The sequence below is a fragment of the Crinia signifera genome, chromosome 8 (assembly GCF_055691185.1).
Source record: "Crinia signifera chromosome 8, ASM5569118v1, whole genome shotgun sequence".
Taxonomy (NCBI): Eukaryota; Metazoa; Chordata; class Amphibia; order Anura; family Myobatrachidae; genus Crinia; species Crinia signifera.
This window is the reverse complement of record NC_139224.1, coordinates 21991630-22044663: the sequence shown is the minus strand read 5'-3', so window position 1 is coordinate 22044663 and position 53034 is coordinate 21991630. Positions and strand designations below refer to the sequence as shown.

General features: G+C 47.5%; 1 protein-coding gene across 1 annotated transcript; it reads left to right on the top strand.

Moving 5' to 3' along the window:
* Window positions 1–13262: 13262 nt before the first annotated feature.
* On the top strand, window positions 13263–41751 carry GXYLT2 (glucoside xylosyltransferase 2). Its single transcript, XM_083155972.1, has 7 exons — window positions 13263–13680; window positions 24236–24419; window positions 27326–27457; window positions 34334–34585; window positions 38176–38299; window positions 38642–38814; window positions 40617–41751. Exons 1-7 carry the CDS (start codon window positions 13406–13408, stop codon window positions 40797–40799), a joined length of 1323 nt encoding a protein of 440 aa, XP_083012098.1. The 5' UTR covers window positions 13263–13405; the 3' UTR covers window positions 40800–41751.
* The last annotated feature ends 11283 nt before the right edge of the window (window positions 41752–53034 follow it).

The window sequence follows — 53034 nt, the reverse complement described above, 5'->3', positions numbered from 1 at the left end:
CGGAACCCTACATCGTTCACAGTGCTGGAATCCTTCATCGTTCCTAATGCCGGGGACCCTACATTGTTTACAGTGCTGGAACACTTCATCGTTCCTAATGTCGAAACCCTACATCTTTCACAGTGCTGGTACCCTACATTGTTCCTAATGCCGGAACCCTACATCATTAACAGTGCTGGAATCCTTCATCGTTCCTAATGCCGGAACCCTACATTGTTTACAGTGCTGGAACACTTCATCGTTCCTAATGTCGAAACCCTACATCGTTCACAGTGCTGGAACCCTTCATTGTTTCTAATGCCGGAACCCTACATTGTTCACAGTGTCGCCACAAGAATTCAGATTTCTGGCAAACCGATAATAAGTGATCGGAAGGGTTGGATTGTAAGGGGTGGGGGTTAGGTTAGGCACTAGAGGAAGAGTTAGTCTGCGGGGGTGGGTGAGATTAGGGTTGAGCTGCAGGGGGAGGGTTGGGAACTAAGAAATGAGAGTTGGGTTAGACACTAAGGGGGTATGGTCAGGGACGCCGAGAAGAGGGGGGGAGAGGCAGGTCCACCTTATACATTTTGGGGCATGGCCTAATCTCAGGAGTTGGCCACGACTCCCGTGATTAGGCCACACCCCCCAAAAAATTACCAGGGACGGGATACCTCTCGGCGGCCCTGGGTATGGTTAGGGTTAGCAGCTCTTCCAACACACCCATGAGGTGGCTGCTTAATGTCGTTTTTTTTAATGGGGTATCGCTAGTAGCCCTATTCCCCAGATGGATTTTCTGTTCAGGTTTATAATGACTTGGGTCCAATGGGTATGAGAGCTCCAACAATAATGGTCCATCAGGAACAGCTGGAATATATTGGAGCTCACCCTTAAACCTTCATACAATGGGCGAGACCCTATTGCATCTGTGGATTACATTCAGCACTGATGTTCTAACCCGTCTTATCAGTCGTTGCCACCAGAAGCGTGCGGTCTGATCACGGATCTCTTTCTGCTGATGCTGCAGGTCTTTCAGTTCAGCGGCTTTCGGCTTTATTTCAGCACTTAGTTCTTTTTCATGGTGTTCTATGGCCTGTACGGTGTCATTTGGAAGAGATTCTACCACTTCCTCCAGTTGGGCATTGGTCTCTGCAACCAAACTGCCACCATCTCCTTCCCCGGTGTCACCTTCAGGCCCATCAGTGGCATTGGTGTCCCTTTCTGCTCTCTCATCGAGGGTCCACATTGCATAGTACTCCATCTGCATTTCCATCCAGCCATTTTGAGGAGCATAGCGGTCAAAGCGATGCATGATAGTCTCGCCGAACATTGAAATCTCCACTTTTCCATTCTCTCTGGTCACCATGAGAGTTTCGTCCTCAGTCGCTGGAGCCATCGCTGGTCTAAGCTCATAGAAATGCTCACCGCTTTGTTGTTCTCCCAGATCTTCAGTCATAGTTCCGGAAAAAACAGTCTTATTAGCGGGCGGTAGTTCCTCATTATATTCTTCTTCATCCATCCACGGAATGCTAGATTCCCCCGAGCTGTCATTAGAGGAATCCATTTCAATATTTTTTAACTTGATGCGAATTACTGTAAAAGCAAACGCCAAGTAATAGCTGCTAACTCTGTACAGTGAGTAATAGATGCTAACTGTCCAGTGAGTCTACAGCAAAGACACCTGTCTGTGCAGTGAGCTAGGTTATGTAGCACAAAGCCATTGTGACATCATAATGACATCACAATAACAGCCTGTCCCTCTGCATATATTGTTATTGTCAATAAAGTTTAATATAAAAAAAAAAGAAACATTGGAATAAACTAAGTTTTCTGTCATATACATGATCTAATAATGTATTTTATATGGACATACAGTATTGTACTGAGGCCGATCACCATGGCACTAATAATTTACACAAACTCTGGCTGTAAGAGGCGAGGAGAGTACAGTAAGCCTGTCCTATGAATACGGTGCCCATACAAAATCTTTGCATTACCACTTATAAATGGGTCCATTCTACATATTATCCACAGTGACAATGCTATAAACTCACTGAATTATAAAAAGAGGGCATATTACTGGGGATGTGTGCACAGCAGTCTTGGTAAATCCGTACCTCTCAACTGTCTTGGTCGGGGTCTGTTCAGGGAGTGCTGGGCACTCCCCCAAAATGTAAAAAATGGGTCATGTTGCTCAGTCCTGCCCCCCTCCAACCATTTTCTGGAGCGGTCGCCACCTCGGGTGCGGAAGGTCCCACTTCCCACCCTAGAAAACTTGGGAGGTATGGTGTCAGTGTTATTCATTATTACTTGCTGCTAATTATGCTGATTACAGGAGGCACATAGAAGAATGACTCATGTCTGCACCCAAATAGTCCAGGGCCAAACTGTATCCAGGGTTGTGGTGAGTCCTGGGTTCTACTTAGCTCTGTAATACAGAATATTAGATCATGTACATTTCAATGGATCCTGCATTGATATAACTAAATTAGCATATATTAAAATAAGGAGGGGAAATGAGAATATTTGCTGTTTGTATGTGTTTGCTGTGTTGTATTAGGCACAAGTGCTGCAGTTTACAGAGAAAGGAAATGTTAGTGAGGGTGAGAGGCAATGGGGGAAATTTATACCCCTTTTACACCGCCGAAAAATCCGGGTCAGCGGCGGGTCAGACCCGGATCATCGGCGGTGTAAATGGGGTATATCCGTGTCCATTTACACGGGTCCTCTACCCAGGTCCTGACCTGGGTAGAACCCGGATAGGACCCGTGTAAAGGCCGGTGTAAATGGTCCCGCTGCGGGTGCAGGCACCCGCAGCGGGTCCACAGCGTGCAGCACTGGGGAAGGTGTACCCAGGTGCTGGGAGAAGGGGGGTGTCTGCGGCTGCTGAGGGGAGGTGGGGGTACCTGTCAGCCTGCGGTCGGAGCGGGAGGGGATGATGTGCGCCGCCGCCGCTGCTGCTGGTGAATCAGGCCCAATATCATACAACTGCGGGGATGATGGTCGGAGCCGGAGGGATGATGTGCGCCGCTGCTGCTGTACCACCCCTCGGCAGCCGGTGCCTGCGGCGAATGGACAGTCAGTGTCGGCGGTCCCTCCAGCGCATGGGAACTAGTACTAGTTCCTATGCGCCGGAGGGACCCCCGCCACTGACTGTCCATTCGCCGCAGGAACTTCGCGACCCGCAGTTGTATGATATTGGGCCTGATTCACCAGCACATCATCCCCTCTGGCTCCGACCATCATCGACCGCAGTTGTATGATATTGGGCCTGATTCAGAAGCAGAGGGGGCAGCGCACATCATCCTCTCAGGCTCCGACCTCAGGCTGACAGGTACCCCCACCTCCCATCAGCAGCCGCAGAAACCCCCCTTCTCCCAGCACCCCAGGGGGCAGCTTCCCCCCTCTACCCCTTCAGAATTTTTATTTAAGTAGTATATATATATATATATATATATATATAGTGTGTTGCCTCCTGGCAACAAGCAATTTCACCCCCCTTGGCAACAAGCAAGCATTTTTTATGACATCCACAAGGAAAGGCAGTGCTGACCCAGGTTCAGTATAAATGGTGCAGACCCAGGTCCGACCCAGGTCGAAGTGCTGTGTAAATGGAGTATAAAGCAGGGTCAGACCCTGGAAACTCCAGCGTTCAAAGACCAGGGTCGGACCAGGGTTTTTGGTGTAAAAGGGGTATTACTAAGATATGTATTCTACTTCACATGTGTTGTTGCTATGGGCAACCAATCAGAATCTACTTCTTTATTTAGCACCCTCTAGAAGATAGTAGACAGGATCTGATTGGTTGCCCATAGCAACATCACATGGGAAGTAGAATACACATCTTAGTAAATTTCCCCCAATAATGTAACTTACATAAATCATTTTTTGTTTATTAGGACAGTGTTTGTTTTTATTTTATTTATCATGGCAGTGTTTTCTTATTTATTTGTTTGTTTATTGGGGCAATGTGTTGGTTGTTTAATTTTGTCTTTCTTAATTTTTCACTTCCATATATAACTTAAGGTGCCCATACACGGTACAATTATTGTATACAATTTAGACTCTTTTGCAGCGCATCACATCCGTTTTGCAAAGCAATGAGCAATCTAGTACAAAAAGTATGTGCAGGACATGTACATTTTTGTGCTGTGCGATGTGATGTACATGGGAGCGCGCATCACATGACACCCATTCAATTGTACCTCTCGGCGGCCCTGGGTATTGTTAGGGTTAGCAGCTCTTCCAACACACCCATGAGGTGGCTGCTTAATGTCGTTTTTTTTTATGGGGTATCGCCAGTAGCCCTATTCCCCAGATGGATTTTCTGTTCAGGTTTATAATGACTTGGGTCCAATGGGTATGAGAGCTCCAACAATAATGGTCCATCAGGAACAGTTGGAATATATTTGAGCTCACCCTTAAACCTTCATACAATGGGCACGACCCTATTGCGTCTGTGGATTACATTCAGCACTGATGTTCTAACCCGTCTTATCAGTCGTTGCCACCAGAAGCGTGCGGTCTGATCACGGATCTCTTTCTGCTGATGCTGCAGGTCTTTCAGTTCAGCAGCTTTCGGCTTTATTTCAGCACTTAGTTCTTTTTCATGGTGTTCTATGGCCTGTACGGTGTCATTGGGAAGAGATTCTACCACTTCCTCCAGTTGGGCATTGGTCTCTGCAACCAAACTGCCACTATCTCCTTCCCCGGTGTCACCTTCAGGCCCATCAGTGGCATTGGTGTCCCTTTCTGCTCTCTTATCGAGGGTCCACATTGCATAGTACTCCATCTGCATTTCCATCCAGCCGTTTTGAGGAGCATAGCGGTCAAAGCGATGCATGATAGTCTCGCCGAACATTGAAATCTCCACTTTTCCATTCTCTCTGGTCACCATGAGAGTTTCCTCCTCAGTTGCTGGAGCTGTCGCTGGTCTAAGCTCATAGAAATGCTCACCGCTTTGTTGTTCTCCCAGATCTTCGGTCATAGTTCCGGAAAAAACAGTCTTATTAGCGGGTGGTAGTTCCTCATTATATTCTTCTTCATCCATCCACGGAATGCTAGATTCCCCCGAGCTGTCATTAGAGGAATCCATTTCAATAGTTTTTAACTTGATGCGAATTACTGTAAAAGCAAACGCCAAGTAATAGCTGCTAACTCTGTACAGTGAGTAATAGATGCTAACTGTCCAGTGAGTCTACAGCAAAGACACCTGTCTGTGCAGTGAGCTAGGTTATGTAGCACAAAGCCATTGTGACATCATAATGACATCACAATAACAGCCTGTCCCTCTGCATACAGTATATTGTTGTTGTCAATAAAGTTTAATATTAAAAAAAAAGAAACATTGGAATAAACTAAGTTTTCTGTCATATACATGATCTAATAATGTATTTTATATGGACATACAGTATTGTACTGAGGCCGATCACCATGGCACTACTAATTTACACAAACTCTGGCTGTAAGAGGTGAGGAGAGTACAGTAAGCCTGTCCTATGAATGCGGTGCCCATACAAAATCTTTGCATTACCACTTATAAATGGGTCCATTCTAAATATTATCCACAGTGACAGTGCTATAAACTCACTGAATTATAAAAAGAGGGCATATTAGTGGGGATGAATGCACAGCAGTCCTGGTAAATCCGTACCTCCCAACTGTCTTGGTCAGAGTCTGTTCAGGGAGTGCTGGGCACTCCCCCAAAATGTAAAAAATGGGTCATGTTGCTCAGTCCTGCCCCCCTCCAACCATTTTCTGGAGCGGTCGCCACCTCGGGTGCGGAAGGTCCCACTTCCCACCCTAGAAAATTTGGGAGGTATGGTGTCAGTGTTATTCATTATTACTTGCTGCTAATTATGCTGATTACAGGAGGCACATAGAAGAATGACTCATGTCTGCACCCAAATAGTCCAGGGTCAAACTGTATCCAGGGTTGTGGTGAGTCCTGGGTTCTAGTTAGCCCTTTATCATAGGCAAATCTAGAATAATGGTAATGGGTGGCCCCAAATCCAAATTTATAAGGAGGGCGGAACATTGTGCGGCAAAAAGGGGGCGTGGCCTCATGGGACAGAGGCGTGGCATCACAAAATGGGCGTGGTATTACACTTTAGACCACACACAGTAATGCCCATTACACATTTTAGCCAACATCCGTAATTACACATAAATCAACATACCGTAATGCCAATTACATACTATATAACAAAACGTTATGCCCATTACATATTTGACACATAAGTGCCGCTTACCTACATGCTCATTGCTAGGGGGTTCTTGCTCTATACCAAGGGGGCTTCATGGTCGTTGCCAAGGTGGCTTCATGCTCGATCCCATGGGGACATGTTTGTTGCCAAGAGGGAGTGAAATTGCTCATTTCCAAGGGGGGGAGGGAATTGCTCGTTGCCAAGGGGGGAGGGAATTGCTTGTTTCCAAGGTGGGGAGGGAATTGCTCGTTGCCAAGGTTAGCTCGTTGTCAAGGGGGGGAGGGAATAGCTTGTTGCCAAGGGGGGGAGGGAATTGCTTGTTGCCAAGGTGGGGAGGGTTAGCTCGTTGTCAAGGGGGGAGGGTTAGCTTGATGCCAAGGGGGGAGGGAATTGCTAATTGCCAAGGGGGGAGGCTAATTGCCAAGGGGGGAGGAAATTGCTCGTTGCCAAGGGGGATGTCATACTATGTACTGCACCTAATTTAAAGAAATGACAGCCGGGCAGAGAGCGCTGTGTGCTGCCCAGCTGTTTAGTCTAAGGAATTGCTTGTTGCCTAGGGGGGGATGTTACATGCCGCTGGACTCACCTAATTGAAATAAATGACAGCCGGGCAGAGAGAGAGCGATGTGCGCTGCCCGGCTGTAGTCTCTGCAGGCGCATCAATATTTTTAGTTCTCACGCTGGGGTCTGGCAGCCAATCAGGAGCGGCTTTCAATACCACCAATGCCTCCTGATTGGCTGCCGGCGGTCCAAAGGGAAAACTGAAAATATCAATGCCACTGCTTAGAGACTACAGCCGGGCAGCGCACATCGCTCTCCGCCCGGCTGTCATTTCTTACAATTAGGTGCGTCCAGCAACCAGCGGCGTGAGACCTCCCCCTTGGCAACGAGCAATTCCTTAGCCTAAACAGCCGGGCAGCACACAGATCTCTCTGCCCGGCTGTCATTTCTTTAAATTTTAAGCGGCTGGTGGTCTAATGGGTGGTTCGGTGCACCCCCGGACCACCCCTTAGATTCGCCTGTGCTCTGTAATACAGAATATTAGATCATGTAGATTTCAATGTATCCTGCGTTGATATAACGAAATTAGCATATATTAAAATAAGGAGGGGAAATGAGAATATTTGCTGTTTGTATGCGTTTGCTGTGTTGTATTAGGAACAAGTGCTGCAGTTTACAGAGAAAGGAAATGTTAGTGTGGGTGAGAGGCAATGGGGGAAACTTACTAAGATATGTATTCTACTTCTCATGTGTTGTTGCTATGGGCAACCAATCAGAATCGACTTCTTATTTATTTAGCACCCTCTAGAACAGCGGTGGGGAACCTACGGCCCGCGGGCCGTATACGGCCCCCACAGCCGGTCTGTCCGGCCCACCCACCCGCCTGGCGGCTGCGGAGGGAATCAAGAACAGGGGAAATCTTGCGAGAACTATCAGCCTCTCGCGAGATTTCCCCTATACTTGACTCTCTGCACAGCCGTCGGACCACACAGACCGGCAATTCTTAAACTGCGGCAGACGCCGGAGCGTGGGACGGCTGCCGCAGGTGAACTCGTAAGTGGTTATTTTTTTATTTATGGCCCGCGGGGCATTTTCCCCCTATACAAACGGCCATTGTCCCCAAAAAGGTTGCCCACCGCTGCTCTAGAAGATAGTAGACAGGATCTGATTGGTTGCCCATAGCAACATCACATGGGAAGTAGCAGAGATATCATTATACCAGGCCTCAAGAATTCTGTTGCTAGTCCTGTGTCTAGTGCAATACATTACATATTTACTATACAGTACATACACTGGGTGGCACAGTGCAAAGTATACAGTACATACACTGGGTGACGCAGTACATAGTATACAGTACATACACTGGGTGACGCAGTACATAGTATACAGTACATACACTGGGTGACGCAGTACATAGTATACAATACATACACTGGGTGACACAGTATAGTATACAGTACATACACTGTGTGACACAGTATAGTATACAATACATACACTGGGTGGCACAGTACATAGTATACAATACATACACTGGGTGACACAGTATAGTATACAGTACATACACTGTGTGACACAGTATAGTATACAGTACATACACTGGGTGACGCAGTACATAGTATACAGTACATACACTGGGTGGCTCAGTACATAGTATACAGTACATACACTGGGTGGCACAGTACATAGTATACAATACATACACTGGGTGACGCAGTACATAGTATACAGTACATACACTGGGTGATAGAGCACACAGTATACAGTACATACACTGGGTGGCACAGTACATAGTATACAGAACATACACTGGGTGGCACAGTACAAAGTATACAGTACATACACTGGGTGGCACAGTACATAGTATACAGTACATACACTGGGTGGCACAGTACATAGTATACAGTACATACATTGGGTGGCACAGTACATAGTATACAGTACATACACTGGGTGGCACAGTACATAGTATACAGTACATACACAGGGTGGCACAGTACATAGTGTACAGTACATACACTGAGTGGCGCAGTACATAGTATACAGTACATACTGTGGAAGTCTAGTTACACACACGCCATTTTAGGATAGTATGGCCGCCATTTTGGTTCGCAGAGTTGCGCAAATAAAGTTTCCATACCCGAGTATGTGTGACAAAGTGGACCAGAAGAGTAGCCATACTATCACACATAAATTCATAATAACATACTTACACTAAATGAAATATAGTTAAAGGTTTAGAACGCCACACATAGCTTAGTTAGCCCTGCACGCATCTGTCTGTATCATGTTTAGTACCGTTCCGTTCCGTTCATTGTGCGAAGTATTCCGGTCATTGCGAATATTTCGCAATATACACGGCCCGATAGTTATGGACATAATCCATATTCCAGGGACAGTTTCTGTTGAAAGTATGTAACAAAGGAATCTGGATGAAACTGGTTCTTATCACTGCTGACGCCGAAACCATCAAACAAAGGACTCTTAAAGTTCACTCCCCTGCACCTAGTCAAACCAGTTGTATCATCTAACCCCCCAATCACAGCTGACCTGACATACGACCTCTGACCAATGAGAACGGCCTTTGACCTCCCCTTTCTGACCCTATAAGATAGGCGACCCAGAGCAGCCAAAGTCTCTTCGGCACATCTACCTTTCCCTGACTTTCTACCGGGCTATAGTTCATCCCTGAACGATAGCGAGCTCTGACCGGACTGCGCTTCGCATATTTGATGAGACGGTAAACGGTTGCATTCACGGTATTTATCCTTATTTGTATTGTTGGCTGATTGTGTCTTGTATCTGTTTCCTTCCCCCTAGCAGAGCCTGATTATAGTATTTTATTGTTAGTCTATTGTATTACCTGTTAAACCTGTATTTTCTATTCCTGTAACCCCCTTTTGTCCATTAGGGACTTAAATACAACCTTTTTGCGGAGTTCTTATCTCCTTACTTCTATACTGTGGTTTGTGTCTGTTATTCGCATTTAGCGATAAAGGTATATTACGGACACTGTCCTTAAAGGTATATTCGCAGATTAGAGACAAAGTACTGCGAAGGGATCTCTTATTAAGGTATCGGTTTTTGGTGTATAATATACAATAAAGGTACGCTACGCTGCGCTACGTTTTGTTCGCACGTAGTTAGGTATAAAGGGTACTCAGGTTGCGGACTTATTACGTAACCTGCGCTTTTCACTTATTGTCTCTCTGGTCATATTTAATCGCCATAAACAATACACTGGGTAACGCAGTACATAGTATACAGTACATACACTGGGTAACGCAGTACATAGTATACAGAACATACACTGGGTGACACAGTACATAGTATACAGTACATACACTGGGTGGCACAGTACATAGTATACAGAACATACACTGGGTGGCACAGTACATAGTATACAGTACATACACTGGGTGACGCAGTACATAGTATACAGTACATACCCCGGGTAACGCAGTACAAAGTATACAGAACATACACTGGGTGACACAGTACATAGTATACAGTACATACACTGGGTGGCACAGTACATAGTATACAGAACATACACTGGGTGACGCAGTACATAGTATACAGTACATACACTGGGTGACGCAGTACATAGTATACAGTACATACACTGGGTGGCACAGTACATAGTATACAATACATACACTGGGTGGCACAGTACATAGTATACAGTACATACACTGGGTAACGCAGTACATAGTATACAGAACATACACTGGGTGACACAGTACATAGTATACAGTACATACACTGGGTGATAGAGCACACAGTATGCAGTACATACAGTGGGTGGCACAGTACATAGTATACAGTACATACACTGGGTGGCACAGTACATAGTATACAGTACATACACTGGGTGACGCAGTACATAGTATACAGTACATACACTGGGTGACACAGTACATAGTATACAGTACATACACTGGGTGACGCAGTACATAGTATACAGTACATACACTGGGTGGCACAGTACATAGTATACAGTACATACACTGGGTGACGCAGTACATAGTATACAGTACATACACTGGGTGACGCAGTACATAGTATACAGTACATACACTGGGTGGCACAGTACATAGTATACAGTACATACACTGGGTGACGCAGTACATAGTATACAGTACATACACTGGGTGGCGCAGTACATAGTATACAGAACATACACTGGGTGATAGAGCACACAGTATGCAGTACATGCACTGGGTGGCACAGTACATAGTATACAGTACATACACTGGGTGACACAGTATAGTATACAGTACATACACTGGGTGGCACAGTACATAGTATACAGTACATACACTGGGTGGCACAATACATAGTATACAGTACATATGCTGGGTGATAGAGCACACAGTATGCAGTACATACACTGGGTGGCACAGTACATAGTATACAGTACATACACTGGGTGGCACAGTACATAGTATACAGTACATACACTGGGTGACGCAGTACATAGTATACAGTACATACACTGGGTGGCAAAGTACATAGTATACAGTACATACACTGGGTGACGCAGTACATACTATACAGTACATACACTGGGTGGCACAGTACATAGTATACAGAACATACACTGGGTGATAGAGCACACAGTATGCAGTACATACACTGGGTGGCACAGTACATAGTATACAGTACATACACTGGGTGGCGCAGTACATAGTATACAGTACATACACTGGGTGGCGCAGTACATAGTATACAGAACATACACTGGGTGATAGAGCACACAGTATGCAGTACATACAGTGGGTGGCACAGTACATAGTATACAGTACATACACTGGGTGGCACAGTACATAGTATACAGTACAAACACTGGGTGGCGCAGTACATAGTATACAGTACATATGCTGGGTGACACAGTACATACACTGGGTGACGCAGTACATAGTATACAGTACATACACTGGGTGGCACGGTACATAGTATACAGTACATACACTGGGTGACACAGTATAGTATACAGTACATACACTGGGTGGCACGGTACATAGTATACAGTACATACACTGGGTGACGCGGTACATAGTATACAGTACATACACTGGGTGGCACAGTACATAGTATACAGTACATACACTGGGTGACGCAGTACACAGTATACAGTACATACGCTGGGTGACACGGTACATAGTATACAGTACAAACACTGGGTGGCACAGTACATAGTATACAGTACATACACTGGGTGACACAGTGCAAAGTATACAGTACATACACTGGGTGACACAGTATAGTATACAGTACATACACAGTGTGACACAGTATAGTATACATTACATACACTGGGTGACACAGTATAGTATACAGTACATACACTGTGTGACACAGTATAGTATATAGTACATACACTGGGTGACACAGTACATAGTATACAGTACATACACTGAGTGACAGTACATAGTATACAGTACATACACTGTGTGACACAGTATAGTATACATTACACACGCTGGGTGACACAGTTTAGTATACAGTACACACGCTGGGTGACACAGTATAGTATACAGTACACACGCTGGGTGACACAGTTTAGTATACAGTACACACGCTGGGTGACACAGTATAGTATACAGTACATATGCTGGGTGACACAGTATAGTATACATTACATACGCTGGGTGACACAGTATAGTATACAGTACATACGCTGGGTGACACAGTATAGTATACAGTACACACGCTGCGTGACACAGTATGGTATACAGTACATACGCTGCGTGACACAGTATAGTATACAGTACACATGCTGCATGACACAGTATAGTACACAGTACACACGCTGGGTGACACAGTATAGTATACAGTACACACGCTGCGTGACAGTATAGTATACAGTACACACGCTGGGTGACACAGTATAGTATACAGTACATACGCTGGGTGACACAGTATAGTATACAGTACAAACACTGGGTGATAGAGCACATAGTATATAGTACACACGCTGGGTGACACAGTATAGTATACAGTACACACACTGGGTGACACAGTATAGTGTACAGTACACACGCTGGGTGACACAGTATAGTATACATTACACACACTGGGTGACAGTATAGTATACAGTACACACGCTGGGTGACAGTATAGTATACAGTACATACACTGGGTGACACAGTATAGTATACATTATACACGCTGGGTGACACAGTATAGTATACAGTACACACGCTGGGTGACCCAGTATAGTGTACAGTACACACGCTGGGTGACACAGTATAGTATACATTACATACACTGGGTGACACAGTATAGTATACATTACATACACTGGGTGACACAGTATAGTATACATTACATACACTGGGTGACACAGTATACAGTACACACGCTGGGTGACACAGTGACACTGGGTGAGTACATAGTGATGATGCAATGTATATATAGCACTCAGTCAGTGTCAGTAGTTGGTGTCCTGTGCTGTGTAACCAGATCCCATGTGTGACAGGCAGCAGCTCCAGCCTCCTCCTGTGTCACACTCACAGACACTGGTGGTCAGAGGGCGCTGCAGCTAGACACATTACGGTAGGCTCCCTCCTCCTCCTCCCATTCCGGCTGGGTCTCCTCTATGCCCCCTCCCCTGGCCTGACAATCGGATACGTGGTGCTGCTGCTGCCCCGGAGCTCCCGGTGGAAGCTGCACAGAATGCTGCACAGGGCGGCAGCCCCCAGGGGTGAGAGCCCGGGATGAGGGCCCCGTATTACCCCTGCACCATGAAGACCAACTGCAAGCTTCTGGCCAGCCTGCTCTGCCTGGGGGGGATCCTGGTCCTGTATCTCCTGCTGGGGGGTGCAGAGGAGCCCCCTGTAAGAGAAACCCGGGCAACCAAAGTCCCTGCTGCCCCTTCCGGACATGGCAGGGTGCAGCCCACCACCTCAGTGCACTTCAGGGCAATAGAGGGTCACATCCCCAAAAGAGACCCCAGGCCGAAAAGGAGAAAGAGCAATGTCAGAGTGCCAAGGTAAGTGACCTCCAGGCTCCTCAGCTCCCTCAAACTGAGGGCAGAGCTGCTGCAGAACATCTTGCATAACAGCTGTCAATCATTCATCATGCATGCAGCAGGGGGGCTGTCTGATGACTGTTGCAAGCATCTATTGGTTATGCATCTGTTGGTCCCTTGCATTAATGCCTGTCAGGGCTCTCTGGGACTAGTAGTTCCCCACAGCTGTGGCGCTGCAGTTGTCTGAAGCTTTATCTTATTGCCAATCCTTCTTGGAGACAGGCTTCCTGCACTCTAGTAGAAAGCCCTGAAGTGTGCTTGATGTTAAATGGCTGCACAGAGGGTGATTAGTGTTGCATTAAGTGAATTATTTCCCTGGTCGGTGAGGAAATGGGTTATGGAATGTCTCTGTAGTGCCATCACATGTGCTATATAGTTTCATCAAAAAAGTTGACTGGCTGGCATAAAAGTTTGCATTGCACCGATGGTGCCCGCCTTGCGTAACCAGAGCAGCGAGCTGCACATCTGTGTTGGCGACTAGCACAGCTGTCTTTACTCTGAGACTCCTGGGGGCTGGATAACTAAGCAGCGTGGAGAATTGGCGTTATAATTCTGCGTAAACGAAAGAGGATGTTGTTTATGTACAATCACCTTGTGCCACTTGAAAAAGCGATGAAACGGCGAGTAAAAAAGGACCAGCTCCTAACTGCCATGGTACAGGCTGTTTAAAAAATGACAGGTAAGAGCTGATTGGTTGGTGGTTTATCGCTCTCTACTTTATCACTTTTCAAGGCTTTGTACATCTCGCCTGGTATGACAGTAGTGATTGCATCGATCTGTGTGTCTGAGATCACTGCTCACAGTATTGTGACCTGTAATGTTTAGGGGCCGTCATGTATATACATTTTTATATTGTTTTTACATCTATACTGAATTTTAAAGGAGAACTACAAGACACTGGGCCAGATGTACAAAGCTTGAAAAGTGATAAAATGGAGAGTGATAAACAACCAGCCAATCATCTCCTACCTGTCATTTTTCAAACACAGCCTGTAACATGGCAGGTAGCAGCTGATTGGCTTCCTGTTTATCACTCTCCATTTTATCACTTTTTGAAGCTTGATACATCTGGCCCACTGTGAGGAAAATTTACTAAAGGCCCATACACACTAGAAGGTTCCAGCCGACGCCGATATTGGTGGCGGTGGGGACAGCAGGCATTGGCAAGTGCATACATACACACTTGCCGATACCGCGCGCAAGGGGGCCATGGCGCGGGCATCGTTAGTGAGGTCTGGACAAGGGAGCCGGCTGTTAATGATGTATAGCATACACACTAGGCGATATTGTTTACAATATAGCACAGAAAGTTCTTTCTGAGCGATATTCTGACCAATATCTTCTAGTGTGTAGGGATGTTGCCATGGGCAACCAATCAGATACTATCTGTTATCTTCTAGTAGGTGCTATATAAATAAGAAGCCCACTCTGATTGGTAGCCCATGTGACATAAAACTCCCATCTTAGTAAATTTCCCCCTGTATGTTTAGTGATTCCGGTTGTGCGCCAGACCCCGTCCAATACCTGGTAGATTACATTCCTGCATCAAGAGCTGGTACTACAGAATTTAGCCCCTGGGGCGACTCGCCCCAAGCTCTCAGCGGTAACCAGAAATGCACATTTCATGGGGGCTGCACCTCTTGCACACCTGGTTGTGGCCCCTCTTGCACCCAGTCCTTATCCAGGAGTAACAGCTTGGGGAAGTTTCAATGTAATGCACAGTGGAGGTTTGTCAATGGCACTGATTGGGAACAACAATGTTCTACTGTGCAGTGTTTATATTGGGACATCTGCAGGGTGTTATGGCAGCGTGAGGACCGGACACAGGCCTGGCAGGGTATGTCTGCTCCCAAACAGCAGAGACTCCCATGTTCCTCTATGTGGGGTATTAGTGTTCATATTAGCACCCTGCACCGTTCAAAATCAGTGCAGTTCTCCTTCCCTGACTGGGGAACCGCTCTCTGCTGTGGTGGTTCTAGCACAGTTTGATCTGTATCTTACTGCTGAAATACAGATCTGACTCGGTATGTAGGATATCATCAGTCTTGTTAGGCCTGGTGGTAATGTTAATTTGGGTTGTGTGTGCAATTGTGCTATCACTTCTACAGATGGAATCCTAAACTGGCCATACTCACAGCTTAGCGAACAGTTAAACGACGCCCTGCCGAATGTCCCCCCCCCCCCCCCTGCTGCCTGGAGTCCTGCTCGCTAGATAGACTCCGAACACCATACAACATAAATTCAGCTGATTTATTACCAGCTCCCAATCCTGTTTTACGTTCAGGCATATATTTGTGTTGTACAAAGCCTGATAGATCTGTTCGTATTCCTAACTGGGCCAATATCTACTCTTTGGCAGATGTACAGCTTTGGCGAAAGGATCCTTCTGTAACTCCTCTTGGCTCCGCAGAATGTCCAACTTTACGCTGTGCTAGAAATGTTTGGTCTTTTTAGCCAAGCATTTGAGTGTTGCGTAATGAGCCTTGTGTGGCTGCGTAATTATTATTGTGCGTTATTTAATATCACGTATTTATTCCATTATCGTAATGTAGCTGTGCACAAAATGATGCGCGTGCCGCACTGAAGAGTCAGTGGCCACAGAAAGTGATAAATGATCATTTTATAGTCTTCATTCTAGCACCCTGCTCCTTGTAAAATCCTTGCAGTTCCTCCTTCCTGCCTGGGGTGTCTCTCTCCGCTGTGGTGTTTCTACAACAGTCTGGTTTGTATCTCAGCATTGAGATACAAACCTGACTGTTCCTGAAGTACCACAGCGACACCCCAGGCGTGAAGGTGGTACTGCAAGGATTTTACAAGGAGCAGGGTGCTAGAATGAAGACTGATTTTAAGTGGCTAACAGTAGATGCCTTCTTAGTGAAGATGTGAGAGCATGTTTCCATGAATGATAATGTGTTCCAAGAATTACAGACATGTCAGCCAAGCAACACGCTGCAACAGATGTACTTGAGGTCCGAAAGGAACCGTGCTAACATTGGTCACGCGTATGTGTTCATTAGGCCTCTATTCCACCAAACCCCACCCTGCGAATGTCCGCTCACCCGCCACCCCCTCGCAGCTTGGGTTCACCCGTTCAGGCTGGAAATGGATGTTTAGCATAAACATCCATTTGCATGCTGCGGGTAACCTCCCACATCTTTCAATGGTCGCCGACCATCGAAAGTTGTGGAAGGGTCACGCATATAAGAGTGACTCACGCATATAAGAGTGACTTTTAAGTCCCTTCCATATGCGTGTACGCTGGGACAGATATGGGCGTGCATCAGACTTCCGGTGATGTCAGACCCGGTGCCCCCCGCACCGGGTCTCTCCACCCCCCCCCCTTCGCTCGCTGTTTCGAGTGCGTGCAAAATGTGTCCGTGTGTAATGAGTGTACCTGCCGAGTAACCTGGAAAATCTGAACTGTCTGGGGTCCTTAGGACCGAGTTTGAGAGCCACTGCTCTAAGTCATGTAATTGGTTTTAGAAAAGACCCATTGGGCTCTAAAGACCCCATATTCGTTGGCATGTCTGGTCGGGGATAGTGGCAGTAGGGCTGTGCTTAGGGGAGACAAAGCAACTACCACCAACTGCCATTCCTAACTGACTTACTGTCAGTGGGTGTGGCTCCCCTATTTGAATTATAGACTGTGCCGCAGCCCCTCCTCTGAAACCGCCACTGATGGGCACCGATGCGGATTCTCAAGCGGTGGGAGAAGTTGTATAATGCTGGCTCCTGATCTGGGCCTGATTCGGAAAGATGTTACATCTGGATTTTTGTCGCAGTTGAGCAGTAATCCGCTGTGCATGCATCTAAGTCACACCGCTCATGTGGCGCTGTGGTCTTGTGACCACGGTGGCAGCCAGGATTCATTTGCAAAGGGATTGAGCGGGAGCATTCGTAGGCGGATACTAGGAGATGGGAATTCTCTGCTCTGTTCTCCCCAGTTACACGTTGTTACAGAGCTGGCGGAACGTCTCGCATCTCTGTAGACTCTGGCAGGCTGCATAATGCAGGATTGTGCAATGTTCCAATTTTTATTTAAGACATATGTTTTGGAGGGATGCGGTCTCTGGGATGGCGCTGTGACGGTCCACGTACATTAGGCTGACTACTAACGATCGCCGGCGCTGAGTTTGACACATGAAATAAGTCGACAGGCTCGGCAAGGTTGACACAAGCATCAGGTCGACAATAGGAAGGTTGACATGAGTTTTTCCAGCCCTGTCGTCCTTTAGCGGTCGACCCAGTGTGTGACTCGTCGCCATTTTAAATGATTTGTGTGTTTTCACAGCTTTATAACAGGAAAAAGGTAAAACCTTTTTGTCAGCATGGAGTATATACCCCCATATACTGAGGGGGTGCAGCCTGTGTACCCCATATACTGAGGGGGTGCAGCCCGTGTACCCCATATACTGAGGGGGTGCAGCCCGTGTACCCCATATGCTGAGGGGGTGCAGCCCGTGTACCCCATATGCTGAGGGGGTGCAGCCCGTGTACCCCATATGCTGAGGGGGTGCAGCCCGTGTACCCCATATGCTGAGGGGGTGCAGCCCGTGTACCCCATATGCTGAGGGAGTGCAGCCCGTGTACCCCATATGCTGAGGGGGTGCAGCCCGTGTACCCCATATGCTGAGGGGGTGCAGCCCGTGTACCCCATATGCTGAGGGGGTGCAGCCCGTGTACCCCATATGCTGAGGGGGTGCAGCCCGTGTACCCCATATGCTGAGGGGGTGCAGCCCGTGTACCACATATGCTGAGGGGGTGCAGCCCGTGTACCCCATATGCTGAGGGGGTGCAGCCCGTGTACCCCATATGCTGAGGGAGTGCAGCCCGTGTACCCCATATGCTGAGGGGGTGCAGCCCGTGTACCCCATATGCTGAGGGGGGGGGGAGGCTGTGTACCTCATATGCTGAGGGGGGTGCAGCCTGTGTACCCCATATGATGAGGGGGGTGCAGCCCGTGTACCCCATATGCTGAGGGGGTGCAGCCCGTGTACCCCATATGCTGAGGGGGTGCAGCCCGTGTACCCCATATGCTGAGGGGGTGCAGCCCGTGTACCCCATATGCTGAGGGGGTGCAGCCCGTGTACCCCATATGCTGAGGGGGTGCAGCCCGTGTACCCCATATGCTGAGGGGGGGGGAGGCTGTGTACCTCATATGCTGAGGGGGGTGCAGCCTGTGTACCCCATATGCTGAGGGGGGTGCAGCCCGTGTACCCCATATGCTGAGGGGGGTGCAGCCCGTGTACCCCATATGCTGAGGGGGGTGCAGCCCGTGTACCCCATATGCTGAGGGGGTGCAGCCCGTGTACCCCATATGCTGAGGGGGTGCAGCCCGTGTACCCCATATGCTGAGGGGGTGCAGCCCGTGTACCCCATATGCTGAGGGGGTGGGGGTGCAGCCCGTGTACCCCATATGTTGAGGGGGTGCAGCCCGTGTACCCCATATACTGAGGGGGTGCAGCCCGTATACCCCATATACTGAGGGGGTGAGGGTTGCAGCCTGTGTACCGCATATGTTGAGGGTTGCAGCCTGTGTACCGCATATGCTGGGGGGGTGTAGCCTGTGTACCCCTTATGCTGGGGGGTGTAGCCTGTGTACCCCATATACAGATTGGGTGCCACCTGTGTACACCATTATGCTGAGGGGGCAGTCTGTGTACACCATATACTGAGTGGGTGCAGCCTACGTAACCCATATATTGAGTGTTTACAGCCTGTGCACCCCATTTACTGAGAGGACGCATCTTGCTTGCACATACAGCCTGTACGCAATATATCAGAAGACACGGACTGCGCCTCATCCATCAGTAACATATATATATATATATATATATATATATATATATATATATATATAATATTATAGTCTGTCCACCCCTTCTATGTATGCCCAGTCTGATATCTCCTGTCCCCCGTTGGTCATCTCACCTCTTATGGGTCAGGTGACTTGTCCGCCTCTCCTGCCTGTCCTCTGGTCCCCTAGCTGGCCAGATCAGGTTCCAGTGTAGTAGTCCAATCAATCAGCCATCAGCAGAGATTTGTATGGTGTCAGTGTACACAACAGCGCGGCCTGTTTAATCATTATCTATGAGCAGAATTGTCTAGTTGCTGAATAGATAAAATCGGCAGCAGGATCAATGATTTTCCGCCCTGCCCCTGTTAGTGGATGACACTTGATAAACAGCTTGTCTGAGCAGATGGGAGGCAGGGAACTCTTTATACAGCAGGAATTGATTGATCTGTCACGGGAAAATGGAAATAAATGTGCTTTTTGATTTCCCCTATTCCCTCCTGGTGGTTGTTAGTCAAAAATACATCTTTTCTGGCATCCTTACGGTTTTCTCTGCAGGTAAATGTAAAGCTGGGAATTCCCTTATCAATTACATGTAGCTGGGCAATGTGAAAGGTAGGGATCCCATGAGATGGCTGCGAGGAAATGTTTAATTAAGGTTCTAATGGGGAGATGTACCAAACTCGTAGAGATAAAGTACCTACAAATCAGCTGCCAACTGTCAACACAGCCTGTAACATGGCAGTTAGTAGCTGGTTGGTTGGTACTTGGTTTCACACATCTCCGCCGAACAACCTGGATTTTATGGAGCTACATATATATATATATATATATATATATATATATATATATATATATATATATATATTTGTTCATTCTAGCACCCGCCATATTTGAAAACCCATGCAGTTCCTCTTCCCTGCCTGGGGTGTCGCTGTCTGCTGTGGTGTTTCTAGCATAGGTGTGGTTAGCAAATCAGTGCTGATATACAGACTACACTGTGCTAGGAGCACTACAGCAGACAGCGACACCCCAGGCAGGGAAGAGGAACTGCATGGGTTTTCAAATATGGCGGGTGCTAGAATGAAGGCTATCACGTCATGCCATACTGAGTATGGGATTCGTTTAGCATCCTGGCTACTGGATGCAGGCAGTCACAATACAGACACCGGCATCCTGACTTCCACCAGGAGACTAGCGCCGGAATGCCAACATTGGTGAGTATTCCATCACCAGAATCTCGAAAAATTACTAAATAAATAATTTTAAAACATGGCGTGAGGTCCTTCCGCCCCACGTGCATAACCAGCCCCAGGCTCAAAGAGCCGGTCCTTGTTTTAAAAATCAGGGAACCAAACAAATAGGGGTTGCCCATATTTTTTAAAACCAGACTAGCTACTGTATGGATGCTCCTATGCATGTTGTTGTTGACTTCAGATCAGCATTTCACCTGGCTTTAAGCAGCAAGAAAACCTGTGTAATTCATTAGTGACCCAGTTAAAAGGGATAGTATGGTAAGCCTACCTATGTATCTACTGTGGGGGGGGGGGGGGGTGGTGGTGTAGTGTCTCTTTAAGGTACGGATGGCAGGGTCCACGGCAGACGTGGAACTCAATCATTGATCCAGCAGCGCAGAATATAGGTTTAAACACGTAACAGATCCTTTTAATAATTGACGTTGTTACCCTAAAAGCTGGAAGGTAAATACTAATTCACATAAATGAGTTCATTCAATATTTATACTCCGCTGCAACAGGAATTTAATTAAGACCTCTAAGCCTTGTCAGCTCTTATTGATACACGGCGCCGCGTGGTAATTGGGAAGTAGTAACCGTTTAATTCCAGAAGGTAACGCACACATTCATATATATTTATTAGCATTGATTTCTATGGCCGCACCATATCTCACACTGGGCCAGATGTATTCTAGTGACACTTATCGCGCCGCTATAGCACTTCCTGCTATGCCTCATTAACGAGGCGAAGCAAGAAGGGACATCGACAAGATGTATTAACATCTTGTCCACCAAAGCGGGGGAGCGCAACCCCTTCGCCCGTGTCGGCGATGTCATCTTGAGCTCCTCCTCACGAGTTTGTTTTTTTTGGTGCCAGATTTCAGCACATGGACCCTCGTACCCCTTTCACATTGCACCTAATTACCGGGTTCGCAATACAAACTGGTAAAAAAGAAGGGCTAATCGAGTCGAGCGACCAGTTTCCCGTTCACACTATGGAGGAGGCGGTGCTTGGAGCAGCCCCCTCCCCCGCCCCAATGACGCTGCACCGCTCTGCCCCGCCCCCGCATGATGTCAGCTGAAGTGTCTTTATCTCTCTTCTAGGCTAGTACCTGATGCTCTGCCTCCTCATACAGATATTGGAAGCCACATTTGTGGTGAACTTCTGACCTGTGCAATGGCACGTTGTGGGGTCAGAGGGGCAACGCGGGGGTTTACCTCTGCATGTACCACAAGCAATCCTCTGCAGTGATGGGTCAGAGAGACCTAGTGTCACATCTTCCTCACTGCTTTGTTGCAGCATCTTCCTGTTTGTAACTTAAAACCTCAGATCACTGATACAAGTGAGATTATACAAGAGTTCGCAGAGCCTGAGAGGAAGTCCCATCTATTGCATTGTAGTTAGAGAATGAAAACAATATGGCACATTTTTTGGCTTTGAAATAAAGTATCTGTGTCTATATGATGTGTATCCTCTGGAATTCTGCCTGTTGTGGACATAGAAGGGGGTAGGGGGTGAGGAGTCTTGTGTTGTACTAATAGGTTCCTTCTGTAAGTGATGTGAGTGCAATTAATTATCTCGGGAGAGATGTACTAAGCCTCGGAGAGAGATAAAGTAACGATCTGCTCCTAACTGCCATGTTTCAGGCTGTGTTGGAAAAATGACAGTACTTTGGGCCTTATTCTGGTTCACTCCCAAAAGCAAATACCTTGTGAAATGGACAAGGACTGCAGGGGGGCAGATGTAAATTGTGCAGATAGAATTAGATTTGGGTGGGGTTTTACTTAAAAGTGAGATCTATATTGCAGTGTAAAAATAACGCAGTCAGTATTTACCCTGCACAGAAACAAATTAAAATGTAACTCTTTCTGCACCTGTTACATCTGCCCCACCTGCAGTGCACATGGTTTTGTCCATTTCAGAAGGAATTTGCCTTTGCGAGTGAACCAGAATAAGGGCCTTTATCGGTCTCCTCTGTGCGCATCGGATCAGAGTTGGAGATCATATGTGCTGCACGTAAGCTTCCCGGGTCGGACCCCCTCCTTGCGGCAGGGAAAAAGGGGATCCAGAAGTACCGCATGGGCTCCTTTAGTACATCTGCCCCTCTGTGTGTTACTACACATGAATTCTGAATTCCCCTCCCTTATACTCTCACCCCTTTGCCTCTTTCCCTAGTCCCCCCTTTAAGCTCCCTGCCCCACAAAACTCACTTGGTGCATGAGGAAAAACAAAATGGTACTAGATCCCATTGTCACCCGAATTGGTAATATTGAAATACAGAGTTTGATAATATAATAAAAACTATAGTTTTATTTGAATAAGCCAAATAGAATTAGCTGCAGAGTACAATAGCAAATTCCTGTTGCAGCAATTATGTCTATTAGACTCTTATTACAGCCCAGAATGCAGGAGGATATTGGTCTCGCCGCGAATGTTTGGTATCCATCGCTCCTTGATTGTCCAGGGCCCTATTCATTTGGTCACAGTAAAACGCAGCACATGCACAAATTGTCTTCGTACATTGAGCCTGATTCAGCATGGATCTCAAAAGCAAAATCTTTCTCTAATGGACAAAACCATGGTGCACTGCAGGTGGGGCAGATGTAACCTGTGCAGAGAGAGTTAAGCCCCAATGTCAAACCCCTGTGATTTGGCCATTTTTATACACGATTTCTCTGCCCGATCCATTGAAAAGTGGCCAAATCGGACCAGTGTATCGCCAGCTTTAGATTTGGGGGAGGTGTCTTCCAACAGAAATCTATATAGCAGTGTAAAAATAAATTAGCCAGTATTTACGCTGCACAGAAACAAAATAACTCACTGGCCGTGCGCAACGCCATGCCCAATTGACTCCTAACATGATTGACGCCCTGCACAGTTGTGGCCGAATCACAGCCCCAGTCTGTCACTGGGTTGCTATGGCATCTCTGGGTGAGATGTACTAAGTTATAGAAAGTGATAAAGTAGAGTTAAAGGGGCCCATTTATCAATGGGTGATAAAACTCATTGTGAATGATAAATGTGCTCTAGCCATCCACTCCTAACTGTGATACGTATGAAAAATGGCAGTTGGGGGGCTGACTGGTTGCTGCACCATTTATCATATGTCAGGAGTTTTATAATCCTTAACGTGGTGAGTGATAAATAACCAGCCAATCAGCTCCTACCTCTTATTTTTCAAATGCAGCCTGTAACATGGCAGGTAGGAGCTGATTGGCTGGCTGTTTATAACTCTCCACTTTATCACTTTTTGAAGCTTGATGCATCTGGCCCACAGCCTGTGACTAACGTAGCGGCCATGAGCAGATTGCCTGGTGATTTATCTATCTCCACTTTATCACTTTTGTAACCTTAGTACATCTCCCCCTGAATAACATGCAGCTGAATGACTTCAGAGTATTGTCTCCTGCCATGTGCGAGTCTGCCCTGAGGCTGGGCTTTGGACGGTATTTCCTTAGTAATAAATCCAGTGCAATCTTTCCGCAGAGTCTCAGAACGGAAGCCAATAGCGCTGGCCCCCGAGGAATGGATGCACCTTGCGGTGGTGGCGTGCGGGGAGCGGGTGGAGGAGACGGTCACCATGCTGAAATCTGCCGTGCTCTTCAGCGTGAAAAGTATCCGATTCCACATCTTTGCAGAGGATGCGCTAAAACCAGAGTTTGAACACAAGGTCAGTGAGTGAGAATAATCCCTAAATCCAGGTGTTAAGGTGCCCATACACTAGTAAGATTTATCTTCAGATCTGGCTGGTTGGAACAAAAACATGGTTATGGATGAGTGACAGTTTGTCAGTTTTCCAGCATTTCCAAGCAAATGGTGAACTGTCATCCATAATGATGTTTTTGTTCCAACCAGCCAGATCTGAAGATAAATCTGCGTGTGTATGGCCACCTTAAGTGTGATCCGTGATTGGCTGCTGAGACCAGCTGGTATTGGCCAGAGGCGGAGCACCTTGTACAGTGTAGTTAGTATAAGGCAGTTACAGGTCGACACCTGAAATAGGTCATCATGGCTAAGCTTGACCTGGTTGGAATGTCGACACAAGCATTCGGTTGACAATGGGAAGGTCGACAGTCAAAATGTTGACACAAGTTTTTCCTGTGTTTTTTTTTTTGTCCAGAATGTCGACATGGACACGTCTAAGTGTACCGCGTCCCCTCACAGGGCTCGCTACGCTCTGCACACTATTCTAGTCTCCCGCCACGCCGTAGTGGAAAGTCGTCTAAAAAAGAAAAAAAACATGAAAAACTCAAGTCGACCTTTTGACTGACAACCTTCCCATTTTCCTCTGGAATATATATTGTTAAACTACTTCTACTGCGAACTCCCATTTTTCTATCTAAAACCTATAAACAGATGTCCCTGTACACTGTTGCTGCCGTTGCGCTAAACGGCCCGTCATGGTGCACCAGTGCTCGCACAACTTAGCTCGCACCGTCTTTTTCACCGGAATTTGGACCTTAATTGCAATTAGATTAAAAAAAAACACCCATCTGTACTGATATGATGTGCGACACTTATACATCTGTGTGCAACTGAGTCTGAATCTGTATCTAAGTGATGTGCGACACTTGTACATCTGTGTGCAACTGAGTCTGAATCTGTATCAATGTGGTGTGATGTGCGACACTTGTACATCTGTGTGCAACTGAGTCTGAATCTGTAGCAATGTGGTGTGATGTGCGACACTTGTACATCTGTGTGCAACTGAGTCTGAATCTGTATCTAAGTGATGTGCAACACTTGTACATCTTGCAGGACTGAGTCTGAATCTGTATCAATGTGATGCGATGTGCGACACTTGTACATCTGTGTGCGACTGAGTCTGAATCTGTATCAATGTGATGTGCGACACTTGTACATCTGTGTGCGACTGAGTCTGAATCTGTATCAATGTGATGTGCGACACTTGTACATCTGTGTGCAACTGAGTCTGAATCTGTATCTAAGTGATGTGCAACACTTGTACATCTTGCACGACTGAGTCTAAATCTTAATCAATGTGATGCGATGTGCGACACTTGTACATCTGTGTGCAACTGAGTCTGAATCTGTATCAATGTGATGTGCGACACTTGTACACCTGTGCGCGACTGAGTCTGAATCTGTATCAATGTGATGTGCGACACTTGTACACCTGTGCGCGACTGAGTCTGAATCTGTATCAATGTGATGTGCGACACTTGTACACCTGTGCGCGACTGAGTCTGAATCTGTATCAATGTGATGTGCGCGACTGAGTCTGAATCTGTATCAATGTGATGTGCGACACTGGTACATCTGTGCGCGAGTCTGAATCTGTATGTAAATGATTTGATGTGCAACACATTTATGTATGACTGAGTCTCAATTGTATCTAAGTGCTACAGAGTCATTATAGTTTTGTTGTGCTTCGTGTACAGGGTCAGACTTGCACACAGATATACAAGTTTCGCTTATCAAATGAATCAGTGCAGTCTGAAGCTGTTTTGTCACAATCGCATTACGACTAAGATGCAAATTTGAGCGTAAAAGATTAAAAAAATATACTTGGAGGAAGCCAATGACCTGGCACCTGCTGGTTCTCTGGTGTCAGGTTTGTTGGGGTATTTAGGCTGAGTGTGTGAGGACACATCTGTATAACAAAAGATGATTGGCTTAATTCAAATTAGATTTATTAGGGCTTCTTCTCTTATTGACAAGTCCATATAATATAATCCTACACAATCTAATATAACACAGCAAGTACCTTGCAGCCATCCATAAGTCCCAGTGCGCGTCTGATTTTATATATAAACAGATTTTTGGAATCCATATTTATCATCGAGCTGTGAAATCTGACCATAATAATATGAAGCTCGCACTCCCCCTCTATAGGAAGACTATAACCCACGGCTGTGGTCCTCTATATATTAGGGGAAGTCCCAGATTTCCTGGCCCTGGCAGAGGGAAAGCAGCGGCCCCTCCTGTGTAACCAGAGGGATACTCAGACAGCCAATGTTCACTTGGAGGGATCGAATGCTGTGTCTTCGTACGCAGCATCGGATCACAGAAGCCGGCAGGATATTTCCGTTTACACAAGATGGCCCCTGCAGAATTTGCATATTTACTCACAGCAGCTGCCTCCAAACGCAGCTGCTGTGCTTCAGTGAATCCAGCCCATATTCTTCCATCGCCTGTAAACTCTGCTAGTTAATTCTTTTGCAGCTGTTAGGTGTGAACATCAAGTTAATAACACATTGGAGCCTTCATTCTAGCACCCTGCTTCTTTCGAAACTCAGGCGGTTCCTCTTTACTGCCTGGGGTATTAGAAGCCCCACAGCAGAGAGCTACACCCCCAGGCAGGGAAGAGGAACTGCATGGGTTTTGCAAGATGCAAAGTGCGAGAATAAACACTACAATGCAGACAAGGCTTTATTTACCCAATACTAGCTATCTCCTTGTACGCTTAACTATATCGCTACTTGATCCTATTCTAAGTAAGGTGTTGACCCAGTTATAATAACTTAGGAAGTAGGGGCACTCTTAATGTGACCAGATTACAGAGGAATGTTATTAACTAACTATACTTTTGTTTATTTCTCTCCCCCCCCATAGCTTGCAGAATGGCCACGCCCCTTATCTAGAAAGTTTGACTACAAGATTTACCCAATTTCTTTTTCCGTTGGAAACGCTCAAGAATGGAAGAAATTATTCAAGCCCTGCGCCTCACAACGACTTTTCCTTCCGGTAAGAGGTTACCTTTCCTTCCGGCGTCTGGTTACCTAGAACTTGCTTCTTCTGCATATGCAGCAGAGAGTTTATTGTAAGCTACATTTAAGCTCTGCTGGCCAGCATATGTTCCCCTGCTTCTGATCTCTTCTCTGCGTGATGTTTGTGCTTTAAAGAGCCAGTCACGAGGTTGGTTCCCCTGCCAGGAGTGCAGAGATGGCCCGGGATATGGAATACTGATTCTGACTCTTGTATTCTTCCTCCAGTAAGAATAGGCAACCTATTCAAAGAAGGAAGGGTCCCCCCATCAGAGAGCGAGAGAGAGAGAGAGGAGGAACAATGGGATCATTTAAAAGGTTGCGGGGAGCTTGCAGGCTTTGTGGTAGAGTTTTTTTTTTTTCTTTGCTAGATTTCACAGGCTGCTTATGGGAACTGTTGTGCTGCAGAAGCTGATGTCTGCTAAGTTCTATGCCAGCAACTTCAACACTTCTTTTTTTTTTTTTTTAGTAGGCCTGAAAATTAAAGGGAATCTTTCATCCTGGGGAGGGGGACTCAAACTAACCTACCAGTAATGTCACTAATATTCTATTGGGTGTGGATCATTAGGTCGACATGCATTTAGGTCGACGTGAGTTAAGGTCAACATGCAGGAAGGTAGACTTGGGTAAGGTGGACATTGAAAAAAAGTCAACATGTTTTTTTTTTTAAACCGGAATGTCAACAAAAACACTAAAACGTAGCACCGCGTCCACTCGCATGGCTCACTGTGCTCGTCATTCTTCTGGCACGGTGCCTCACTACGCTCAGCGTACTATTTTATTCTCCCACCATGCCCTAGGGGATGGTAGGGCATGAAATACCGCCTGTCGGCACATGTCGACACACACACACACACCCCCGCCGCTGTTTCCCCTCTGTACCATGGAAACACTGATATATAGAAGTCACTGATAACTGACTTTTATTTGTGTGCTCCTGGACGAAGAGGGGCCGCCGGCTGACGTCCTGTGATGTCAGCCTTCCTCCCTCGGCCCGATGCTTGCATGCAGCTCGGCAACTATGCAAGTCACCAAAGCAATTCGCAAAAGGTGGGGCTGCACATGCGCATAATAGACCATGCGCCCTCCCCAAAACCCGGGACCGAACTCGCTATATTATGAGTCAACCAGAATCATCCCCATAGTATCACAGTGGTCAATTTGATCAAAATCCAGTTAACCTACCGATTTTTATTTTTGACGTCTGGGAGGAAACACATAGAAACTCCACACTTATGGGGCCCTGATTAAGCATTGAACTTGTGGCTTTAGTTCTGTGATATAGCAATACTAACCTCTACATGCTGCCCAGGACATTGTCATGGCCATTGCAAACCGGCAGTAAGATCCTAATAGTATAACGTTGCACAATAAGCTATTATTACTACTTGGGACTATGGTACAAATGGCCACTTCTGTTTACACCCCAGAACATCAGGTGCCGGCTCCAGGGGCGTAACTTAAAATTTTGCGCCCCCAAGCCAAAAAAATCACTGGCGCCCCCCCTCCCCCGATCGCAGCCACGGCACACGGCCGCCATGGTACCTGGTCACAGGGCTCCGTCACAGGGCTCCTTCTCCAAGATCCGGCTACAGGCCTGAGAGCACAGCTCGAACTTCGTGCGGCGGCTCCATGTCTAGCCCCATCTAGACAGACGCCCGTTGCAGGTGAGCCTTGAGGTCGGTGCTCAGCACTAGAGCGGGCCGTTTGCGTCTCCCTGGCAACGGGTCAGGCGTCCTCTCGAGTAGTGACAGCGAGGTCCTCCGGGAGGGAAGGGTTTCACCCCTGCTTCCTGCTTCTGGCGCCGCTGCCTGTCAGTGTGAGAAGTGCAGAGGCGGCCGGCAGCAAGATCAACAAGGTCCCTCTCTGCACCTTCCTGATCTTGCTACCGGCCGCCTCTGCACCTCTCACACTGACCGCCTGTACTGCATCCTGAACCCAGTGCCCTCCGCAGCGCTTGCTCCTCCAAGCAGTGGCGGGGGATTCCGCACGGTGGCTACGCCACTGGCCGGCTCTCTGCTGACACAATCATGTAGTTATCTTCAGTGTGTGACATCATCATGTAGTTATCTGCAGTGTGTGACATCATCATGTAGTTATCTGCAGTGTGTGACCTCATCATGTAGCTATCTGCAGTGTGTGACATCATCATGTAGTTAGTTATCTGCAGTGTGTGACATCATGTAGCTATCTGCAGTGTGTGACATCATCATGTAGTTATCTGCAGTGTGTGACATCATCATGTAGTTATCTGCAGTGTGTGACATCATCATGTAGTTATCTGCAGTGTGTGACCTCATCATGTAGCTATCTGCGGTGTGTGACATCATCATGTAGTTATCTGCAGTGCGTGACCTCATCATGTAGCTATCTGCAGTGCGTGACATCATCTTGTAGCTGTCTGCAGTGCGTGACATCATCTTGTAGCTGTCTGCAGTGTGTGACATCATCTTGTAGCTGTCTGCAGTGTGTGACATCATCTTGTAGCTGTCTGCAGTGTGTGACATCATCATGTAGCTATCTGCAGTGTGTGACATCACCATGTAGCCATCTGCAGTGTGTGACATCACCATGTAGCCATCTGCAGTGTGTGACATCATCATGTAGCTATCTGCAGTGTGTGACATCATCATGTAGTTAGTTATCTGCAGTGTGTGACCTCATCATGTAGTTATCTGCAGTGTGACATCACCATGTAGCTATCTGAAGTGTGTGACATCATCATGTAGCTATCTGCAGTGTGTGACATCATCATGTAGCTATCTGCAGTGTGTGACATCATCATGTAGCTATCTGCAGTGTGTGACATCATCATGTAGCTATCTGCAGTGTGTGACATCATCATGTAGCTATCTGCAGTGTGTGACATCATCATGTAGCTATCTGCAGTGTGTGACATCATCATGTAGCTATCTGCAGTGTGTGACATCATCATGTAGCTATCTGCAGTGTGTGACATCATCATGTAGCTATCTGCAGTGTGTGACATCATCATATAGCTATCTGCAGTGCGTGACATCACCATGTAGCTATCTGCAGTGCGTGACATCATCATGTAGCTATCTGCAGTGCGTGACATCATCATGTAGCTATCTGCAGTGCGTGACATCGTCATGTAGCTATCTGCAGTGCGTGACATCGTCATGTAGCTATCTGCAGTGCGTGACATCGTCATGTAGCTATCTGCAGTGCGTGACATCGTCATGTAGCTATCTGCAGTGCGTGACATCGTCATGTAGCTATCTGCAGTGCGTGACATCGTCATGTAGCTATCTGCAGTGCGTGACATCGTCATGTAGCTAGCTGCAGTGCGTGACATCACCATGTAGCTAGCTGCAGTGTGTCACAGAGCTGGAGGAAAAGCAGTGTACTTGCCTTACTTTGTTGTTGTGTATAAACAGTGTACACCTTACTACTACCATTGTACTCCTGCTAGCCATGAATATTCTTCTCTGTTAAAATAAAAAACACGGCGCGTCTTCTCTCTACGGACTGAACAAGCACCGTGCACTGTGTGACCGCGCTGTGTGCATGGGACGGAAGTAACACAACCCCGTGTGAACAGGATCTGCTTGGCTGCCTTATGTGTGTGTATGTTGTTTTATGCTGTTTTAATCCCCAGATGGAACACACCAGACACTGACACTGGAGCTGTAACTTGCAGCTGAGGAGAATTGGTTGTCACACCTGTTCCTGGGACTGTAAATCCTGCTGGCCTCTGATTAGTCACCATCCCACCACCATAGATTAACACCCTCCATGCTGCAGCTAGCAGTCACCTTCCCCCTGCTCTCCAGCACAGATGTACCAAGCCTTGGGGAGAGAGATAAAGTAGATGCCAAAAGCAACCAATCAGCTTAATTGTCATTTATCTTAGTGGTTCTCAACCTCGGTCTTCAAGAACCTCCAACAGTCCATGTTTTCCAAGTCACTCAGCAGGGGCACAGGTGTACTTATGACTCACTGACACATTTTGAGTGAAGCTAATTATTTCACGTGCAATTCTGTGTGGAGACCTGGAAAATGTGAACTGTTGGGAGTAGCTGAGGACTGAGTTTGAGAACCACTGATTTTTCTAGCAAAGGCTTTGAAAGTAGTTAAAAGATGGCTGCTTTGGCCAGCTATTCCACTTTATCTCGCTCTCTGTCTACTGTATTATATTATGCTACACATTCTTACATGTAATGCCCCCAATACTCCTGCTTATAACTGAATGCCACCAGTAGTTACACAATGCCCCCAAAAGTGCCACTTACATTTTGTTCCCAGTCCAGTCAGGCCTGCATCTGCTGCCTTCACTGCTGCTGTAGTGAGAGGAGAGCAGAGCAGCAGCGAGAGATGTGCTTCGCGTGGGGGGGGGGGGGGTGAGGAGAGGCTGCCTCATTGCTTCCCCACTACGTGCTGCTGCCTTCGGTGGGGCTTCTGCTCCTAGCTGCAGGCCCAGGTGGGATGGGGAGGAGAAGCAGCGTCCGTCTCGAGGTAAAGGGGGGGGGTGGCCGGTCACAAAGGGCGGCAACAGACTGCGGCCCGGAGCAGCCGCTGTTACCCCAGCTCCCACAGGTTGCACACCCCCCCTTAAGCTCTCCCTTGCGTTGATGCTGCACACGGCGGAGGGGACAAAGAGACCTGGGGACGGCTGTTTTAGCAGGACACTGCTTAAAGGGCAGAGCGCTGGAACATTATACTAGTAAGCCCGCGCGAAGCAAAAGCTTCGAAAGCTAGTCTGCTACATCTGTGTTTGTGCATGTGTGAGAAAGAGATGTAGTTTCCCTCTCTGCCAGCAGATGGCAGTGTTTTGGAGACTCACGGACACTAGGGTTAAAATGACACGATTATGACATATTAGCCCTGTCCTCTCCTCAAAGACCCGCAGATTGCTGTATTTAAACGCGACAGTCAGGGGAGGACGCTGGGATCGGGGGTGGGGGTGGAGCAGGCTCCTCCCAGAATCCGGGAGGGTTGCCCACCTTTCCAGGGGGCTGGGAGGGGGACCTAATTTTCAGGAGTCTCTTGGCCATTCTGGGAGGGTAGGCAACCCTGGACTAAGCCCATTCACAGACTTTTAACTAGGAAAATATTAAAATATAACAAGGCAGAGATGAATACCATATATTTATTTCAAAGTTTCATTGACACAACCCAAGCTTGGAAACCTCTTTCAAACACTGTATTACTGGCCCTTTAGTAAGCAGATTCGTCTATCCAAATTCTGTAATGTAAATTCGTACATCGCTGCTGCACACAGTCCCTAGTAAATACACCATTTCGTTCGCTCAACCTTCTGCGACATGTAAAATATCCAACACCCTGACTATAGATTAAGAATGAAATTTAATAGGAGTATTACGGTATCCCTAGGATGTAATAATGGGAATGTTCCCTTCCTTTGGGGTGCGCTAAATGTCATCTGCTTGTCTCACCAGCGGGGATTGGTACTGGGAGAGATTACAGCCCATATGAGTGAGGGATAATTACGGATGGCGTTGAAGTCTTATGCGCGGTGTTGCAGCTCTTAGCCTGAGCGTGCCAAGGTTAATTGCTGTGTTTCCCCCAGTAATATTGCACTCTATATCCACCTCTGCAGTAAACTGCGCTCCGGTTGCTCACGCCTCTCTCTGCTAGACGTAATGCACTCTGAAAAATATTCCATTTCAAATTCACACTGTTTTATTATGGTGGTTGCCTTTTCTTAAGTTGCTTTATACTCTTCTGCGTTTTACGCATTTGTGAACGGTTTTTCTTTGCTGATGAGGTCACGTATTTCACTATAATACCCCTTTGACACGCGGCAAAATCCCTGGTTTTTCCCTTGCGGACCTGGGTCAACGGCGGTGTAAAAGGGGTTAACCCGTGTCCCTTTACACAGGACTTCTGACCAGGGTAGAACACGTTAAACAATGCCAAGGAAGGAGAAGAGGGAAAGAGAACTCTGGGTGGGGGCACCCTTGTATTACAGATCAAGATATGTATCTGTAATACAAGGGTGCCCCCACCCAGAGTTCTCTTTCCCTCTTCTCCTCCCTTGGCATTGTTTAATTACAACTGTTACTCTGGGGTGCACCACTGACTGTCCCATACAGAGGCACCACTAGACACATAGGGGGAAATTTACTAAAGGAAATTTGTAAAAAATAGGTGTAAAAATAGGTGTATTTGTATCCAGAAATACACTTATTTTTGACATTTACTATCCCGAAAATACCGCAATTCGTATTGATGGCACATCAATACGAATTGCCGTATTTTCGGGATAGTAAATGTCAAAAATAAGTGTATTTCTGGATACAAATACACCTATTTTTACACCTATTTTTTACAAATTTCCTTTAATAAATTTCCCCCATACTGTCTGAGTGCTCTGGGACCCACTGTTCCTAGTTACTGGAATTTAGTCAGTTTTTTACAGATCCCTCATTACCTCCTCTTACCAACCCCAATTAATTAATATCAGTGCGGATATACTCCACATCCCTTTCCCTCCCACCATCCCCTCCTCCTTTGTTACCTCCAGGGTAGAACACGGGCAGGACCTGGGTAGCGGGCAGTGTAAACAGGTATGTTGGGTCATCCGACCCGGCTTCCGTTTACAGCAATGGGGGCGCAATGGGCCCCCATTGGGCGGGGGCTCACACAGTGGCCCAAGATTAGTATTAAGTGGCCGCCGACTTGCAGAAACTTGATGTATAATAACATAGTTGACTACTAAACCGTTTTATTCGGCAACACCATTTCCAAAATAAAGTTAAGTGTAAAAAAAATATCTAACGGAAGTTTAAAAACTTTTTACCGCTACTTCGCAGACAGACGTTAGTGGAAACGATCCTGGTTGATTAACACGATTGTTCTTAATGAGCAGATGATCCTGCAAGACGTGGACTCCTTGCTGTACGTAGACACCGATGTTCTGTTCCTGAGGCCCCTGGATGATATCTGGGATTTCCTGAAGCAGTTCAATAGCACCCAGCTGGCAGCGATGGCTCCCGAACACGAGGTACCAAAGATTGGATGGTACAGCCGGTTCGCTCGACACCCGTTCTACGGCACGACAGGAGTCAACTCTGGGGTCATGCTGATGAACCTGACTCGTATCAGGAATCGTCAGTTCAAGGTAAAGGGTACAACTCTCAATGGGGGTTCGCCGGTCATAGAAGAGGCAGCGGGTATTTGCGCCCATGGGAACGCTGGGCGTTCCCATTGAAATGACCCAGTGACACGGTGGGGGGGGGTGGCGGGTTCTGCGGGCGAGGGGAAAATGACACGCAGCGTTGCGAACTTTGCAGCTCTGCGTGTCAACCTGAATAACTCCCAATATATATATATATAGATGACAAATCAGAGACTTAAGTAGGCAACAAACATTCTTCATGTTCTTAAGTATAATATGTACCGGGACGGATGAGGGGGCACGATATGCATGGAGGGGAGTAGGTGGGTATGATGGAATACATGACATGTTAATGGTCCCTACCACAGAAGGATATTTCATGGAAGACAAGAGAATTAGAGGCGTAATAGCAGGGACTGTTGGAAGGGTAAGACATACATTACAAGGTCTATAAAGTCTAATAGCCTCAATTCTAGAGGTCAGTATAGGGCAGTGCCATCTTTATACCGATCTATAATTTGCCCAGAATTCATTTTCTAACTTTTGTCTACCTTGGCCAGTACGATTTCAGAGTGTGGATCTTTTAAAGTTTTTATTTTAAGGCCTCTGTGTTTATGGTCAGAGTCCATCATGATAGACTGGCTGCACTACGTAGGAATTGTACTTACTGCTATTATTACACCTATGTCTCTGATCCCCTCCGCCGGCCCTGCCCTGCTTTGATTCCCCTCTGCCGGCCCTTTTCTGATTCCCCTCTGCCGGCCCTGCTCTGATCCCCCCTCTGCCGGCCCTGCTGCGATCCCCGCTCTGCCGGCCCTGCTGCGATCCACTCTCTGCCGGCCCTGCTGCGATCCCCGCTCTGCCGGCCCTGCTGCGATCCCCGCTCTGCCGGCCCTGCTGCGATCCCCGCTCTGCCGGCCCTGCTGCGATCCCCGCTCTGCCGGCCCTGCTGCGATCCCCGCTCTGCCGGCCCTGCTGCGATCCCCGCTCTGCCGGCCCTGCTGCGATCCCCGCTCTGCCGGCCCTGCTGCGAGCCCCGCTCTGCCGGCCCTGCTGCGAGCCCCGCTCTGCCGGCCCTGCTGCGATCCCCGCTCTGCCGGCCCTGCTGCGATCCACTCTCTGCCGGCCCTGCTGCGATCCCCGCTCTGCCGGCCCTGCTGCGATCCCCGCTCTGCCGGCCCTGCTGCGATCCCCGCTCTGCCGGCCCTGCTGCGATCCCCGCTCTGCCGGCCCTGCTGCGATCCCCGCTCTGCCGGCCCTGCTGCGATCCCCGCTCTGCCGGCCCTGCTGCGAGCCCCGCTCTGCCGGCCCTGCTGCGAGCCCCGCTCTGCCGGCCCTGCTGCGAGCCCCGCTCTGCCGGCCCTGCTGCGATAACCTCTGAGACCGCCACTGGCCACCTGACTATGCCTAAGCTTACGCTTTTGTCAAAGATGCGCCAGTCTCTGAATCCACCCCAGAGGGAATTATAAAAAATATATGTATTGTGCTAAAAAAAAGGGGAATTTTAGCTATTTCCGTGCCCTACATATTTGTGTAGCACATTAGAAAGGATTTGACAGCACTACATAATATCCGTAGTATAACAATGGAGGACCTATTCAGCACCAGTGCAATAAAGCAATATACGTGCGTGCGCTGTAATGCCTGACTACAATTGCTGATAAAGTGCAGGCACTGGCTGTAAATCAGAGGCCCCTTGGCACTGAGCCAGTCACTCAGCACCACATTGTGACAGCGATGTTCCGGATCGGTAGAATCGTCTCTCAAGGTGAACAGCAGCACTAATGTCCCCACTGGACTGCAACATGGAGAACAGTCAGGAGATGTACAGCACTTTCCCCTGCTCCTGTCAGTGTTATTTACTGCCACACGCTGGATAATAGTGTACTGAATGCAGAGGGCCTGCGGGGAGATAACCAGTGTATATAAATCATCTGAGCCCGGAAATTAAAGGGACGCTATTATGTCCTTATACACAATGTGCAACCTGTGTCATCGGTCGCAATCTGCACTTTCCCTGCCACGTCCAAAACATAGAGGGTTACTCAATCAACCACAAATATGTTCCCTTGTGGTTATCATTTGCCTGTTTTGTTCCTCTGTTATAATGGGATGCGGTCATTTGGTCTACAGCATGATGGTCGACAGTCATTAGGTTGACACCATTAGGTCAGCATGGGAAAAGGTTGACATGGTTCTAGGTCGACATGGTTCTAGGTGGAAAGGTCATTAGTTTGACAGGTCATTAGTTTGACAGTGTCTAGGTCAACAGTGAAAAGGTCGACATGGGGCTTTTCACTGTTTTTTGTGCCGACAGGCGGTATTTCATGCCCTACCATCCACTAGGGCGTGGTGGGAGAATAAAATAGTGTGCCGAGCGTAGCGAAGCACCGTACCTGACGCATTGCGAGCGCACTTTAAACTGTGTCCATGTCGACTGTGTTGACATTCAGGTAAAAAAAAAAAAGTGAAAACCCCCATGTCGACCTTTTGACTGTCAACCAACGACCTGTCGAACTAATGACCTTTCGACCTAGAACCATGTCGACCTTTTCCCATGTCGACCTAATGGTGTCGACCATCATACTGTAGACCAAATGATCCCAACCCGTTATAATGATTGCAAAAGGATTCCATGCTTTGGCATTTTTCACATTTTGGGCCTGATTCTGATTTTCAGCCTCCTAAGATGCCTAATGGCAACTGCGCTATTCCATTGTGGCATGTACTAAGATGCGGCATGGTTTCACCATTGGTTGCTACATCAAAGATGGCACCTACAGTTTGGCCAATGCAGTTTTGTCATCTGAACATGGCTGAATGTGTCATTGTAACTGCATCATTGGATGCCGTTGCTGATGGTGACACGCCCATGACTGGCTAGCCTCACCCCTGTTTCCTCCCAGGAACTCACACTGACTATCTCTCTCATCATTGGATGCAGTTGCTGACGGTGACACGCCTATGACTGGCTAGCCACACCCCTGTTACCTCCCAGAAACTCCCACTGACTGTCAATCTGTCAGTCAATCTGCTTCTTCGGGACCAATGGGCAGTGCACTTCGGAAGACTGAAAGCGGCACTCCAATCTATAATTGCCATTTAGTGGGCAGATAATTGTGCAATGTAACAGTGCTTAATTGGGTCTAATGAGCAGTAATTGGATCTATAGCATGACAACTCCTATTCTTTTCTAAGCAGAATAGTTTGTGCTTATATGATTTAATAAACCATGTATAAACGAAATAACGGCACAGTTTAATCGTTGCGGCAGTAGCGCCACCTTTCCATTACTGCTAAAATAAAAAGGGGCAAAACCGGACCCACATCTATAATTTTTGCCGGAATAGTGGAAATTTATGCCGCTTCTGACACAAAGGGCCACAGAGACTTCAGGCAGGCCCAGGTGCTGGGGGGCGTGGCCTCTGGAGGGGACATGTGTATGCCCCCTCTGTTATGTATTCAATGGGAGAATCACAGGTGGGCGTGGTTATGTCTCTGCTGCACTCCTGGCCCACACAGGGGCCAGGGTAATTTTGTATTTGCCCCACCCCCACTCATGCTAATACACAGTTCTGTTTTTGCTTTTGTAGAATAACATGATCCCAGCCGGCCTGACTTGGGAAGAGATGCTTCACCCGCTGTATCAGAAATACAAAAACTACATCACGTGGGGAGACCAGGACTTGCTTAATATTATTTTCTATTTCAACCCAGGTATGTACAGTAGGAATCACAGCTGCCTGTGAGTAGGAGTCCCTAACTGGTTAAAAGTAATACAGTTTTACAGCCGGTGTACAGTTTAAACCTTGAAAAAAACCTAGTGTTGTCCTTGAAAATATCTCAAATTACACTTTCGGTGGGGTTTACATATCAAGCAATGAAGACTTGGGCCTGTGGAGAAGTAGCACAAAGCAACCAATCAGCTTTGTGGTAGCATTTCTCAAGTCAATTCGACAGAATGATAGAAGCTGATTGGTTCTTTGCTTACTTATGGACCTTGAATGGAGATATGTTATTGCTTGGATTTAACGATTAAATCTTTTTTTCTTATATCAGAGAACCTGTATGTGTTCCCGTGCCAGTGGAATTATCGGCCCGACCACTGCATGTACGGCAGTAACTGCAAGTCGGCAGAGGAGGACGGTGTCTATATTCTCCACGGCAACAGAGGCGTGTACCATGATGACAAGCAGCCAGCTTTTAAAGCCTTCTATGAAGTCATTCGAGACGTACGTATTTTTTTAGTACCGTTGTTCTTATTTGAAGGGGAAAGTTACAGGAACGTGTACAAACCAATAAGCAAAGGTTATTGAGGAGGGGCTGCAGCAGTTAAACATTCAACTTTTTAAATTCAAGCCACACCCACTGCCACCAACTGCCATTCCAAACTGACTCAGTGGCAGTGGGTGTGGCTCTCCTATTTGTGTAATGCTGAGATAAATAATATGCAGAAAGTAACTGTCGTGCTCACATGACCACAGTCCATCATACTCTGTGTAACTCCTGTGATGTTTGCTGCCAAGTTGGGAGTAAGGTGCTGCCCTAACTAGGCGTTGAGTGACTGACAGACTTGCCATGTAGAAATGCTCTGTCAGGATTGGTTCTTTCATAAACAGGCTCAGGGCATTGATATCGCAGTGTCTCAGAATAATACATTCTACCTAAATACAATTAGGGTACGTCTTCACGCGTGCAGAGAGAGTTCTATTTGGGAGCGGCGTGTCCAAACTCAATTGTTGTGCAAACATGAAGCATTTGTGAGCTACATGCAGAAGCAGCCAGTATTTACCCTGCATGTGAAATAATACCCTTGGGTTGCAACATGGGTTGTTCAGGTGTACAGTTAAACACCTCCATGTTTGTGTTAAAAATATCACTAAAGCCCTTCTTAGCCAATGACCAAGCTCCTAAAAGCCCCCTGCTCGGCACAGCCCATGGACCTACAGATGGATTCCTGGATCAATGAAAACATAATCGTTCATCTCCAAGGTTCTGTAGAACACGGGCTGTAAATTCAGATCTCCAGTTCCTCATTTGAAACATACGTCTGTTTTCTGTTTCTCCCAAGTGTTGCTGCAGTTTGTTAATGATTACACTTTGCAGTTCCAGGAACTTAACCAGTTTTATGTGGATTATGATAAAACCAGCTCGTTCTCTTGTCCACTTTGCAAGGTTGGCTGACCGTTGGTCTTCTAGCTAATTTACTCCAATAATAAATCATCAAGAGTATCCTTATCACTAAAGACCACCTTGGTATTTATAACAAAAGGTATGTTCTGTACTCATGGATGGTCTAACATCTGCTCCTTGCCCAAGTGTCCATGATCTGCTTGCCATATTAACAATTGCTTATAAAAGAAGCATTATTTGTCCTACGGGTCAGTTGACAAGTTTAAATGCGCTCGTACCCTGGCGTAGGCGCCAGACAAGAAGTGTTCAAGAATGAACTCAGAGAAATATTGCCAGAAAACTCTACTGGGAGCTGTTACAGGAGATTCCTAAGGCTACAGGTATCTCAACATTGAGCTCTTAAAATCTGGATTAATTAAGCCCCCACTTAATAGCCCTTCTTGAATCACCTCCTTTGATGTCCAGAAACCAGGACTGTTCTGCCAATATTGGGTCAGTTGGAAGCTATTATGAGGAGAATCGCCTAAAGGTAGAAAACAGTACACAATCACAATAAAGAGAGACTACACTGTGATGACTTAAGATGCAGCGCCACCTAGTAAACCTCCCAGGAGTTGCAGGTGACTTCTGTGTTACATAATGCACAGCTGCTACATATTTAGAAATACTTTTTTTTTTGTACCATATATGTCAATATGGAAACCATAAGTATATAGGAAAAGGATTGTCGACAATGGTAACAGTCTGTTTAAAACATGTGAGCAAGAAAGTTTGGGGGGCATCTGGTAGAATGGGCGAGTAGTGCATTAATTGTATGAAGACCTAATGAGATCTACTGATACCTTTGAGAATATACTGTTATAATTGCTCCTAATATATATTATTATATTTCCCTATGCAGTATCCGTTCGATGGAAATCTCTTTCAGTCCATGTATTACCCGCTCCAGACCAAGTTCTTGGAAAGCGTCCACACGTTATGTGGTAGAATTCCGCAGGTGTTCCTCAAACAGATCGAGCAGACCATGAAGAGGCTGTATGAGAGGCGAGTGATTGTCCATGCCGGTTCACGAGTCAGAATATGACCATATAAATAGGGAACTTCCAATGACTACGGAGCGGAAGTCGTCGTCCTCCTTCAGACGTGATCTCAAGTTTTTTTTATAGACAACGTTTTTTATGGGTGAACAATGGAGTGGAAAACTATGCAACTACGAAGGCGCCAGTCGTTCTCTGCAATTCTACATAGACATTTATAAAGTACCCAGCTGAATATCCTGGAATACCAATATCCAACTGGGGGGGTGGGGTGGATTGTGCATACCAAAAAGAAGAAAAAATCTGTCAAACAGAACAATACATTAAAAAGAATATGAATTCCGTTTTTAGGGAATGTATCACTTTTTTATACATTATATATTTAGGTTTTTATGGTGTGCGGTAGAACTGTGGAATTCTCATAAATGGAAGTGCTGCTGTTCATCAGATAGGGTTCTTGGTCCAGTCTCACTCTTAGATCCAGGCAACGGACAGTTAAAAGGGGGTGATGACTGAAAGGGTAAGAAGGCTGCAAAATTGGATGGTGATCGTTTTATTAAATGGGACCTATGAAACTCGTCAATACCGGATTTGAAGGCGCTTATGATAATGCATATGATTCCGGATAATTGTGGGCGCGGCCCACTGGATCGTGGGGTCGGCCTAATAGACTGTGATCGTAGGCGTGGCAATTTTTTGTATTTTTTTTTTTGTCTTTGTCCAGGTTTGTTTGAAGGTTTTATGAATGTTACTGTTTTACAAGATCATAGAAAGCTTAAAGATGACCTCTTAAGATAATTTATGGAACAAACAGGTTTACTTAATTACTAAATGTGTAGCAGCCACTTGAATATTTGGTTTTAGCGGGCTGATGCGAATATCTGGGTGGTTGCTATAGAACTCTTGTTGTATTTGAGCCATGTTTAGAAAAAACGTTCTTTTATAGCTTTAATGCCTTTAAGCTTTATTAGAAATGCATTAAATGCTATTTAAGCTTAAGTACTGGGATCACATTTGCAGGCTTGTTTTAAATGTCAGTACTTGGGAACAGGCATCTCTCAGCCTTTACCAACCTTCAACAGTTCAATTTAATTTATCCAACGGAATAGAGCATTGGAATTAAGGGGCAGATGTACTAAGCCGTAAAGACTGATAAAGTGGAGTTCGATAAACTACCAGCCAACCAGCTCCCAGCTGTCAGTTTTTTTTTTTCAAACTGTCTGTAACACGGGGTGATTCTAGGTGTATTCACTTCACTGAAGTTTTGCCTCTGCGCATGCGTATATTAGGATATGCTTATGTACAGGGCTGCGGTGCGGACACCTTCGGTGACTTGCACAGATGCAGGGGTGGGTGGTGGGATGGAGGCAGGCAGGGGTCATTCGCATGGGGATGCCCTGTGTTTCCTGGGCGTTACCACAAAAACTGAGTGTGCGCCCAGGAAAACGCTGGAGAGGCAGGTGGCTGACGTCACCGGACGCCTGCCCCGTTCTCAGACCCGGACGCCGCACATGTAGGTCAGTCAAGAATGATGGAAAAATCATACCATCGAATGGTTTTGCCCCCATACGCTCCGTTCCGAATGGATGTTTATGCAAAACATCCATTCACAATGTGTCGGGGAAATTTACACGGCGGTGGGGGGGGCGCGCATGGGCATTCGCTCGCTCGATGGCGTTAGATGGCTCGCTAAGCAGCAAATTGAGTCAACCAGAATCAGGCCCACAGTTAGGAGCTGATTGTCTGGAACTTTGAGGCTAATTCAGGCATGATCGCAAAGCAGCGAATTTGCAGCATCCAGCGTTCAGCTAAGCCACCGCCCCGCTACAGTGAAATCCCACTTTGCTAAATAATTGGCTCGCTGTACGAATAGATGTGTATGGCTACAAGTCTCTTCGCAGCCGAGCGAATGTCCGAAACCCATCGCATGCCGCTCACCATTGTCCGATTTTTACACTGGGCACAAATCATCGCAGGCTCAGAGCAGCCCTGGACTCACTCCGCAGCGCAATGGACATGGGCGTATCTGGCCTGTTGATGATGTCACACACCCTCCGCGTTTTCCTAGGCACGTCTGCGTTTTTCTTAGCCCTCCCACTAAACGGCAGGTTTCCATCCCCAGACGCCTACTTCCTGTCAATCATCTTGCCATCGGCTTACGAATAGAAAAAGTAGCAGGATTTCATCGCGTGTTATGGCCCGTACGCCTGCGCAGTGTATCGATAATCGAGCACCATACGAATTCTTGGCTGTGCGATCAGGTCTGAATTACCCCCTTTTAACTCTCGATATTGTATCACTCTCAAAGACTTTTAGTACATCTCACCCACTGTCCCATGTAGACAATAAATCTTACTGTTAAAATATTACTGGCCAGCGTCTCCACTTTTTCACAGCGTGCAGTAATTGATAGTGCTGTGAGCACCGCAGGAAATCCAATACTCTCTCACTTAACCGACATTGTGTAATGCTGATGAACTGCGTTGTCCTAAAGGGAGGGTAGATTAAAATGTTTGTTGTCAAACCGGTTATGATTTAGTGCGAATGCAGTCAGGAGTCTGGTATTGATCCACGGGGAGTTGGCACATGCCACCGCGATGCCTACTCGAGCTGTGCTGTGAATGTAGGAGAATAATGCAGCCAGTCAGCCGCTACATGAGATGCTCGTATGGAGTGCGGTACAAAGTAATACAGCGGGTGGATATGTAAACGGTTTTATTGGCGTGACCGTAGGCTTTGTTCAGAGAGGTGCGCTAATGCTTTTGCAGCTGTGATCCCGTACGCAGTGACACGGTAAAGATATGCTAATGTCTCAACCTCTGGGATTTGTATTGTGACGTCCACATGCGGATTCGCAGATCCAAGGAACTGCGTGCAAAGACCCGGCATTGGCGCAGATCGTTAGATTGTCGCAGTACTATCTCTATAGCTGCGCTGAATTGCAGTGGGAACGGTGATGTTGTCGCCATGTTTTCTGCATACGGGGTTGCAATCGCAGGCTGACACACATCATGAAAACAGTCGTTACGTGCCTAAATTTTTCTCCCAGACAATCCCTGCCTGTCAATCACTTTGCTGTCATAGCTACTGAATTACCATGCATGCTCAGTGCAACCGTGACGCAAGATTTGTGATCGCCCCTCAACTCTGTAAATATCAGCTTTGCGTACTTCTCAGAATCGGGCCTAATGGCAGCCAGACGGAATTTAGGTATAGTTTAAGGTTGCAAAAAGTTAGTGCGTCCTCCCTCTATAGATAGTAATGCCCTCGCGTGCAGCGCTAGTGGCGGTCCCTCGCGTGCAGCGCTAGTGGCGGTCCCTCGCGTGCAGCGCTAGTGGCGGCCCCTCGCGTGCAGCGCAAGTGGCGGCCCCTCGCGTGCAGCGCAAGTGGCGGCCCCTCGCGTGCAGCGCAAGTGGCGGCCCCTCGCGTGCAGCGCAAGTGGCGGCCCCTCGCGTGCAGCGCAAGTGGCGGCCCCTCGCGTGCAGCGCAAGTGGCGGCCCCTCGCGTGCAGCGCAAGTGGCGGCCCCTCGCGTGCAGCGCAAGTGGCGGCCCCTCGCGTGCAGCGCTAGTGGCGGCCCCTCGCGTGCAGCGCTAGTGGCGGCCCCTCGCGTGCAGCGCAAGTGGCGGCCCCTCGCGTGCAGCGCAAGTGGCGGCCCCTCGCGTGCAGCGCAAGTGGCGGCCCCTCGCGTGCAGCGCAAGTGGCGGCCCCTCGCGTGCAGCGCAAGTGGCGGCCCCTCGCGTGCAGCGCAAGTGGCGGCCCCTCGCGTGCAGCGCAAGTGGCGGCCCCTCGCGTGCAGCGCAAGTGGCGGCCCCTCGCGTGCAGCGCAAGTGGCGGCCCCTCGCGTGGCAATTTCCCTTCTGTCTACCTTGCCAGTTTTGGGAGAGATTTATGAAAGCTTGGAGATAAATGACAAACCAATCAGCTCCAGTCATTTTAGAGGCTGTGTTTGAAAACTGACAGCTTAGAAACTAATTGGTTGGTACTTTATCTGTCTCTATGGAATTTAGGTATAGTTTAAGGTTGCAAAAAGTTAGTGCGTCCTCCCTCTATAGATAGTTATGCCCTCGCGTGCAGCGCTCGTGGCGGTCCCTCGCGTGCAGCGCTCGTGGCGGCCCCTCGCGTGCAGCGCTCGTGGCGGCCCCTCGCGTGCAGCGCTAGTGGCGGCCCCTCGCGTGCAGCGCAAGTGGCGGCCCCTCGCGTGCAGCGCAAGTGGCGGCCCCTCGCGTGCAGCGCAAGTGGCGGCCCCTCGCGTGCAGCGCAAGTGGCGGCCCCTCGCGTGCAGCGCAAGTGGCGGCCCCTCGCGTGCAGCGCAAGTGGCGGCCCCTCGCGTGCAGCGCAAGTGGCGGCCCCTCGCGTGCAGCGCAAGTGGCGGCCCCTCGCGTGCAGCGCAAGTGGCGGCCCCTCGCGTGCAGCGCAAGTGGCGGCCCCTCGCGTGCAGCGCTAGTGGCGGACCCTCACGTGGCAATTTCCCTTCTGTCTACCTTGCCAGTTTTGGGAGAGATTTATGAAAGCTTGGAGATAAATGACAAACCAATCAGCTCCAGTCATTTTAGAGGCTGTGTTTGAAAACTGACAGCTTAGAAACTAATTGGTTGGTACTTTATCTGTCTCTACTTTATCTGTATCTAAGCTTTGCTAAATCTCCCCTTTTTCCGAAGTAACACAATGGGAGGACCTCACCAGCAGCACATTGGCTAGTCCTGAGATTCATTGGTCGGAGCACTTGGGACAAAGATACACGCAGCAGGATGATCTCTGCATAGTGTTCTCCCATACCTGACATGCCCATTGCATATGCTGTGCGCATCACTAAGAGGTCCGTAAAGCTGTAGCGTCTACTATCATCGATGGACCTTGCTTTGTATCGTCTGTCTGAGAGACTGCAAACCTGCAATCAGGAACTACATTAGGACATGAGATACTGCAACCTAAATGAATGTAGTTGGTAGAAGAATTGGATTATTTTATTACTTAATCATTCCTGTCGCCTGACACATTAACACACATTTAAAGTATCTTGCACGTGTGTACAGATGTCCGGGATTTATCGGAAGGAAAGCTGTTTTATTTGGAAGAATTATTTATGCGTTGTGCAAACAATACATAATATCATTTTCGTTTAGCTGAATAAAAATGACCGTACTGTATTGAAATCCTTACGTGTACTTTATCCAAATAGTATTAAATACCCTAATCCCTCCATTCATGCTTATTATTTTATGTTTTATTACACCTTTCTAATGCCTCCATGTGTCTCTATCCATTTTTAACCAAAAAAAGCATCTCAATTCTTTATATTTTTTTATTTTTCAATAGTGACTATAAAAATAACTCTTTGTGGCAAGCTGAATAAGTATCTTGTTAATTACTATTTTCCTTAGTTTGTTTCTTCTGGCTTTGATTACAGATCTATACGGCTACAGTGTCATGCATCTACCATGGTAACCACAGTCACATGGCACATTATTTAGTAAGCAGAATGCCTTTCTTACCTCTTTCTGCTCTGTGTAAAACACAATCCTCCCCTTCTACACCTCAGCTTACACATAACATTATGAGCCTATCGATGTGTTACTGGCCTCCATATTGTGCAACCTCCCAAGAGGTCTTTGAAGAGGAGATAATGATTTGCATAAGAAAGCATGTGCCCATGTTGACATGACCAGTGATGTAGCAGCTAAACTAACTGGCATGTTTTGCTTTGCTATTTGAGATTTTTGTTGTTTATCTGCACTCTCCGTTGATGGTAAGGATTTTTTTTTACTTTGTGCCTTATATATGAAAATTACGTTTTAGGGGTTCTGGTTGTCCTCTTAGCTAAGCCACAATAGGTTCAATTGTAACATTCAGAAATGTAAATGTAGGAGCGTTGTCCTTTTTTAACTATATTTTTATATTGCATTGTAACTTCAATTGCGTTTGAAATGAGTAGTTTTTTACATAAATACTTATTTTGGTAACCGTGATAACACTACAGGCTAGCTATGGCTAGAAACGATTACTTACTGGCATGTTTTCTGTGTTTGTTTGTTTTTTTGTACTCTTATGTAATTCATTATTCTGGAACTATAAAATGCTCCTTGTGGCTTCCTGAGGTAACGCTACACTTATTGCTTATGTCTCCCAGGGAGATCATCATGACTGAAATACATAGACTTAGTTAAAGACTTATGGGCATGACTGATGCATCCCATTGTTGCCTGGTGCATCGTGGATACGGCCTGTTCAGTATTGTGCACGTAACCCGTACCTTTTACCTCATCACTATGGAGGCTGCCATCTTGTGGGCTGACTCAGCGTTAATGAGAATGCTGCATATCCGTTCCCTATAGGAGTTATGTATTGACAGGCTGCAATTTTTACAATCTGTTTAGCTCTGCCGCTAGTCGGTAACAACCACACATTAAGGGCCTTATGACATCGCTCTACGCAGGCAAAGACCGCTTTGCGCACATTTGCCACTAGCAACACCCTACACTCTGAGAGGGATGGCCACTAAATGTTTATTCCCGGTGTTTTTTTTTTTTTTTTTGTATTTGGACCATTTGTATTTGTAAAACATCTCATCTGTGTAACATATTGGCGATAATAAAAATGTTGAACAGTATACATTATTGTCATGTACTTTTTACCTGGTTGGGTGTCGTCCCCCCCCCATTTTTTTTCCAAATATGGTTCATACACCCTAGAGTACAGGCAGATTTAAGGTATACATTTACTACATGCACTTTTATTTATTAATAAATATATATATATATATAAAATAAAATCTATGCCAGAGCCGTTGCTATCTTGTACTCAAACAACATTTTCCTGAACATCACTCGAAAGATGGTGGCTTGGGGGAGTGGAGACCTTCTTGCCGGCACCAGATAGGATGCGTAGGGGCAGGGTGAGGGCTCCACTCAGAGGAGGGTGTGAGGAATAGGTAACTGGAAACATCGCCCCGCGGAGCAAATTCGGCCCGCTACTGAGTCTGAATCATCCCTTTGTCTAATGTGGAACCAAGGTAGTGGCAGTGTGCAGCTGTACATGCTGAAAGCCAACATGGATCACTCCTCTACTGAGACACCTCTACCTGCTACTGGGATCTGTCTGGTGTGTGACCCTGGGATCTAATTATCACATGGACTTGGGTGGCGGCAGCTGATGTGTAAATGGGCCAAAGCAACCAATCGTCTTTTACCTGTTATTTTGTAGACTGTGCCAGGTAAATGGCAGAAGCTGATTGGTTACGATGCGATGCTATGTGTGCTAATTAAGCCCACAACGCACGCCGGGATCGGTGCGTGTGTGGGCTCCATTAGACTGATTTTGGAAAGAGTAGAAGTGAGTGTTTAAAGTCCTGTTATCATTACAAATCCCATGATGGAGGCAGGTGTGGCAGTTGCACTGGGAGCAGTAACCACTGGTTATACGGGACAATTGAACAAGCATGACGTAACAGTATAATATCAGTCCTGCAGCAGTTGGGGAATACTTAGAGCCTCCCATAGGCACAGGCGGTATATGAAGGCTCGACATCTAATTTGAATTAGCAATTTTCTGTCTGTAGTGATGGATATGCAATAAAGTTTTTTTTTCTCGTTGTAGCGCAGTGCATGTGACATCATGACTACTGAGACAGGAAGAGCAGAGGTGCAGTGCATCCAGAAGACATCGAAGAAGATAAGTGTGGTGGCTGGAGAGGCCCTTGTGTGGAGGTCAGGGCTGGAGAGGCGCTTGTGCGGGGGACGGGGCTGGAGAGGCGCTTGTGTGGGCCGGAGAGGCGCTTGTGTGGGCCGGGGCTGGAGAGGCACTTGTGTGGAGGTCAGGGCTGGAGAGGCGCTTGTGTGGGGGACGGGGCTGGAGAGGCGCTTGAGTGGGTCGGGGCTGGAGAGACGCTTGTGTGGGCCGGGGCTGGAGAGGCGCTTGTGTGGAGGTCAGGACTGGAGAGGCGCTTGTGTGGGGGACGGGGCTGGAGAGGCGCTTGTGTGGGGGACGGGGCTGGAGAGGCGCTTGTGTGGGGGCCGGGGCTGGAGAGGCGCTTGTGTGGAGGTCAGGGCTGGAGAGGCGCTTGTGTGGGGGACGGGGCTGGAGAGGCGCTTTTGTGGGGGATGGGGCTGGAGAGGCGCTTGTGTGGAGGTCAGGACTGGAGAGGCGCTTGTGTGGGGGACGGGGCTGGAGAGGCGCTTGTGTGGGGGACGGGGCTGGAGAGGCGCTTGTGTGGGGGCCGGGGCTGGAGAGGCGCTTGTGTGGGGGCCGGGGCTGGAGAGGCGCTTTTGTGGGGGATGGGGCTGGAGAGGCGCTTGTGTGGGCCGGGGCTGGAGAGGCGCTTGTGTGGGCCGGGGCTGGAGAGGCGCTTGTGTGGGCCGGGGCTGGAGAGGCGCTTGTGTGGGCCGGGACTGGAGAGGCGCTTGTGTGGGGTGGGACTGGAGAGGCGCTTGTGTGGGCAGAAGTTGGAGAGGCGCTTCTGTGGATTGAGGCTGGAGAGAGACGCTCGTGTGGACCCGGGGATGGATATAGGCGCTCGTGCGGGCCCGGGGCTGGAGAGGCGCTCGTGCGGGCCCGGGGCTGGAGAGGTGCTCGTGCGGGTCCGGGGCTGGAGAGGCGCTCATATGGGCCCAGGGCTGGAGAGGTGCTGGTGTAGGCCAAGGCTGGAGAGGCGCAAGATGTTGGGCCACCAAATTGGTCAAGTCCAGTTCTGGAAATACTGCTACAAACACAGGACCACATAATACAACCGGTACAGTCCTCTTCTACTGGCCTCTAGTAACATAGTTTGCAATATATAACATGGACCTTGTAATATATCATGGTTGCCAACCTGACCCTCTCCTTCAGGGAGAAAAAGCTCTGTTCCTGGGCTTCCCTGGTAATATATGATTGCCATCACCTGTGGTGAAACACCTTTACCTAGCTCCCCACGGGTGATGGCAATCATACATTACCAGGAAAGTTCAGGAACAGAGCATTGTGTCCCTCCTGGAGAGGGACAGGTAGGCAACCCTGCAATATATTCAGATGTTCCCCTGCTCCCTGTATATTCAGCCTATTTCCAAGTGGCTACAGGAGATACTGCAGTTTACACATGATATAAGTAACATCCCATCTTAGTAAATGAACCCTACAGCAGTTACTTGTGTAAGGTATGTTCTTATTTTGGAGAACTGATAAATGTGTGTATTTAATATAAAAACTACTTGAAAACAATAAAGCTGACAGTCCAGCATTATGAGAAATGTGCAGTTACTCAGCATGGTTCTAGAGGGCCCCCTTTGACACAGCAATTACTTTTGCGAATATAGGAGTTATTCTGATTGAATCAGTCCACTGCGTGTTCGCAGGGGAATCAGTTTTTTGTGACTTTGCATAGTTACTTATGTGCATGCGCAGCCAATGTGTGCGAGTGCTCGCACATAGAAGTCTGGGGGCGTGGGGCGCAAGGTCAAAGGATTCGCACAATGGCCAGTATGTCATGGGCGTTCCCATGGAAATTGATGAAACAAAAGGGTGTTCTTAGGTACTGTGCGCTTAACAGACCAAAAGCAGCTTAACACACTATACAGTGAGTGTCCCATGGAAATTCCCCATTGACCCGGGTGTGGATCATCGGGGGCCACACAGATTAGAGACACTACAGAGGTCTCCGTTTCCTGAAGACAATAGTTATAATAAACAGCATACAACGCACCATACAATGTTCTATTGAGCATTATAAGGACTAGACTAGACACATTCCCTCTTCCTGTGTTGGGAATCCCCAATTTGCCAGATTACAAAGAGATGAAGGTGTATACTGTATAGGGGATGTAACAATATTTAACTCATTTTATACCCACACCACAGGTAAAGAGAACATTGTATAATATAATAATGAATATACACCAGAGAACATAGTATAAAACATTAAAACTCAAATAGTGTTGCAGCTGCTGTGCAAAATAATGCAAATGTCACCACCGTGGGATTTGTATTGAGATGCCCACTGGAAGCAGCTCAAATCAACCGCATGTATATGAAGACCTCCCATTTATAATGGATGCAGTGTGTGCGGTGCATAGGGGTCCCCCTAGGCTCCACCGCTGGGAAATGTGTGCACATGAGCAGTTGGAAAATCTGGCATGCTCACTAGACTCTGGCAAAGTCCTAGGCCCTCCGTGTGACCGTAGTGTCCCAATACTAGGAGGGGGTCGTAGCAGTGGCGTAACTATAGCTCCGCAGCCCCCGCGGTGGCGAGGGGGGGAAGAGAAATTGGGGGCGCCGCCAGGGGGGCTGCGGGGCTATAGTTACACGCGGTCTGCGTCTCGCCCGGCTCTCTGTCGGGACCTTCCTGACGTCACGGTCCCGGCCGGCTCCTGCTGCAATGAAAACTGACAATTAGAAAATGGCTGCCCCCATACTGCAGACAGTTTTCTGTCTGCAGTATGGGGGCAGCCATTTTCTAAGAGTCCGTTTTCATTGTAGCAGCAGGAGCCGGCCGGGACCGTGACGTCAGGAAGGTCCCGACAGAGAGCCGGGCGAGACGACGCAGACCGCGGGTAAGAAGGGGGGGCAGGTTAGGTGGGGGGCGCCGAATAAACGTGCGGCGGGGGGGGGGGGGGGGGGGCGATAAATAGTTAGTTACGCCCCTGGGTCGTAGAGAGACTGTACACGGGCCTTGTCCTCTTGATTCGCCCCGGACCTCCCAAGTAAACCTATGGTCTCCCACTGCAGTCAGCAGCCATTGAATCTGTGTATGGGATTGTATCAAGCTGTGACATGTCCCCAAACCGGTCGGGACACACCTGTGTTTGAAGTAATGAAAAACTCTATTAAAATACATTTGTAATTAGAAACTTTTTTTTTTTTTTAACTGTAATCTGACTTTTTTTTTTTCATTCACATCAGCTGCAAAGACTGGTTCTGTCAACTGTTGCCACTCAGCTGCCTCTGTGGTATTACTTTCTAATTGTGGGCCTGATTCAGAATTGTATTCTATGGAGCCGAGCACATTAAGCTGCTTCCGATGAATGAATAGAAACACCCATTGGAGACATTACACACTCATTCACAATTGTGTACACATTCGCAGCCCAAACACAGCAACGGGTAACATTGACTGCGTGAGTAGGTCTGTGCCCATGCAGACTGGCCGCAGTAGCGGAGACGCAGGTGTGATTGTTTTCTGCATGCATGGAGGCAGCTGACCTCATACCCTGGAAACCGTTATGGTACATCTGCATTTTTTTCATCAATTGTGAAAACATCTGCATAGTGCACAACTCTGAATGCGGACCTGTGTGTGTAATATTATATCACTAGGATGTGGCTGGGAATGACAACCAAACCTTGCTGCTTGGCTGGATTTTTTCCCACAGCCGATGGGTTTGTCTTCAGTTACAGGATTGTTTCACAAACCTGGGAATCCAACCTGGCTAGCTTGCTAGGTAGGACCTGGGAAGAACCTGGATTAAGGGTCAGTGTAAACCGGTAAGCAAGGTCACCTCCTTTACACCATGGGGAGATTCACGCCAGGTACTCTACAGCAGGGGTCCTCAAACTATTTTGCCCCATCAGACAATAAATATTATTACAGGACCCCAGCAAGTGACTGCAGAAGGTCATCACATCACATGTGATGACATCACACATGCGTGGCAGCATTGTGGAGGCACAAAATGATGGGAGGAGCCTAACAACAGACAATTCAACAGACTTTTTCAGACTCCTTGAATCACTGACTGAGATTAGAAAAGTCATCAGCCTGATAGTCAGCAACATGGAGTCGCGACCCCATGCTGAGAAGGCCGGGACCCACTTTGGGGTCAGAACCCACAGTTTGTGAACCGCTGCTCGACAGCACTGTCTTATATGTGGGACAGGCGCCAGTAATGCTGGGGGTGGAGCAGAAGTCTACTCCTGCTGAGAGACTCCGCCCACTGCTGCACCCGTGTGCAATTTCAGCGGCTCTGACTGAGATCCGGAACGTGGGTGGAAAAGTGGAATTGGTGTCTGGGTGTGTGTAAGCGTGTGTGGGTTGCATGAGTGACCTGTGTGATTTGCCCCCTAAAGCTGGCCGCCTGCGAGAACTAGATCTCATAGCAACCCGGTGCCTCAGTGTAAAGGCGGAGTGGGGCGAGGTACGCAAGTTTTTTTTATTTTTATCACACTCCCAACTGATTTCCCCCATAAAAGAATGGCAAAACAATATGGCCATTTGTTTAGTAAAGTTTAGAAGAGTGGGATGTAGAAACCATTAGTAAATTGGGTGAAATTTAATGAGAGATTTGGTAAGAAATCGACAGTTTTTTTAAAGCGGC

Excerpts from the sequence above, each read along its gene's own strand:
- GXYLT2 (XM_083155972.1), top strand. The coding sequence starts at position 13,406 with ATGAGGGCCCCGTATTACCCCTGCACCATGAAGACCAACTGCAAGCTT. Across the intron at positions 13,681-24,235 it reads AGCAATGTCAGAGTGCCAAG|AGTCTCAGAACGGAAGCCAA; the intron begins GTAAGTGACCTC and ends ATCTTTCCGCAG. Across the intron at positions 27,458-34,333 it reads CACAACGACTTTTCCTTCCG|ATGATCCTGCAAGACGTGGA; the intron begins GTAAGAGGTTAC and ends CTTAATGAGCAG.